Below are 72,089 nucleotides of genomic sequence, written 5' to 3' on the forward strand. Positions count from 1 at the left end.
TGTATATTATCTTTTCCCCCCTCAGGATTACGTCTGTGACTGACAGAAGGGAAATAGTTTACCCACTTTTCTATTTGCCTCTACATCACAGCCTACATACCGGGGGGGATTTCTCTTCCACTTATTACACCACCGTCGTCCTCAGGGGCTGGAAATCATGAACACACACATCTTCACGTGTTCAGCCATTACACATAGAGATGATTAAAAATGTTTCATTCCATCTGATCCTGCCCCGATAAACGTGACTTCAGACAAACAGACTCATATTTGTTGCATACGTTGAACTTATTTAACTCTTTTGTTGGTTTTGTTTACGCGACCTGACACGAAGACGCACAAACACTCAGCAGAATGTGTCAGTCACGATGTAGAGCGTCTGTCCCCGAGAGAACACAAAGAGAGCGACAACGATTCAAAGGCTATTTTAATACAAGGAATCTAGATCAGTCCCAAGTGTCTGCTGCTTTATCCGGCCGCTGATGAATATTGAAATTTTAAATCATCAATGTTAGGTCTCGAATTAGATCTTTGAATCGCATAAGTCTTGTTAGCTGTGGCCGAATCACTTCCTATCTTCACTTGATTGGTTTAGTTGCAGGTTTAAGGAGATTTTAATGTTTGAAAGAAAAATATCAAAATATAAAATTGTGTGTCCATAAACATTTAATTGCACCAAACAGGACGATGTCAGCTCAGTGTTGTTGGTGCCAACTCTTACAACTTGATATCAGCTGTGGTGTGTATCTACTGGGATATACAGCACAGCAATGGTTTAGTTGCAGGTTTAAGGAGATTTAAATGGAAATTAGCAATTTTTTGAATGATTTAAACTGCAATAAACAGGCTAATGTCTTCTCAGTATTGGTGCCAACTCTAACAACTTGATATTAGCTGTGGTGTGTATCTACTGGGATATACAGCACCGCAGAAATCCTTGACTTCGCTCCGGAAGTCCACATCCGCGTCCCGCGTCAGGTCTGTAAACACATCACCTCTCACATTGTGAATGAGCGTCCTGTTAATACACAGGCGTGTTTCACAGGCGTGTAAACAAACAGCCCTGGAGGTGTATCTCATTATGAGCCACGAGGAAACACTCGCCGCTTTCACAGGGAGCGAGTGGTGGTGTGGGTGAAGGGAGGAGAGGTGTTTCCGATGGGCAGGCGGACCCTCCACCCACCACCCACCGGCCACCAGCCACCGAACCTCCCACACAGCTAAAGGTCACCTGAGACCACACGGAACCCCCCCGGACCCCACAACCAGGCAGGCTGAGCAGGGGGCGGAAACACACAAACACAAAAACACAGAAATCCTGAAGGCCAGCTGTGCACGTCACACAGGATCCCTGAATATATATATTTAACTACAGTGGGGCAAAAAAGTATTTAGTCAGCCACCAATTCCGCAAGTTCTCCCTCAACTATGAGAGACAAAATGAGAAAAAAAAATCCAGAAAATCACATTGTCTGATTTTTAAATGTATTTGCAAATTATGGTTGAAAATAAGTATTTGGTCAATAACAAAAGTTAATCTCAATACTTTGTTATTTACCCTTTGTTGGAAATGACCGAGGAATTTATCAATTAATTCATAAAAATCCTACAATGTGATTTCCTGGATTCTTTCCCCCCATTCTGTCTCTCATAGTTAGAAGTTGAACCTATGATGAAAAGTACAGGCATCTCTCATCTTTTGAAGTGGTAGAACTGAGTAAATACTTTTTTGCCCCACTGTACAAGTACGACTACAAATATTTTGATTTTGAACACGTTTTATATGAAGCGTCAGTGTGAAGCAGACAGACACAAGCAAACTGTCTCAACTCTGAAAAGTTTTGCAGCTCGTTCTTTCAGGTACAGAAGTTACTCTCTCTCTCTCTTTTGTGAAGCACTTTCATACCTGAGTGATAAACTGTGCTTTCCTCCCGTTGCATCAGTGTTGCACTCGTGAAAGATTTCGTGCACAATTCACCAGCCGAGGTACGAGAACCTGAGTTGTCACGTACACGATGAACAGCTCAGAGCTGATATTCCCCCCCCACAGCAAACTGAGCACAGCAGAGAACAAGGACAACATACAAAACTGAGCGAGAGAGAGAGAAGCTGACGAAAAGATAAAGAAAGAATATCCTGCTAATTGTATCTTATCACTCAGCAGGATTCATATCTGCTCATGACACCAGAACACATAATTTCAAAATCTAAAATAAAGTACATACTGTGCATTCACATAAATAAAAAGTAAATCAGTAAAGTTTGAGTACAGGCGTAGACATTCTCGTCTTCAACCAAATCTTTAAAACTATGAAGCTTTAGATAAACACTTCTCATTAGAGGGTTTCTGGCATTCACCTGATTCTTAAGGTGTCCTGACTTCCTGGTGGCAGTGAAGTGTCCACAGCTTCCAACATCATTCACTGGAATAACAACACGTGGTTTGAGGAGAATGTTTCTTCAGCAGGCGTCGAAAACATGAAGATTTCCTGCACAGATTCATCCTGATTTAGTTTCTGTGTAAAACTCTTGGGCAGCAGCAGCACCAATCACGTGGTCTTCTCAATATTAAAGGGTCATTTAACCTTAATTACAGCAAAGACCTATTTTCCTCTGTTAAGTTCAGGAAGTGTAGGAAAGTAACAGTAATTCAAACTATAGTTTTGTGCCTGTAGACACATTTTGAGCACGTCTTAAAGTTTTGTGCATATCATTTGAGCATATGTAAAAACAATATATGTGGTGGTAAAAATATTTTTTGTTTCACCCTCAAATCTCCTATCTTCCCTTAACTGTCCACACTATATAATAAGTAATCTAAAGATATTTAGTTGTTATTGTTGCTTTCTTGTTCCATAACTTCACATCTTGTTCCTGCTCGTGGTTCATACTGAGGAGATGATTCCAATGGGACAGAGTTAACAGCACATTTCCTCTGAAAGTCATTTATGTTTCTGTGTTTGTGTTAGATTTCCACTCGCTGTGATTTCTCCAAACCACAACAACAGAGCTGTTAATCTATTTTTACAGCTTTTATTTGAAATTCACATCCATGAAAACTAAACTGAGTCTCACCCTTCGGAGGTTGTGTTCATTTAACTCGACAGAAAGAATAAAAACAAAAAGGCACACAAGGTTTTTTGGTAAAATATATACTTTTTTATTTATTTCTTCATACAAAGAAATATTATGAATGTTCAGTATTTAATCATCTAGAAACATCTGTTCCATTCTGGATTTGCATTGTGTGTAAAAATTAATTCCTTTTGTTGTACATACCACAAAATACTTGATTTACATGTCTTTTCTCTGTACATACAGATCTGCTAGTCTAGATACATATTATATTGTGGGTGAGACGAACATTTCAAAACGCCTCAGATCTCAGAACAGGTTGAATAAAACTCAACCGTAACAGATGTGGAGGAAACTCACGAGTGCAGGTTCTGTACTTTGCTCTCAGATATTCCCTCGGTCACGTGACCCTGACCCAAATCCAAATGCAGAACTCCATCAGTTACTTTCCTTCTAATGCAACAGCGTAAATGCTTTTTTTTTTAATAATCAGACATTGCACTAATGAAAGGGTGGGGGGGTGAAGGCTTTAAATTCTTAAGAACGGTTGCACAGGCAGAGGGAAAGAAAAGTACAGTGTCACGAGCCTCCATCTCTCCTGCAGCCGCTGGTCTGAGGCTGAACCAGCTGGTTCCACCATGAAGGTCAAAGGTCACCGTGCGTTGTAATGACAGGAGCAGGCTGACTGGAGGGGGCGGAGTTAAAGAGGCACAACATTTCCTTTAACTTCAAAACGCAACTAAAGCTGAGTGACACTCCGAGGTGTGAGAGTCTCCTGCGTGAGGACGGGCTCGTGAACATTCAGTCTCGAGCTCATGACGCCTAAATAATAAAAAATCCCTTTCCCGTGTTCGCTGCATTTCCATCAAGGGCCGCCGCCGCCACACGGAGCGTGCACAGAGCGGCGTGGAGCTGGTTCTCTCGGAACAGCGTGCCACCCGCTGCAGAGAGACGGAGCCGCACTTCAAAGAACCGTATCTTTTATATATATTTTTTTTTTACTCTCCCTCTTGCATATCAAGAATTCAGGCAGAAAGACGAAAACACAGAAGAAGCGGTGGTGGTGGGGGTGGTGGCGAAGGGAAGGGATGGAGGGATGAGGGGGGGACGGAGGATGGAAACGTGATATCAACCCAAAGCTGTTTTTTTTGTGTTTTTTTTGGCAACAAGTTGGGAGGTGAGATCAGTGGTGGAGGGAGGGAGGGGTGTGAGTAAGGCGTAAAGTAATTCGGCGGCACATGAGGATTTGTGATGACACCGGAGAGGTTAGACAATGATCCACCCCCCCTCCGCCTGAGGCCATTCCTGCTTCACTAACAAAACTCTTTCCTCTCCCTGTGATCTGCTCAGTGAAGAGATCTGAGACCGGGCCGCGGCCGATCGTCTGTCATCTTTTATATCTTCATGCTCCATTTCTGGCAGAGATGCACCTTTTCCATCTCATCGTGAATAAACAAGGCACATACACCTACCCGCCGCCCCCCCCTCCCCCTTCCTTTGCTGCTCTGCTCTCTACAACAAATCAAATGGCGTTCAAGGAAATTTGATTTAGACTCCGCGTGACCTTTGAACCCGGACGGATAGAACAGGAGTCTGACTCCGAGTCACCGCTGCTCCTAATGGAGGAGTCGGCTCGATTGATCTTCCAGTTACCTTTACCCAATTAGCATAATGTTAACATGGCCACTGATGGGACCCGGGACTGATGGGGTTTAAGGTTTGAGGGACGGGTCGTTCATTAGGAGCAGGCAGCAGGAGCGCTGAGGATCAAAGAGCAGCTGGATCCTCTAAGTATGAGCGACACAATGAGGATCAATTAGGACCTATTGATCCACCTGTTACTGAGAGGAGAGGGACACGAGATCTGCAGCTCAGGACGAAGACAGACAAAGATTTTGTGGTACGAGAAAGTGGAAGATCTGAGGCTGCAGCCACACTACAGTGTTTTCATTTGAAAATGGAGTTTGAAAAATGAAACGGTCTCTGTCAACGTAAGGATTCGTATCCGATAAATTTTTAGATCTCGTTTTATACCGAAATTGAATCACGTGACCACTAATGGACACATGTAAGTGGTTGAAGCTTTGTAAAATGCATCTGAGGCTCATGCTGTCATGTGATGGGAACTAAGGATCCAATCATCAAGCGTTTGTGAGCGTCAATGTTTGCAAACATCTACATTTCTACGCATTCAGACTCAAACTCAGCGTAAACATGAGTTTTTAAACTAAAACAGGACCATTTCCAAATGTCACTGTTTCAGCAGCTCTAAAACTCCAGAGTAATGTTGACTCCGGGAGTATTCTTCTTAATTTTCAAATGAAAGCCTGGTAGTGTGGACGTAGCCTTAGTGAAACAACTTGTAGAAGAATCACACTCAGGGTTCGAACAGGATGAAGTTGTGATGCATATAATAAATGAGGACGCACAATATGGATATGTGTTCTCCACTCTGTACCCGTAATACGGTTTTACATGTTCCACCAGTTTCTCCTCCAGTAAATCCACTGAGTCACAGGACCAGGAGAGAGAGAAACTCCAAATCAAAACGAGGAATGTTAAAAAAAAACATGGGTCAGATGTTATGTACAAATATGGTTAGGCAGCTTAGTGAATTAATTGCTTAGAAATAAAAATAAATTATTATAAAATAGATTTCTGTACATTTTACATATATATAGCAATATTTCCACATCTTGCCATTGAATTACAGAGGAAAAAACAAAAAAAAAACAAATCCAACAAAGTCTCTTCACAGGACCTTCACGTCAATCCCAACCAAAGTTGTGTCCCGTCATCTGGTAGAACTTCATGTTGAAGGGCCGGTAGAAGTCCCGGAGCCTCTGCACCACCTCGGGGTCAATGTTCGGGTGGGTCCTCCCTTTGGTTTTGCCCAGGCAGTGGGGCTTGCTGCTGCCCTCGGCCTTCTTCAGGCACGGGAAACCCTTGGTCTGGTTGAAGTAAAAGTGTTTGTCCGTGATGATGCGCTTGAGCCCCAGGAAGTCCTGCACGCGGCCCAGCTCTCCGGCCGGGTCGCTGATCAGCCGCTCGCCGCTCACAAACAGGATCTGGCCCATGGGGAAGTACTGCAGCCAGTTGTCCAGGTGCTTGGCGTAGATGCCGATCTGGACGGCGCTCCACGAGGTGTCGATGAGGCCCGTAGTCCTGTTTTTGAAGGTGAGGCTCTCGAAGGAGGGAATGTCGGGCTTCTTGGACAGTGTCTGTGTGTAGTCCGAGATCGCCCTGGTGACCGGGTCCCTCACCACCACGATCAGCTTGGTGTCCCGGGACATGGCGGAGATCCGGGCGGGAGCTTCTCTGGTCACAAAGTAGCTGGGGGTCTTCTCCATGGTGATCTGGCCCTCCAGGGTCTTGGGCATCAGCTCCCTGGGGAAGAGAAGGAGGAGAAAATGGAGGTGAGGAGAAGGGTAAGGTGGAGCGAGATCTTACATAACGTGATCAGGTTGATGGAGTGTGCTGCCTGTGTTTGGTCTTATTACAGGGCTGCAAAACCTATTAGTGCAACATCCAACATCAACAAGCTCACTGACAGAAAACAGAAAACCCTTATTTAATGCACATTCAAACACAGGGGGGGGGGAGAACATTTACAGGAAATTCCAAACATGAGCAAACCCTTAATTTAACCATATTAGGAATTAGGAGCCGGGTTTTCCCGACTCAGACTCCAGAATTCCCCCTTCGTCTGTTTGCAGCTGCAGCCTTAAAACAGCTTCCCCTAAATAATTTCCATTATGGATTATTCTAATTATGCATTTTTTTATGATTTAGCTTTCGGGAAGTACGAATCCTATCGTGTGATGTGTCGTCCCTGAGCTCATCTTTCTTCAAATACTGGATGTAATGTTTCAAAGTGGTTAAATCCAACTCCCTCTTTATACTACTGGAACACACACACACACACACACACAGACACACACACAAACACACTGTGCCAAGGTGCCGCACCCCCCTATCCGATCTGCTAAAAATCCAAAGTGCTATGGTGCTGAAAGATGATGAGGCTTATTTCAGAAAGAGAATCTGTTTTCTGACATGAGCGGGTTTGGGTTTTTCAGGGTTGGCCGATGTTCCTCCCCTCAGATCTGTTACATGCAGACGTATAATCACACAGCACTCGAGAACAAACGGTTCTGGAGGGAAAGTAAAAGCGCTCGGCTCTCTGGGTATCGGGTTTCAAAATTGGTGGCCAACCGCGGCGTCTAGATTATCGTGGAGGCGATAAGAGCGGTTTGACTGACGTGTTTCTGGTGCTGGATGGATAGGAAGGGATCTGACTATTTCCTGTAGGCTTTCACGGCTCAAACTGTTGATTGCTGATAACCGACACTTGAGGAACAACAGCAGATCAGCACTTTAAAGCACTAAAGTTGGAAAAAACAAAGGAAGACAGAGATAACCGAGGACACGGATCTGTCAGGGTGAAGCCGCTCTCGCAGATAACACTCAGGTTGTACCCTAAACCGTACCTTTGTTGCTCCAGCACTGATACACCATTGTGTGGACACTTGTATTGTACTGGTTCCCATTCAAATACTGTGTATTCACGCACTGATAAAAGCAACGACAACTGTCAGATTCATTCTGTGCCGCCACAAGTCTGCAACGTTCAATTCTTCCCCTGAGCTTCAGCAGCTCCTCAGGAAAAATATTCTCTAAAAGCCGGAATCTAGTTCATGTCCGACCGGCTCATGGCTAATTCATGGAACACCGTCTCTCTCCATCAATGCACATATTTGTGTGCGAGAAGGAAAGGGAGTGGCGAGAGGAAGAGAGAACATGAACCAGCGTTAAGGTAAACCAATAAAACGCCTGATGGAAATGGCGTTGGCAGATTTGTGTAATCCTAATGCAAGAGCCAGTGATCTAATTATGATAATATCTTCTTGATTGCCTGCACGTCAGCGGGCGTGGAGGAGACAGAGGGAAAGAAAGGCCCTTTCCCCAAACCTCATTAATAGCCCATTCAAATCAAAACAGATACAGCATGTGGTTTCAGGCGAGAGCATGACAGATCCTCCTGCCAGCAAAGCATGTCTGGAGAGAGCAAAACGCAAACAGCACATCGGGAGCACACGCACATTCACAACTGTTTATACAGCGTCTCTCTTGGATGTCTTCAAGGAACACGGACCCAACACGCTCCGACCAAACCCGCACGCCATTCGTCATCACGTCCACGCACACAATGGCGATCCTGCCTTTTTGTGTCATTCCTCGCGCTGAAACACGCACAAAGAGTCCAGGGCCGACGCCGAGGAGGCGAACGGCTTCTCATCTAATCCGATTTCAACATGACAATAGAGCGTGCAGATAGAGAGGAGGAGGCCCGAGCCACAATGTGCACAGTGATAGATTATGCTGATCCCAGCTCGTGGAATCCTTGTTTTATAAAAAAAAGAGAGAACGCATAAAACAAGAGGATGGTTCGGACAGCGAGGGAGAAAGAAAGTGGTGCAGAGAACTGAGAGAGAGAGAGAGAGAGAGAGAATCCTCAAGAAGTGCCCTGCCTAATAAAAGGTCTCTACCTCTGTGCTCCAGCCAAAAAGGCAGGAGAAGGGAAAAAGAGAGGGAAGAGAGAGAGAAGAGAGGAGGAGGATTTCAGTGGGACAAGTGGCTCTTGGAGTAAAAAAGAATAGAACGCATGAAACAAGGGGATGGTCGGACAGCGAGGGAGAAAGAAAGTGGTGCAGGGAACTGAGAGAGAGAGAGAGAAAAGAGAGAGAGAGAGAGAGAATCTGCCCCCCTCCGCCTAATAAAAAGATCTCCACCTCTGTCCTCCAGCCAAAAAGGCAGGAAGAGGCAAAAAAGAGGGAAGAGAGAGAGAAGAGAGGAGGAGGATTTCAGTGGGACAAGTGGCTCTTGGAGTAAAAAAAAAACATGAAACAAGGGGATGGTCGGACAGCGAGGGAGAAAGAGAGTGGTGCAGAGAACTGAGAGAGAGAGAGAGAGAGAGAGAGAGAGAGAGAGAGAGAGAGAGAGAGAGAGAGAGAGAGAGAGAGAGAGAGAGAGAGAGAGAGAGAGAGAGAGAGAGAGAGAGAGATGAACAAGGTGTTTATATGCACAGTAGTGAGTGAGAGAGAGAGAGAGAGAGAGAATCCTCAAGAACAGCCCTGCCTAATAAAAAGATCTCCACCTCTGTGCTCCATCCAAAAAGGCAGGAAGAGAGAAAAGAGAGGGAATAGAGAGAGAGAAGAGAGGAGGAGGACAAGTGGCTCTTGGAGAAACAATGGCCATTATTCTCCTTTTTGATTTATGAGCTGCTGCTTTTAGAGATTCCGTCAGCAAACAGGCGACTCCGTGACACCGCTCTCCTCTTCTTTCCTGCTTTTCTTTGAAAGTGAGCCATTGTCCCCGAGCGCAGGGGTGAGCAGGGCAGCGTTCAGGGCAGAGGAGGAGGGGGCCGGGGGTCCGAGGGAGGAGGAGGAGGAGGAGGAGGATGGAGGAAGATGGGGGGTGCTCATCCAGGGCTGAGAGGAGCACTTTCTCCGTCCCTCTCAAAACTCAAGGGGGAGAGAAAAGCCTTTTGGAGAGATCCTGAGGGGGAACCTGTGCCAAGATTCACCCTGTAAACTCCCCCCCCCCATGCCCCTCCCCCCACCCCTGGATACCAGAGACCTCCTCCAGCCTTCACGTGTGGGAAGCAGCAACAGCACAAACTGTAAATAACTAACCTGACCTCAGAAATTAGTACATAAAGCATTCAGTACTCAAAAGGCACTTCTGGCAAGAATGAGTGTTATAATATGGGAAATATATTTAAGTGTGTATTTACAGACGTCAGTATTTATGATTGAAAATCAACAATTACTATATATTATATCACCTCAATATTAACAGCTATGTACCACTTCAGATTGTCCAAAACTTTTCCTTGTTCTTTCATATTCATACAGACGACATTGGTCTTCAAATATATAACAGGCTATCTACATTTAATTTTAAAATACAATATTATACATTAGAAAAGCTAACCTATGTCATCAGGGGTAAGGCACAGGAATTTGAAGAGGTGTGGGCACCCCTAATGGACTTTCTCAGGCAACGGTAGATTATATCTATCTGTAGGGATATCGAGTGTGAGATTTTTATTTTATTTTATTTATTATTGTTATTATTTTACGTAGGTATGTATGTTTGTGTGCGTGTTTATCTTTATTTTTTTTATTTATTTTTTTTTATTTTAATTTTGTATGTATGTGTATGCAGTCAAGTTCGCCTGCATTTCATTGTGCAACTTGTGTGGTATTTGTCAATGTGTTTTGTAGGTTCTTATTGGAAATTATTAAAAAAACATTGTTCAAATTAAAAAAAAAATACAATATAATAAAGTTAGAGGGGAAAGCAGCAGTGAAGTCAGCACTCTCTCGGTCACTCCTGCTTTTTACGAGTGCTCTTTTCCCCCCCCACCCTGCACCTTTGTCCATTGAGGATGTTTCCCAGTTGAAGGACAAAACACCAGTGATAAGACGCTAAGCAGAGCCCCCCCCCCTGTCACATGACGGCATCAAACGGGGGGGGGCGGACCGAGTGGCCCTTTGGCTCTAAAGAGCTCTCGTCCTGCTGCAGATAAACGACAGGAGACGGGTGATTTCTGTCTGATGCTCCTGTCACGTTTGATCTGATGATAACACACTGATGCCGCTGAGCAGTCGACTGAATGTCTAGTTATGCTTCCAGACAAAAGATGGAAAAAAATCACTGGGCGGCGTGTGCCTGTCGATTTCCTGTTTGCTACAAAAGGTTTCGTCAATTGTCTCACGTGTCTGGATGTTGAAAAGGATTTGAATCGCAAATGAGCGTTTTGTTTATTTGAATACAGACAAATCAGAAAAGGCATTTTGTATCTCCGTCTAAGGAGGGAGGGAGCGGCTTTCACCTTGCGGGCGTTTAAAAGCTGAAGATGTCTGGTGTCTAAAGGGTTTGAGGACCCTCGAGTGAGCGTTATCCCCCCCGAGGGAGGCGACACCACCTGAAACAACAACATGCACTAAACAGCCCTTCAAGTCGCTCTGAGCAGAGGAGGATTCAACCTCTCTGACTGAACCAGGAGGAGAGAATCAAACAAATAAGCACTTCTGGGACTCGCTCCTTTACATTAAACACTCCACAGTGGCCACTCCACTCTTCACCCCGCCCCCCCCCATTGATCCCTCCAGCTCCCCTGACCCCCCGGCAATCAGGCCCCGAGGAGCGATAGCAAAGTGACACTTCACAAGTGGGAATAAAGGAGAGGGAGCGAGAAAGAGGGACGAAGCAGTGAAAGGCGGCCTTTCTTTTCCGAGGGCCTCTTAGCCCGAGCCCTCGGCTTGAACCGATGGGAGAAGCGGTTTCTTTTTTCTTTTTCTTTTTTAGAGGGGAACACAAAGAAACATCTTTATCCCTTATTTGATGATAAGGATCTTGATTCTCCAAGAGTCGAGGAAGCAGGAGTGTGATGTGCAAACTCAAACGAAACACATGCATTTTACATTTCATAAACCAATCTCTTTCCTGGTGTTTTGAGAAACCCAGTGAAAATGATGGTGGATGCAGATTTCGTAGGTTTGTTGCATGGAATCATGGAGGAGTCCGAGCAGCGTTTAGAAGGAGGAGCCTATTTGCACCAAATTGATCTGTACTAGCCAACGCATTTATGTAACGCACATTAATAAAGACACACACATGCTCCAAGGCTGCTGCTGAGGGAGGAACACATCTGCCGGCTCACTGGATATTTTCAAAGCACATACAGAAGCCCAGACATTTTGAAATACACTCCAGTGTGAGCCCGGCAGCCCTGACATTATATTCCACCACAGAGCATCATGGCTTTGGCTGTAAATTAAAAGAATAAGAAACGATGGTTTATGACGCAGTCGGTCGAGCTCAGAAGCAGCGAGAGCAGACGAGCTCCGGCTGCAGAGACAGAAGCTGCATCTGGTCTCGGAGCCGGGTCCAGGTGTTAGTGTGAGGCCACTTAGAGACTTCTGACAGTTCGTTTCCTGGCTGAGAAGAGCCAGAGATCGCTGCTTAAACGTGAGATCTTGCAGGAGCGTATGCTGAAGAGAGGGGGGGGGGGTGTTTGTGTATCTGTATCGTACACGTCTCTGGTTTGGAGCTGCAGTTTTCTGTTTTCTGTCTGGTTGCAGTAAAACATGCACGGGCTTTTTTCTGCACGGGCTACATCTTTCACTCAAACTTCACCTGATCGGGGTCAACCGGCTTCACGTTAACTGGCTTCACTGGGTAACCGTGTCACTGGGAACTCTGGGAAGTGGGCTGAGTGGAAGACCCTCTGAATCTGAATCATCTGTCTGCTAAGAGAGATGAATAATGCAGGCTGGCCTAGTATCACACACTCAGACCTGGATGGCGAGGTCCTGCATGATATAGGAGGGAGGAGACAGATGAATTCCTCCTCTGGATTACTGGGACTGTTTTTCAGCTGCACCTTTATTTCTTGACTGATAAAGTCTTTTTCACTTTTCTTGCCCGTTTGCTTGATTCTTTTCCAATGAAACTTGGTAGAGGAATCTCTTAGGAATCTTACTATAGATCCTCTGGTGCAAAAGAGATGAATAACAACACATTTAGAAGCTCGTATCTCTGGATATCAGCCCTGACCGATGGTGAGACAGAGACAAATTGCCAATGTTACGAGATGATTGACAAGAGAGGAAAGATAGGAGGGAGGAGAGAGATGAATTCCTCCTCTGGATTACTGGGAATGCTGCTGTGGAACGAGTCTGCAGACTGGTTTTCAACTGCACCTTTGTTTCTTGACTGAATAAACTTTGGCATTTGCTTGATTCTTTTTCAATGAAACTTGGTAGAAGGATGGAAGCAGTATTGCAGATAATCAACACTACTTGCACTACATTCAAAGAAGAGGAATCTTACTATAGATCCTCTGGTGCAAAAGAGATGAATAACCTCACATGTAGAAGCTCGTATCTCTGGATATCAGCCTTGACCGGAGGTGAGACAGAGATAAATCGCCAATGTTACGAGATGATTGACAAGAGAGGAAAGATGAAGAGAAACCCATTAGTGCAACACAAGCTTTTCCTTTTCATGTGAAACACTCGTACCTGCAGAGAAAACCAGAAAATCAGCCCGTGGTTCAACTGCTCACAGATTAAATAAAACTCCGACTAGATTACTGGGAATGCTGCTGTGGAACGAGCCTGCAGACTGGTTTTTAACTGCACCTTTGTTTCTTGACTGAATAAACTTTGGTAGAAAGTCTCTTTCACTTATTTTGCCCGTTTGCTTGATTATTTTCCAATGAAACTTGGTAGAAGGATGGAAGCAGTATTGCAGATAATCAACACCCCTACTTGCACTACATTCAAAGAGGAAACTTACTATAGATACTCCGGTTCAAAAAGAGATGAATAACTTCACATGTAGAAGCTTGTATCTCTGGATATTAGCCCTGGACCAATGTTACAAGATGATTGACAAGAGAGGAAAGATGAAGAGAAACCCATTAGTGCAACACAAGCTTTTCCTTTTCATGTGCAACACTCGTACCTGCAGAGAAAACCAGAATATCAGCCCGTGGTTCAACTGCTCACAGATTAAATAGAACTCCACTCTTAGCGTCTCCACAGCAACAGCGACTCAGCAGATTGGTCAAACTGCTCTGAGCCTTTGTCTTGCTTCTCGCTCGGTGACACTTTGACACTGTGAGTCCTGGTCGGGTTGATGAACGCCGACTCCCAGACCTTTAACTCCATCATGAAGCCGCTCCATGTCAGAGCAGCCTGGGAATCCACTGACCCTCCACGTAAACACAACAGTTAACCCCACCGGCTGCAACCCGTCCATCCATCACGTTCCACTGGAACCAGGGAGTCGTTGAGCACTTTTTTCTTTTTCTAAATCGTAGCGTCAATCATAGGAGAGAGAGAGTGAGTGATGGAGAGAGAAGGAGAGAGAGAGGGAGAGAGAGAGGGGGAGTCTCGCCTTGCGGTCACAGACCTTCCACAATGGTTTCAGGCTCAGACCCAGACTGGTTTTGGAGCCAACATCAGACACTAGTACAGTAGAATAAATAAATAGAGAAGTAACCACGGCGTATAGAGTCATGGACGACATGTCAGACACCCTCTGTGGTGTTTTAAAAAATATGTAAGCGAGGCCGAGCCACCCGTCCTGTCACTGCGGTCGCTCGGTGACATTATCCAACTCGATAAGCAACTATCGTTTTTCCAAACCGGGGGAAAGAAACAATCTGCTTCTGAGGATATTTGTTGAGATTTTGGCAGCTTTTGGCGAACAGGAATGTGAGCAGCCTGGATCCTCGTGGCAAATGCGACCGCCTGGAACATTACCGAGTGCTTCTCACCCCACAGTGGAGCCAGGGAGCCCACCATGTGGTATAAATAAAGCAGAGGAGTTGGTGAAAAGAAAGGAGGAGAGCAGGAACACCTCCTCCCTTCCTTCTTCTCAATATGCAACAGTCCGTCTAGGGGAGGGGTTTTCAAAGATGGCGTCCGAGAGGCTTCATTTCATTTTTGGTTTTAAGGCTCAAAAGATTCCCGTAGTTCTCACCACAACACGAGAGGAGTCACCTGACACGTCCCGGGCGACTGGGCTGTAGTCACTCTGCGTGCCACTCACACACACACACACACACACACTAATACACACACACACACTCACACTTGATGATATCACCCAGAATTTGCTTAGCGCTGGTAATCCTCACTAATCAGCGTGTTTGCTCTGGGTGTTTGCCGAGGGTGTTAGCCTCGGAGCCGGCCTCACATTCCAGCGCTCCATCAGAAGTTCGCCAGGGCGTGAGCGGCTGACAGCTCCGACCGAATCCAACCCACGGAAACAATGAATAGATAAATAAATAATAACAACAGGCCGAGCAAAAAGTGAGGTGTTACAGGTGAGGACTCGGCGAATGTGTGTGTTTGTGTGTGTGTGTGTGTGTGTGTGTGTGTGTGTGTGTGTGTGTGTGTGTGTGTGCAGGCAGAATCAGCCAGTCTGACTGATTTCCTGACACTTGACACGCACCAAGAGGCCCACGACTCCTTGATCTATCTACAGCGAAAAAAGATGAATAAAAGATGAAACAGACTCAAGAAGAACATACATGCCACCACCCCCCACTCCCGAGATGCAGAGACAGTCACTCACACACTCACACACACAGACACACACACAGACACACACACAATGAGAAGCAAGCTGCTTTGCATCCTGTTTGAATCTGCTGTCATCCGTAACCGCCTGCACACCTTTTGTGGAGACAGGTGAACTACAAAGAGTGTGTGTGTCTGTGGTTGTGTGTGTGTGTGTATGTATATGAAAGAGAGAGAGAGAGAACGAGGGGGATTTCCTCTCTTCTTCTGTGTCTCACTCACTCAGCAGAAAAACCATCTTCCTGTGTGTCCTCACACTGCAGCTGTTGTTGCAGGTTAATGATTTACAAATTCCCGAAGTCGCCCCCCCCCCGCCCCCTCCCGAGCTAACGTGTCATTAGCTACAACGAGGAACGATAAGTCGTGAACGTTAGAGCGGCAGCGAGCAAATCCCGAGGTCGCCCTTTTTGTTTTCTTTGGACTCGAGCCTCCATGTTGTCTTCTGCAATATCTCCTCCCGTCCCACAGACAAGATGATTACTGTGAAGAACAACAAGGATCGGTTTTAACTGTTTCTGCTGCCAAACAAACAGACTCAGCTCAGAGTCTTGTTTCGGGGTTTGCGTTTGTTTCAGTCGAGTTGCAGAGAGCGATGACAAATGTTCTCACCCCTCCGCTGTAGCTCTATCAGCGAGCCTCTTGGTTCTGAGTGAAACAGGATCTGCTTTAACTCCGTGCCAGGAAGACAAGCTATTTTGCGAAAAGGGAGCCGACAGAAAATGGAACGCAGGCATGTGGGGGAAAAAAAAAAGATGTTTGAGAAATGCCAGAGTTTTCTACATGTCAGCTCTTGGCCAGAGGACTTCAGAAGAAGTTTGTTTTCACCACAGGTTTTTTTTTTTCCTGTCTCTTTTTCATGCGATATCCACTCGTATCCAGAGAAGTCCACCAAAACTCCACAATCCTCTCAATCTCTATTTCTATTCTTACCTGGATTTGATTAGAGGCAGAAGTAAAAGCCTTAGAGCGTGTCGACAGAAGTTCATTCAAAAAACTGAGACAAAACATGAAAACTCCTTATCCCACAATCTGACGTTTCAACCAAAGATCACTTATAACTGTCACTGGGTTGTTGAATGCACTCCACCAAGGACATGTCTGTTTGTTTACAAGATTACGCAAGATTCATGGATCTCGTGTGAAATTTGAATATAAGGGTAATGTTGGGAAAAAGGTTTGCGCTCTATTAGGCTGTTTTTGTAAAAAATGTGAAGTCAGGGCCGAAGTTTCTCGGGTGCAGTTTCCAGGACTGTCTCCAGATTTCATTGATTCCAACGAGTGAGAGAAAAACTACAGGCGGTGGAAAGTAATTGGAATGGAGGAGTTTGGGCCGAGTCTTGTCTGAGTTGAGCTAGAGTTGAGCTGAAGTTGAGCTGAAGTTGAGCTGAAGTTGAGCTGAAGTTGAGCTGAAGTTGAGCTGAAGTTGAGCTGAAGTTGAGCTGAAGTGTCCTCACAGCTCCTGCAGCCGCTCGGGAGCGAGTGCATCTGAAGGGAGAGAGTGACTAGTGTCGAGCCGCCGTGGTGCAGTGAGACAACTCAGGGCTTCTAATGAGCTCTGCTCTTTTACCGCCAGGCTAATGGAAACCTCAGGAGACCTCGCTCTCTCTCTCTCTCTCTCTCTCTCTCTCTCTCTCTCTCTCTCTCTCTCTCTCTCTCTCTCTCTCTCTCTCTCTCTCTCTCTCTCTCTCTCTCTCTCTCTCTCTCTCTCTCTCTCTCTCTCTCTCTCTCTCTCTCTCTCTCTCTCTCTCTCTCTCTCTCTCTCTCTCCGTGTGTGTGTCTGTGAGTGTGTGTGTGTCCTCCTCTCTCCCAGAGGCAGGCACACTCCTCAGCACTCTAATGGCTACCTCTGGGACTTAATACCTGGGACAAGTGAGGATTTACAGGTTTACTGTCATCACTTTCTCCTCCTCCTCTTCCTCCTCTTCCGCCACAACACTCTCTCCTTCTTTTCCGTTCCACGAGAGAGCAACTCTCCGACTGTGTTTTTTAAAAGCAGAATGACTAACAAAGCCATAATTCCAGTGTTTGTTTCCCTCAGCCTCCGGCGAGGGTGGAACAGTTTTTAACAATACGCCAAAGCGGGTTTGTGTAGCGGCAAACGAATGACCATTAATCCTGGAGGGAGGACGTCTGGTTTTGTTCTGACATGTGGAACAACAAATGATCACCTTGTTAAAGAAGGGCCTGATTCACAGGTTGCTTCCTCTCCTCCTCCACACACACACACACTCCTCTGTAAGTCGTTCATTGTTGTCGATCTCTCGCTGTCATTGTTGTCATCGGGATGAGAGCATAAAGCGATGAAGTCGTACTGTAGCTGAGTCTCTGTGTGCGAGCGACCACAAACAATAGTCGGAGCTTTTCTAAAACGAGTGTGTGCCCTCGTGTTTCTATCGACTGCATGAATTCACGAGTGTGCGTGTGTGTGTTTGTGTCTGTGTGTGTGTGTGTGTGTGTGTGTGTGTGTGTGTGTTTGTGTGTGTGTGTGTGTGTGTGTGTGTGTGTGTGTGTGTCTGACAGCAAGTTCCTGTGAAGCCCTGTGGCGTCTGTGCTCAGCTCCAGCAGGAGGTTCCTGTCCGTGGCAGCCATATTGTCTTCGCTGCCGCGGGCAGTGTTCACTGGACACCGTCAGGAGGAGTAAAGGGTGGCGGGCGATATGCGGGGGGGGGGCGGGCCACATTGCATCTCAGCCCCTCCCCTATTCACGGATCTCCCCTTTCACAATCAACCGCTCGTAATTTGGGGATGAAAGCCGCCTTTTCACTGTTCCTCCACCCCCCCCCCCCCCCCCCCGGTTACTCTCTCTTCTCACACGGGCCACGGCAGCTTAGGCAGCAGGAGAGAGAGAGAGAGTTCCTGACCAGAGTTCCTCTCCGGGAACAGAGGAGCCGGCTCGTGGTCAGCGAGGCCTGCAGCCGGGAGCTCGACCCGGGGATTGGACGATCCGAGCATGACGTGCGACTATTCGGCGTAGATGCACAGCTGGAGAGAAGCGGTTCACGAGGGAGGGATTCATGAGGAGGACGAGGAGGAGGAGGAGTGGGGAGGGGGTTGGCGAGTTCGGCCAACACAGAGGCGCGGTTTGAGAATGCTGGTTTTTTGTATGTTGGCCGCTCCAGCTGAGGGGTTTGAGCGGAGGATGTGAACCTGCTGTCAGCTGAACGGTTGGCCGGCCGGGCGCTCGGTCCCCCGAGGAGCCGGCGAGTTCCAGGAATCAGGGAACAATCCCAGCGCCAGAGGATCTAATCACCCCGACGCAACATGGGAACAATCCAGAAGTTTAACCGAGTTAGAGGCCACTCAGAGCTCCAGTGATTCCGTGACGTGTTTAAGACAAAACCTCATTTACATAACTGTCCTGTCATACTATTGTTTTCTTCAAGGAGCAGCCATGGAGTCCCCAGTGGGGCCTGTGGCGTCCAGCGGCGTTCTGCAGATGGTCAACACACAGATCCTGTCAGGGAACAGACGTGAGCCTGACCCCAGCCGGACGCCATCAACCCATCCCTTCACATTCCCTCCAATCAGGCCTGACCAATCAATACCGGCTCTCCCAGAGGAGCCGGGGCCATGGAGACGTTTGCGTAGGCCGTCTGAGCGCTTTCCTTCTTTCGTGGCAGGAGGTTAAAAATGATTTGTGAGTCCGCAGCTGAGCCCGGTGCACACACATCACACTTTCTCTCCACCTACAGACTCTGAACGCAGCGTCCCGTGTGTGCAACCACCGGCGCTGGACGTGTCGTTCGGTCTGATGCCTTTCACTGGCGCCCTCAAAGAAGCAGGTGGCCTCTCTCGCCATTCAGAGGAAGGAAGCAGGGGCGAGGTCAGCGGCAGCAGATAGTGGACGGGTCACCTGCGTGGAAACAGGAGCCCCCCTGCTGTGAGCAGATAAAGGGACGAGCAGCGATCCAGAACCGAGCCTGACAGGGAGCAGCAGACTGGCTCCAGAAACCAGCGCTGGGCGTGAACACAAGATAACGGCTTTCAAACAACTTCCGCAAACATCCTCTGTCTGATAGATGTGTTTATTTTTTCATTCTAACAATGCTTCACTTGTTCTCGGGTCGTGTGGAACTTCAAGGAGCCTCAACTGAAGTCGCTTTTTTTACAAACTTCCCAGTATGGAGATCAGCTGAATGACGGACGATCATGAGTTCCACTTGAATAAACTTCACCCTAATAGAACACAACACCATATGGCATTAAACTCCATTAAGCTCTCTATCCGACATGTTCCTGTGAGCTTCCTGTTTAATTCTGAAGCCGCTCCGAGGGAGGAGGAGCGGCGGCGGCGAGCTGAGACCAGAGCGCCGCGACACGACAGCAAAACCACAGCACACTCATTATATATCAAAGCCCCTTCGAAGCCAATAGCTCCAAATGGAATATGAAGGCAGCGACGTGCACCACAGAGTGACAGGACGGGACCAGGGCCGCAGTCAACAAGGGTTAGGAGTCAATAAAATACCTCGTGTTTAACAGGGAAAAGAGAGAACTCTTAACTTCTTCAAAAGTGATATATATACATACAACTGCTAAACTCAAACTAAGTTAAATCCCATTTTACTTTTTCTGGGGTGTATTGGTTTCTACTCGTCTTCCTTCATCTTCTCTTCCTTTAATTTGTATTATTCTCTTTGTGAAACCGTTTGTATTCTCCGGTTTGAAAAGTGCACAAAATCTTCTTGCAACATTATTTTTAATGAACTTAAAAATATATAAATACAACAGGACTTAAGTCATAGCTTCTTCACCAGGTGCTCATCCTGCTTGACTCGAGGGATTTATCTTTTCAGGAATTCAAACGTCGAGTTGAAGATAACCCTCGTTGCACTCTCACCACACCACCAAACAAATACAAAGTTCCTGTTCACATTGAGTGTGTGTGTGTGTGTGTGTGTGTGTGTGTGTGTGTGTGTGTGTGTGTGTGTGTGTGTGTGTGTGTGCTCCTCGGGCCCACGTTCATGCATGACCTCACAGTGAAAATGTGTACCTCCTGATTCAAGGACCCTCTCGGTCAAAAGCATGAATCATGTGTTTGTCTTTGGCACAAATAAAAACTGTCAAAGAACATCAGAAATCCACAATAACACTTGTTATCACCACCTCCATTCATTCTCTACCTCCCCACCCACCCCTCCTCTCTCCCTCTTTCTCTCTCTCTCTCTCTCTCTCTCTCTCTCCGCTGCCTCTTCCACTCTTCTCTCGCTCCCTGGTGGAGCTCCAGCTCTAAATGTGCGTCCACTGGGGAGAGGCCAACATGATGCAAGCTGGCAACAACAATTGAAACGCAGGGAGATTGTGCAAAATGAACAAACATGGAGGTGAAGTTGCTCAACACACACACACAGACACACACCCTCACACACACACACACACACACACCCTCACACACACACTCACCACGGTCCCATCATGTTCCCACAGAATAAACTTGCAATGTTTTGCTCATTTAGAACATTCCAGTGTCGTCTCTGTGTTTCTGGTCCTGATGGGAAACGTTGGACCATCGACTCTAACTGGTCTATCCTCACAAACTATGAAGCAACAGGAACAGTTTACTTTTCCACCAGCTGTTCCACTGAGACCTTTCTAACGGCAGCTCTGAAGCATGGAGAGACACATTTCACATTCTGAGTGCAGCTCTACCAAACACTAGAGTTAATCGATTATTGCATAACCGCCTCTGTTTACATATCCTGCGGCAGCATAAAATGTAAATAACGCCCAAAAATTACACACAGGAGTGGATTTTTCTTCCAGATTGTTTTCAGTTTTCACAGTAGAATGAAAAGTTAAACTCCACCATGTGTTTTTCTCTGTGTGTGAGTTGTGAGGAGGCAGATTTTGGCACCAACAAGACAGAAAATATGACTTAACTTGATTTTAGCCTCAGAATCTGATGCATGGACACTTCAACTCTATCCCAACAGAAAACCTGGAGTCATGAATCTGTGACATGGCTGAAGAAGTGGTAAATGTCATGCTCTGAAAAACTAGAAGACGGCAAATTGTTTTCACGATTTCCTCATCCAGTTGGAAATGCTGGTGGAAGTGGGGTTAAAAAACAGCAAAGCTACAAAAGACCTGCAGTAAATCGCTGCTTCTATCAAAGCACTCTTTTATTTTGAACGCTGCCAACACTGGGGTTCCTCTTTTCTCATCATGTCCAACATCGCTGGGGCCTCTTCAAGGTTTCTGCATATTTAACGTGCAGAATGAGAAAATTGGGCCAAATCCGTTAATTCCAGGCACAGCTTTTTCTCCCCCATGAATTTGTAACTTTTAGAAGTTTTACTCAACTTTTAAAAGTTGGTGAAAATTTTAAACTTTAACCAAACTAGAGGCACAAGACTAGATATTTTAAGTATTTAAAAGAGGGAAATGGCTGATAAAAGTAATTAAGAATTTAATTAATTAAATAAATCTGCAATTCATGAGCGATAACAACCAAAACAATTAAAAAACAATTAAACAATTACCTCACTCAGACACAATTATCACTAGAAACAATCAAATAAAAAGCAGATGGGATATTTACAAAATAAAATAACTGTCGTGTGGCTACTTTCGTTTCCTTTTACGAGTCTGTGACCTGCAGCCATTACTGTCCTTCTGCTCGTTAGAGAAACACTTTGTGATGTTAATGAAAAGGATAATGTTAGTTTGTGGACCTCTGAGGATGTTTGACGGGTTTGTTGAGGGTTTTGTTCGGAGCAGGATCCGCACTTTGTCTTGTAGATCTCGCTTCTGGATGCGTTTAAGGCCCGAGAGCCCATTGACATGAGAATAGAGCTCTCACATCTGGGAAAACTATTTAGTTTAATATTCTACTAAAGGAAACTGTAGAATATAATATCTGTTTTTTTTTTTTTATTCTCAAAAATGGCTACAAAAAAGTTTGGATGGTTTCTTGGAGTTGGATTTTATTGAACCTGGATCTGTGAGATTAGTGTTAAATGTGCAATGTACACAAAACCTCACAAAACAAATGAAGTTAACACGGTTCATTGGGTCTTTGTCAAAACAAACGCAGCAGGTTATAAGAGCTGGAATAAGCAGAACTAGAAGGCGAAATCTTATTTTGTGTGCAAGAAATACAATATAATTAATACAAAAATAACCTACTTGCATCAGAATATTAATAAAGCAGATGAATCTGGATTTAACTGGACAGAAACCCGTTGGAAGACGCTTCACGCTGAAGGTGCAGTGTTGCTCTGTGTCCAATAGAGATCACTGCGCGTCGCAGAAACACAGGACCGGGATCTGAAGCTGCTTCAGCCCGACTCGTTTCAAGATTGTTTTAAATTAAATTACACGCATAATTAAAGAAAAAAATCAGTCTGCAATCAAACGTTAAAAATCGTCTGAGAGGTTTAGTTAATGATGCGTAATCTGTGATATCAGCCTGGTGCGTAAAGTGTCCAAACCGTGTTTACTGGCTTCGTGGAATAAACTCAAACTCCTGCTGGATAATAATGAAAAATAATACAAATGAAACTGCTCTATATTTATGAGGTTAAAATGATTTTCATTGTGAACTAATCTGGAGTTAATGCCACTGAGACATCGACTGAAGAAAACTATTAAAAAAACCTGAAATAAATATAATAACACAAGTTGAACCATAAGCTTCAGCTCTGTGAGGCAAAATTAATCTATTTATCAAAGATATAAAATCATCCATCTCGATCCCAGAAGCCTTTTCTCTCATTCCATGCACCCATGAGCCACTGAAGGAGTCTGTACCTGTACCACTCCAGCCCGTTGTCGTAGTTGCGGTCGAAGAAGTGCGGCTCCGCTCCCACGGCCCTGATGTCCGGATGCACCCGGAGGAACTCCAGCAGAGCCCGGGTGCCTCCCTTCTTCACCCCGATGATCAGAGCCTGCGGAAGCTTCTTGCTCCCGGAGCCGTTGGAGAAGCTGGACATGGCGCTGGGCTCCGGGGCTCTCTGCTGCTGGTCCCAGTCCTCGGCCCGGTCCCGGTCCCGCTCCGGGTCCCGGTCCTCCTCGTTGAGCAGGTCCCGGGACACCCCGGTGCGGAGGGACGGCTCCTCGTAGTCGCTCTCCACGTCCTCCCACGGCTGCGGGACCTGGTGTCCGAGCAGCCGGGACACCAGGTCCGTCCTGCCCGCCGCGGGGACAGCAGCCTCCCGGGCCCCCCGGGGACCACCGTCCGCCGCCAGGGTGGGCATGGTGGAGCAGTAGCCCACGCAGGAGTACAGCATGTAGACCCAGAGGAGGAACATGATGCTGAGCAGGACGAGCTTCTTCTTCACGGGGCTGCAGCACAGACACACCGGCCTATATTCCATAAGCCTCTCGGGTGAAAATCATATCCCAGCGGCGCATATTGCCCAAGTCACTCCCGGTTGCACCACGAAGACCGGCGCGCAATTACGCACATGCCCTCCTGGAAACTGACCAATTAATAAATAAATGTGCACCTCTAATGCACTAATGGGACCCGAGGAAGAGATAGATCCAGGGATGGAGACGCATGGAGGAGATGTTCAGCGGGGCTGTGGAGCTGCGCTGCTCCGGGATCATCTCAGGTTCCTCCGAGCCGCTGATGGAGATCCAGGTTTTATACTGGGAGGGAGGGAGAGTGACAGCAGGAACAGCCAATCACATTGCGACGATGGTGAACGAGCAGTCGAGTGTGGCCAATCAGAGGGAGGTGAGTGGGCGGGGCCTGGCGGTGGGAGCGTGGAAGAGACGAGTGCGACTTGAAGTTTGGAAAAGTTTCTTATTGGACGTGAAAAGCAACAAAGTGAAGTTTTACGCGTTTGGTTGATTCGGTTTAATTTAGACCGATTTCAGGTTTTAGTGCGAAGTTATTCTGACGCGTTTCTGCTCAACAGGACAAACTTTTAATTAATTAACAAAACAAACAAATAAATAATCAAATATCACATGAAAAAACATCAGAAGAATTTAAATCATTTCTCCACACACACACGTTCATCACGAGTTTGTCTCTTTTATGTGTTAAAACAAAGTTTGAGTTTTTAAATCTGACAATGAAGCGAAGGTCACGACTTTCACTTTTATAATTAAACATTCAAACGAGTCAGAGTAAAGTCAGACAGACGATTCATTAATTAATGTTAATTATGTAATTACTTAATTAATTTATAATTATTTCATTTACTCTATTTATTCACCCTGGCGGCTGAAGAATCGACTGGAGAAACAGTGACAGGCCTAAATAATAATAATAACAATAATAATAATAGTTTTCTATAGTAGAGACTGTTTATTATTTCTTTATTTAGGTTCACATCTCATTGACAATTGCTTGTTATTATTCATTAATAATTATAATTACTTTTTTTACAACTTTTATTTTATTATATTATATTAATATAAGTGTTCTTCTGTTTCTCGGCGCTAAAATAAATGAAAGTGTTTTGGTGTAAAAGTGTAAAGTTTAAATCCCTTTGCCAACAAGTTAAATCCATTTCCGTGCACGCGTGGATCTGGAATTTACGTCAAATTGAACTTGAACAAACTAAAAATTAAACCCTGAGCAAAGTCTTGTGGTTTTATAATTTGTGTTATTGTTGTTTTATTTGTGACGTACAAGTGTTGTGATTCTGAACTCGAAGAAGTTCTGCAGCAAATAAGGTTTAATTATTATTTTAATTATTAATAAGCTGGTAATTAATTTGTATTCTTCTTAAAACCGCTGAGGTTATTTCACATTGAAAATTACGACAGCAAAAAGAATATGATTGAAACTGGTAAATAAAAGTTTTGTCTCGTCATTCAAACTTAAACACGTTCAACATTTCTCCAAATATCTGAGCACGACTCCTGCAAAGCTCCGGAATAAGAGAAAGTGGGAAGATTTTCTAATGTAGAGGAGAAATAAATATGGAGCGAGTTATTTTCATGGGAAACATGGAGATGACTCAACCTCGGGATCTTCTGAAAGAAAGTAGATCCCCTGACGGAGAGTGTGTTCATGTTTGAGATGTGCACGCCATCCACTGGGACTGTGCACCAGCATGAGCATGTAATAAATCTAAACCTAAAACACTGAGTCCCATAAAAAAGTGCTTTTTAAATCAGAGGTGTATATTCTTATATTTAATTTGAAACACATACAAAATAAAGGGTTTTGTGTTGCTTGTGTTTCTGAAGTTTATCTTTATCCGGTGTTTTCCCACCACAGAGTTTTTCTCTTGTCCTTCATCCTGCAGGAACTTGTGGGTGTTTTACTGCTGCTGGTCTCGTTGTGTAGTTTGTGTTAAATGTTGCTTCAGGATTCTCCTGCAGCTCTTTGGATCCTGTTTGGTAACAGCCGACCTCTGAGGAGAGGCCAGAGGTCATCCGTCATCCTGAAGTTTCACTGCCTAGGTTTTTCTTTTTTTTTCTTTTTTTAAAACTCCTGGAATCTGATCTGTTCCTCACTATTCTCTCCCCCCCAACATTCATCTGATGTGTGCGGATATGAAAGCACATGGTGGTGGTGGGGGTCCTCCACTGCTCATTGCCGCTCAGGGACCCTCTCCCCTGTTTACAGATGCATATTTCCCCTCCTAAGTTTTGTTGACTCTGGCGTGAAAAAAAGCTCAGAGACTCAGAGACGGAGCAAATAACATCAATGATTTAATGTCTGATATCAGTGGGAAAGAGAGAAAGTGTGTTCGTGCACCAGAGAGAGCTCGTGAAAGATTGTTGGCTTATGAAATAATAATACACTGAACTTTCTCAAGTTTTTCTTCACCTAAGCAAGAGTTAATGCGATAAATTTAAAGTACAAGATGCTGAATTTTCTTAGTGGTCATCTGGCACTTTGTTTATTAGCTGATGATGTAAGTCCTTAAAATACTTTCTTCTGCAGATACATATGTAAAAATACTTTATATTTCCTCCTGAATAAAAAGACTACAGACAAAATACATATTTCTTTTTTATAAAAATACAGATGTTCATTTCCAAACTTAAATTGATGTATGCAAAAATGTTAAATGTGAATGTAAGAGTTGGTCATGTCATTATCGCTGCAAACCAATTTTCCTATGAGCACAAGTGAAGAATCTATCAAACTAGTTGAGCTACAACTAGAAACAAACTCAGATTTAAGGTGAGCACATGAAACTGGAGTATAACGTCCAAGCCAAGTTATGAATAGTAATTATGTTTTTTTGGAGTTTTTGGATAATTCCAAAGTTTATAAACTTGACCCAAGCTTTAACAGTTAACTTTGAATAATGAGAATTTCAAAAAGGATGCATTTACTTCCAGGAGATTGTGTCTTCATTCCTATTCAACAGACACACACTATCTCCAGGCACTTTACACAGTTATGTCGAGAACTCACAATATTATAGAGAAACACAACAGCTCCAACACAACAGCTCAAACGACGAGCTTTGGCAACTGTTGAGAAAATCTCTTTTAATAAGAAGAAACCTGGAGTACCAGACTCGACATTTGAAAACTCATGTTCATATTTAATCTCCTATAAAGACGGCAGCGGTTCCAGCTGCACGTGCAGAGGTGCAGATAGTGTGACATCATGGAGGCTGGTGACATCATTCCACGCAGGTTCGGTGCATGTGTGTGTTTCTTCCGCCCGACTGCAACAGGTGGCTGGATCTCTCCCCCTCTCCCCCTCTCCCCCCCTCGCCCTCCGATCTGAAACGCCTGGTCCGGTCTGACACTTTACGAGGATGTCGATCCGCTTCAGGTCTCCCGGCCTTGACTAAATCCCTCAGCCCTTTTTATGGAGGGAGGATGGCGGCGAGGGGAACGGGGGGGCCGCTTCTTTCTCTCAAGTGCAGCGATGCAAACGTAACCAAATACCAAAACTAGGGGTGAAGTGCGGAAGGGGAGCACATGCTGACTGACAGGTGCGGCGCTTATTGGACGGATGAACGTTTGTGCTTAAAGCGAAACACGTCCACTAAAGCTGTAAGTGAACTTTAATCTGGTTCGGCAGCACCTAACAAGGTTTGTGTGTTTGATGCGAGTGAGGCTCACACTTCAGGTACAGTGAACGAGTCAATGAGGACACAACAGACAGAATCACAATCATCGCTTGTTTATTATTAAGAGATCGATTACCATGGTTTTTCCCACAGGAGAAAACTGTTCTCTTTGTTTTGGTACCGGTGAACCGTGTTGACATGAACCATCACGTTAAAGAAAGACTCATCGCGATGAGGCTTTTATAACTTGTCAAGTATCCGGGATCAAGTGAAAGTCAAAAGATGACGCACATGTGGTGCAAAGATATAGCTGCTTCTGAATAGTATTATATTTGCCCCTATTTTCTTAAATCAAACATAAATCTTTTGGTTTCATGTCCATCTTCTTAATTGCATTTCATCGGTGCATCTGCTGCGTGGATCCATAGGAGCAATTTTACGCTGTACAACACAGAGGACCTGTCGGGCCCCTACACAAATAAATACAGAATATACACAGTACACACACACATTGAAACGATCACAAACTGGTGCAATGATTCAGTGTGTTTCTGTAAATCCGCTGTTTTGATCAATATCATTCCTGATCTGCAGTGAGCACCACTGGCCATCAAACAGGTAAAATAACGACTCGGCAGGACGAGTGGTCAGAGCGCCACCGAGGGAGCAGCTCAGTTCAGTCAGAGGCGTCGGGGGGGTTAAAGGAGTTAAATGAGTTAGCTCTGCAGAGCGACAGGTGAAGCAGCGGCCTCCTCCGGGTCCCTGCGAGGCTTCTTGCTGGTGAACGCCAGCAGCAGCAGCATGGGCAGGTGCCACAGGCTGCAGAAGAACAACTTGCGGGCGCTGCTGCGGTCGCCCTTGCGGTAGAAGCGGAAGGCCAGGTAGCTGATGAACAGGTTGATGGGCAGGGTGATGAGCGGGAAGGTCCAGGTGGTGAGGTCCAGCACGGGCGCTAGGGTGGACAGGCCCACCAGAGCCAGGCTGTGGCGCAGGGCCACCCGCTTGCACATGCCCGGGTGGGTGACGGACATCATGCGGTAGCCGCCGCGGGAGTAGTCCTCCCTCAGGTTCCAGCTGAGGGCGTTGAAGTGGGGGAACTGCCAGCTGTACAGGAAGCCACCCAGCAACAAAGCACCTGGGGGGGGGGAGAGGGAGAGGAAGCGGGAGAGGATTAATGAAGCAGAGTCTCAGGGAGTCAAACTAATGTGCTGCTTCTTTAATTCATACTCAGCTGCCAAATATTGCACCGAGTGCTGAAATGTGTTGCAATGTCTGGATAAAAGTTCCTGTTATTAATCTCACGATGCAATAAAACACAGAGAACTTTAACATTTATGTATTCAAACCACAAAAATAACCACTTTGCAAAACTTTGTTTTTATTCAAAACAAAATACAATATTTAGCATTTTTATTTAAAGTGCTTTGGCTTCTTCTGAAAACTAGTTTTATGTCACCCAGTGGGAGACATCAACACTGTGGTCTATTTTTAAAAAGGAAAAACAAGTATTTCAAAATAATATTCAGAAAACTTAGAGCCAGAAATGTCATCTCATATTTAAAACTCGGCATCACAGCTATTAAAGACTTGGTAAACATGACAGCTCCCCAAAAGTGAGGCCAAAGCATGTTGATCGCCCCCCGGTGGCTGGCTGCAGTATAGATCATAAACCCCACCTCCTCCATGTTAGTGGGTGGGACATGGACTAAACTAAAACGTCACATTACATACATTTTTCTCAAAGATGGATTCTGGATTCTGATTGCATTTTGGTTTTAATTAGATATTTGATGACGTTAGCTTGTCCGTTATAACCATTACTTGTGGTTAGCGTTGTGTTATTGTATTAGTGAATTTTCAGTGTGCGTGTTGTCCTTCTGGTCTTGTCTGTAACTGCGGTTACTATCCCGTGTGTGCACCGTATCCCTCAAATTAAAATTCTATCGTTCTCTTTCTCTCCCTCCTTCACCAACGTTAATCATTTGATAACATGCAGTTCATGTCAAAGGCTGAGCCTCGGTGCAGATTAGATTGTGGCTTTAATGAAGACGACGGGTTGCTATAGAATTGGTGTCTCTCCTATAAACACAATGATGGAATGGAATAAAAGTATTTTAATTCATAGATGAAAAGGCAGTAAACTCAATAAACATGATGTTGAATGAGGCCACTAATATACATATTAAGTTTAGCGAGTGCTCCTCTGGGAAATGGCAGCAACAGGAGAAAACACATTACATACAGTTGCCATAACAGAAAAACTTAAATGTGTGCAACCAACAAGCTGAATACGTCTCCGTCTCTTCACTTAACCGAACATTCGTCTGGCAGATGCTTTTGTGCAAAGCCACTTAGAATAAGTGCCGTCAAACTCTGCAGGAACAAGGAGAACTAACAACACTACAGGGATCCTGGGTATAAATAAAACTTTGTGTATTGTGTGATATCCAGCCTGGTTCGACACGTCCCAGTGAAGCTAGTGAAGAACAACACTTCACACTGAGCAGGGAGACAGTGACGTGAGATAACAAGGGGCGGCAGCAATTATTACTGCTGTTCATTGTCTCTATTAATTGATTAATGGTAACATTTTGAAAATATTTGCTTAAAAAAGGCAAATACATTCGAGGTACTATCGTATAATTAAAATAAGATGTCACAATATTCTCCTTTGAAAAGCAACAACCTGTTAGATCAAAAATAAACCGTCGACTAACTCAGGACTCGACAGGTTTGGTTTGGAGGCTCCAACCCAAACGCTACTCATTCCATTTGAATGTTGGCAGTTTGTTCTAATCGTCCATTTGGTTTTATTGAATTTATAAATACTTTGAAAAGCCCCACTTCACTTTTTCATAGTCCTGAGTGGTGTTTTATTTCAAAGTGCTTGTTTCATCTTAAGTCCACAAGCCAAAGATGTTTAATTTGCAATGATGTAAAACAGAGAAAAGCAGCAAATCCACCCATTTGGTTTCTTTGCTTCATAAATGACTTCAATGTGTTGAAAATGCTTCAGTGGACTTAATGTGTCAGTGGCAGCTTCTATATGTGTAGTCGTACCTGGACTGAGACAACCTGTGGCCGCCGTCCAGCCCATGACGGGAGGGATGGCGCCCACCACCGCTCCCACCCAGGTGTTGACGATGCTGAGCCTCTTGAGAGGAGTGTAGCAGCAGGTGTAGAGGAAGATGTTGAGGGCGCCCAGGAAGCCTGTTAGCGGGTTGACAACCAGCGTGAGCAGAGCCACTCCGGGGATCCCACAGGCGAGAGCGAAGGACACGGCGTGGAGGGGACTGATGGAGACAGGATATGATAATCAGCTCAATCGGCAAAGAAACAATTCAATATTTACAAAAGCAAGTTTATGAGATGAGATTCTGATGTTTATATACAGGTTACAGAATACAGGCAGGGACAAAAGCCTCTGATTTCCAAAGGAACTACGGAATGATGAACGTCTGTGGGCTTGTGCAGGCACCAGATAGTCAAACCTGCTCTCACAAACACACACACACACACACACACACACACACACACACACACACACCGAGGCCACACACTGACAGTGAGCCGCCGTGCATGGCTGGATCTCAAAACGGGAGGCTTAGAGGAAGCTCATCTGATAAGAGTTTGTCGGGGATAAAAGTAGCCCAGCGAGATGAATAGCATGTGCACACACCAGAGATCAAACCTCGCCGAAAGAAAACCGCTGTGGCTCAGGCTTTTACCCCGGATGAAGATTTCCTCCTCCACCTCCTCCCTACTCTCCTCCTCCTCCTCCTCCCCTCATCTTTTATTGAAAGCAGGGATGGTCGGGTCTGGTTCAAATTCACCAGTAAATGCTCCATAAATTAAAGAGAGGGCAGATTAAAATCTTGACCGAACGCAGGCCCTTTTTCTTCAAAAAGCAAACGGGGCTTTTATTTTGGTGGCGCGGCCGAGCGGAGAGATTGCTGCATTAATGTGATTAGTGGTGTTATGTCTGTTTTATGTGGGCTGAGGTGGGGCCGTGCAGGCTGGCTATGGGCTGCTGACAGTCTGGCTGTGGGCTGGCTCAGCGAGAGGGGGGGGGGTCACGTGGCCTGAGGTGGGTTTACTGTCCTCTGCTTACAGTCGGACGCAGCCGCAGTCATAACGTCAGGTGGGTAAAGTCAACACAGAACGCCAGAGAAGTCGCCAGCTGTTTAGAAAACAATCAAGGACTCGGATCCAAATGTGACACGTGAGGGATTTGACTCATTAGCTTAAAGAAACCGGATGAATCCACTTAAAACTGTTAAATAATCAAGAGGTGAAGAAACTGCAGAGAACTAACTCTTCTGGCCTACATCACGCTGCCTTTAGGGACTAATTTAGAACTTATAGATTATAGAAAATACTAGACCTGATATACAGAACTGCTATGTCCCAAAATACATATCATTTGTTTTTGATTAGTAACACAAACAGCAACATGAATCCATCTAGAATATGTTTCCTTTGCTGACTGTTTGCAGCGATTTGTCTAGAAACTTTAGACAAAGAAACTCAAATCCCAGACCTGAAGGTGAGTTAATGCATTTGCACTAAGAGCTGGATAATTAGATACTTATTCACAGCACGCTGAACTGCTTCATTGTCTCCATTTTCAGCCATTAAGAAAGATCATTATTTCTCCCGGTTTAATGATTCAGACCATCATGATTGCAGTCCTGAAAATCAAACCCATTATACTTGTTTTTCCATTCTATCTTTGTAAAAGAAGACAAAAGGTTAATAAACACAGAGAGTTCATGAGAACACAAACGATAAGAATCCTTCAACACAACACGTATCACTATCTCCAAACTGACTCACTAACCGTTCCAGACTAAATGACCTGATCCAACAGGGTCAACAGTCGTGACTCATGATTTGTGTGTCACGACTGTCTGTCTTTAAAGAAAATGTATCGTCTGTGTTTCCTTCCTTTACGAATCTGAAAGCTATTCAGCATTCCACCACATGTGGAAGCTTCAAACTCTGCAAGAAACCACAACTGAGGAAGGGAAACTGTACTTCACATTTTTACAGAAGAGCAATAAAAGGTGGGGAAACACTATTGTAGTCTCGACATAAAAACTATTTCAGATGCTGCTGCAACACTGACTGGGCAGACAGACTCCGGCCCGGGGAGGCAGATGTAGTGGTGGAACATCGTTTGGCTCATAAAAAGCCTCGTCCTGAAAACAACATGGAAAATGTGTAAAATACGGCCGTCTGACGGATTGTTTGACAGCTCGGTCCAGCCTCCCATCTGCTCGCCGACTCTACGCCGAGTGTGTGAGAGAGGGAAGCAGACAGGGCGAGAGATACAGAGTCTCCGTGTGTCTCGCAGACGCACAGACGCACACCTCCTTTTGTCAGCGACACACTAAAAGCCGGGGAGAAGAGGCTGTGTTTAGACAGTGAGAGAAGATCTTCAATTACCAGCTCAGCAGCAGGAGAGGCCACTTTTAAACAGCATGTCAGGGGAGAAGCTGAACTTGGGATGAGTTAGCTGTTAGAAGTGTTCAGCCATAGAGTGACTACGCTGCTATTAGCAGGCAACACAGGTATTTAGCATCCTGCTGGCTGCTTGTGAGATAATAAGATGTTTGCTCCTGAATTCAAATGAAAGAGGAGATGTGGAGCTTTTTCCTGTAAGAGAAGTAAAACAACCACTGACGACGGGAGAAGAGGGAATGTGTCTGTGTTTTTATTCGGTTCATGAATCATTAAATATCCGTCTGCTGTTGAGCAGTTTTACAAAGATTTGTATCGACATGGCGATGCAGAAAGTCTACGAGTACCAACACAGAGCTAATCTTTCATCTAAATACTGGAGGTAACAAAGCGAATGGTGCTCAAGTAACCTCAACCTCCCCCTCCCTCCTCCTCAGCCTGGTAATAAGCTCACATTACATCTTACAGGTGTAACACAGAGGGATCTCACTGCTGCCATGTATTTCTGTTATTGGCAGCTACAGTCCTCATCTTCCAGTGTCATAATGACTCAATAACTAAAGCTGCAACATGTATGCAAGAGTAAGATTTAAAAAAAGGAACTGGATAAAGACAAAAGGCCTCAAGCAGATGATCAGGGATCTAAATCTGTACTGTATGTGTGCTCACTAGTGTTTATTTGTCAGTGAGCAAGGCAGCAGTGACAGAATTTGTCCTTCGTATGAATTCAGTTTGCTGGTGTTGTTTGCTCGTCTGCACTGAGCTGAGTTTCAAAACATGCTGAGCTGTGTCTCTCGCACTCTCCAGTCCTTCGTCACGCTCTTTTTTTTTAGCAATAAAACAGTACAGATGGGGCTGCTACGCTAAATAGTTGATACACAACATCATGGGAAAAATGCTGTTAAACAAGCACAAGTGAGAGAGAAAGCTGTACCTGATCTGTCCTCTGACGAGTGGGCGGTTCTTCGTGCGGTTCATGTTGGAGTCAAACGGAACCTCGAAGTACTGCAGAGACAGAGGGACACAAAAAAAATGTCAAATGCTGTTCCAGACACGAGACACATTCAGACAAGAGAAGGGAGGAAACGTACTCAGTTTCTTCTCATGCCCACACATCACATTATGTTTAATACAGCAGTGAAATCTCAGCACATTGTGGTTAAAAACCAGGGACCATTAACCAAGGTACGTCTGTTCTTCCTTTTTTCAGATGATTTATTCCTCCATCCATTCCTTTTTGCTCTTTAAATCAGTTTTTGGAAACAAGCAGCCATTATGACATCACATATCTTCTCTCTGCCTCCTTGCTCTCAGTTGTTAGCTCAGACATGCTCTGTCAGCTTGGTAAGAGCTGCATAAAATGTACAGGGGCAAAGCAAAGATGGGAGTCTTCCACCACTTCCGGCTCTGTGAGTGTTTCTCTGCCACATGTGGAGAGAAACAACGGAAGAGGAGCCAAACGCTCGCCCCACCACTCGGGAGAGGAAGTGGACTGGAGGTGGAAGGTGGAGGCGGCGGCGGCGGTGGCGAGCTGTTGGGTGGGAGGTGGCGCTGGTGGCGGGGTGTTCTGGGATACAACTATGTGAAAAACTACTTATACTCCTGTTTTATGATCTGCTCTGGAGGAGTATGCTTCAAAGTGCTCCCATGAGATTGGCAATGTGTGACTTAAATGCAAACACATGGGGCGCTTATATGCAGGAACTGGCTAATCTCCCTCTCCCCTCTTTGTGTGTGTTAGCGACCCAAAGTGTGTGCATTTGCCTGCCTGCATAAGAGCCTTCGACTAATGAAGAAAACAGATAAAGCTCTTAAGGCTTCAGAATATCAAGATCCATCTCTTCTGATATATGGCTCACATAAAATGTCTAATAAACAGATAATCCACTTTTCTCTCCTTAAAGCCCAGGACTCAGATTTACTGCACTTATGACACTGGATTTTATTAAGAAAACCCCTGGTGGAAGGCACTGCATTTCATATTATATAGATTTATTATTTATTTTGAAGATCATTAGGAGAGTGGGCTGCTAAGAGTCACCTGACTGGGATTCCATGTCTTTACAAAGTCCAACCTTGAATCCGCGTCCAGGTCAAATGTGTTGCTGTTATTGCCCGTTCTCAGGATTTCAATTCAGGGCGAGAAATGGATCACAGTGATATTTAGTCAAAGAGGAATCGCCTTCCTCTTTTACACTATTTTGAGGACAAAATTAGCATAAGTAATAAAGAAACGGAGCCTTTCATGGTGGTGCTGGCCACACATTATAAAGTAGGTAAATATATCTCATTTGGCTCTTGTTCCTGCTGAAGTTGCAGCACTAAAACTCCTCAACCAACCAAAGACATTAAAAATAGCGGTGGAACAAGCTCTTCACATGCTCCAAAGAAAATGTCCAGCTTCCCTTTTCCATCTTGGCTTCGTGGAGTTGTCATGGAGCACGAGCTGGCGGAGTGGACTGGGCGAGGGCAGAGCGCAGCTGTGTATGCGGCTGTGGGACCCCAAGGCCCCGACTGAGGTGTTAATTCTATTTCCTGGGTCAGGAAATGCGTCAGGAGGTCAGGGGCCGCATGAGAGAGAAATGCACTTTGTGGCCAGAGCAGTTCTGAAACAGGGCGCAGGCAGGCCGAGGGCCAAGCTCGCTGCAACTCGGCTCACATAAAACGGATCCTCTCGGTTTCCAAGAACATCATTTCCCACATGTGAGAGAAAAGGACCTTTGCATTGTGGCCGTACAGGATTAGAAGGCACCTGCACCATGTGCCAGAACCAAGAGCAGAGAGACGAGTATCTCAAAACATAAGATCCACAGCACGGCCATTGTTTGGGTGAACCTGTCGTCGGTGTGTATGGATGATTGGATGTGAACGTCCAAGTCACTCAGTTCTTGTCTTTTCAGTTTGTCACATTCTGCTCGCGTTCCTCCGTCTCGGCCTTTTAAGTCAGAGCGCCTCATCTGGTTCACATCAGCCCTTGTCATTATTTCAGCCCCAACACGGCCATGTGTTACAGTGATGGCATTGAAATAATTGGGCCGTTTGTGTGCGTGCACGCCTGCTGCTACAGGTAGGTCCCGAGGTTCAGAGTGGATCTGTTTAAGGTTGATGAGAGTTTCACAGGTCGTCACCTTCATTGACTTGAAGTGACTTGACTGTGAAAATGACTGACAGAGCATTTGGTGGATTTTTGGCAATAAAATCAATCTCCAGCAGGGAAACTTGACCAGCATATTATACATTTCATCAATAAAGTGTTTGATTAAATTGTGATTATAAAACTATCCCCAAAATAATTGAACATATTGATAGGGAATGATTAGATATTCTTAATAAGGTACCCGATTACAATCAATAGGCAAATATACATAGTATTTACACTGTGAAATATAAATACTATGTTTCCAATATTTAAAAAAAAAGCTTAAACAAATAAACAAAATACAAAATTTAACTAAATGGCATAAATTTCCCTCTACCCTTGTATATTGAATAACAAATGTAAAACAAATCTCATTAAATTGTGTATATAACTTAGCAGTTCATGTCCGACAGCTGAACATCTCTACATTAATAATATAGCCTCTGCTACAGCTTTGATCTAGGCTTTGATATTTTGAATATTATTGGTAAAAAGAAATAGGCCGCGAGCGTCAGTGGGGCTGGTTGCGGAAGGAGGGATTGGACATGATTTCAACAGCCTTCATCTTCAGCATGAACAACACAATGAACGTGCACAATGTTCATGAAAAAGAGGCAAACAGACTTTTGTTCCTGATATATTTGTCCGCTCGCATTACACTGACACAATGACAGCCTATTGAAACTGCAGGCTCCAGTGTTTGTAGAGCCGAGTGTGGAACTTTTCAAAGGTGGCGTGCAAACAAAGCTTTGAAAAGGGATCGTGCTTCAGATCCATTAAAACACTGCCTGGAACAATACCAATCCCAGCCGTATGGATCAGCTCTGGATATACACAGAGAGGTTGGAGAGAATGAAACCGGAAGTTATGGCTGCTGCTCTCAATTACGGACAGAAACACACACACACACACACACACACACACACAAACCCCATAACCATAGGGGCAATTATCTGCCAGATGATGAGGGCTAAAACAGGCAAGACCAAAGTGTGAAGCAAGGAGGTGGGAGTGTTTAGTTGCCAGATCCTCCGAGCTATCAAAGACAGAGCGTGATCCAGTGCCAACCACCAGGGCTCGATTGATAACAGGCTGCAGGGAGCCATTTCCTATTCTCCGGTTGAAGCTAAAGAGGATAACTTGGCTTGTATCCTGGTTTGATTTATAGTGATGCTTACCCATAAAATGTATCTGTCAATAAACAATCATTTAGTAGGACTTTAGTCGTACATTTTGGCAATGTGTGTAATTTAAAATCTTTTCCCTCCTTTAGTGCTTGTGCATGACAGAGCCCTCACGATAACCACACCTCCTTCAGCCAGGAAAAACAACAACGGGAAGTGAGGTGAAGGTCGGAGAGGAGCGATGCAGCAACTACACACACTGTGCGTTCGCTGTGTTTACTCGAGAGGCAAGAGTGTGCCTCAACCCAGGCAGAGGAATACACACGGCCGAGCAGCTGGATGGCGTCGGCTCACAGGAACATCAGCCCGCCTAAACACTGCGTCTCTCTCACGCCGCCGAGGGAAACCCAGGTGCGCGGGCTGAACCCCAAAACTACGACCGAGTCATCACTTGTCAGTTCGTCAACTGTTTGCACACAGCGAGCAGAGTGGCAGACTGAGACTTCCACGGGGGTGGGTGGTGCTCCGACGCATGCGAAGCCAAGTCTACTTGAAAAAAAGCTGGAGAGCTCTCAAAGCCCCCTTCAACTCCAACTGTGAAGAGCCTCTGATCAGCCACTTGACAAACAAGCAGGCGCAGATTTACATAGATTAGGCCGTCCTCAGAAGTCAAGTCTACGGTTCAGGCAGACGTTCGCAGCGTTTTGAAGTCGGATGAAGGAAAAGAAATGGAGCAAAACAGACAACGCGTGCAACCTGACTAGTCATAACAGAATAAAACGCTGGTAGAGCAGATCAACGTTATTTCAAGGTGTTTGTGCGGTGGAAGTTGGGCGGCTGTTCCAACTCCAAAAATGCTTCTGATGTCTCTTAAGTTAAATGAGTTGTTTTGGAGTTATGCGAGCAATGCAGTGAGTTTACACTCGTTCCCTGAAAAACCTGTTAAACACCTGATAACTACTTATATAACTTTAAGAATGAACCTGAATGGATGGCAGAGATGATAAAAAACAGCAAGTAGATAAACTTAAAAAGGAGGAAACATGGGATAATGTTCAGAGGTCATCAAACACTGTGCTTATAATTATACGGCTCCGCAAAAAATGTCAAAGCTATCCCTTGGTAGCTGGCCAGTAAAACCAAGCCTCCTCCATGTTAACAGATTGGACATGGGCCAAACAAATAAGTCAGATTAAAGCTAAATAAAAATTTCTCAAAGATGTTTTCTGTTTTCTTACATTGAGTAACATTTAAGTTTAAATGTGTGTTTGGTTTTAGTTACTTTAAGCTATATGACACTGATTTTCAATTGGACGACCGCGCCACGATCACTACTGCACAGACTCTGGTTCCGAATCACACATGTACCCGGGATGCTTCATTTACGCAAAGTGGAAGGAAGGTAACACGCATTGTTCATCTTTTACAGCCTATAGTTAAAAACAGGAAGCGTGCCGGAGTCTGGGATGCTGAGTGTGAACAGCTGGCAGATGCTGTGGATTCTTGCCCTGTGCGATCCTGTGCTGTGATGAAATGACAGGGGGATCAGCTGGTGTGATTAGACATGAAAAGCCAGGATTGTTTGCACTGCTGAATTCAAGAGGGAAGAAATCAAAGAAAACAGCACAAACTAAGATCAAAAAACCTCCGAGCCAGACATCTTTTCACAATTGAGTGCACGCTGACTCACGCATGTGTACGTGATCATTACATTTTACTTCAGACCTTCAAACAGAATGCAAGAAGTAGCCAAGTTGAAACAACCACCACATCTTTGTCTTCTAAAATTCCAGACCCTCTCTATCCCGCTCCTATACATTAAAGTCTCCCGTCGTTCCCTCCAGGCAGCGGCGTACAGCCTGCAGTACCCTGTCTGGCCAGAGAGTGGATAACGTCTCCCTTTCAGCTCTCGTGCTGAACCCACACCTCTTCCCACATCTCTTTATAGTGGGCTGTGTGGAGCTGCTGGCAGCGGTTCAGCTGGCACCGCTTCCCTCTTGATTAATGGCCCGAGAGTGAGACAGTGAAGCGCTAAACTGTCCTCATGTTAATCAGCCAATTAATGCCGCGCAGAGCCGCATTACCTCTGCCCTGCCGATAATCAGTCCCGTTGCCTGTGAAGATTTGGGAGAGCTCACCGCAAGGCAGGCGCATGCTTCACTTTGCTGCCCGGGCCACAAAGAGGGGGGGGACCAAACAGGGATGAAGTATCAAATGGAGAACAACAAACAAAAAGGCGAAAGGTAAAGCATCATTCTTACATTTGGCTTTCTGTGTTTTCGTTCCAGCTCGTCTGATCAAAAGGAATCTGTTGGCAGCTGCTGCTTTACCTCCACAAAGAAAAGTTTCTGGTGCGAAACTTAAGATAAATGAGCGTTGTCTATTTCTGTTCTGCACAAAAGGACCATCTTAAATCACTAATGCAGGGGAGTCCGGGGGGGAATATGTGCCTTTTGTTTAAAAGTGATGCCGCAGTTCATCACGCGTGCCTCGAGTGTCGGATCACATCAGCGTTTTCATCGTTTAAGTCGCATTGTGATCGAGCAACAGTGCCTCCTAGTGTGCGGGAGGAGTCAGGTTACAAGCCAGGCTATTGGTAGATGGCAGAGAAGACGACTTAAGGACAAGAACACTTAGTCGGAACTTTGTCCTGAAAGTATCCGGAGGGGCTGGAGAGCGGGAACACAAATGTCCGAGTCGGTTGCTCCTAACATTCTCCCGAGTTTTTCCTGTCAGAATACCTCAGGAGGAAATAGGTGCCATGCACGTAAAAGACACCAAGACTGGAGAGCTTTTGATGATAAGAACTGCTGTCAAAGTTAAAAGCTGTTAACAAAAACCAGGGGATGTATACGTCATGTCCTGCCTCCTCTATGCTCTACACCACCCCTCGTCTGAGTGTTCCAGACATTTTCATGCTGTTGTCAACGTGTCTGATCTGAACAATCTCCGGCTGCTTTCTTCATATGTAAAGAAAAAAACTCCTTAGAATATTTTGACCCAATTTTTTTAAGTTCATGTCCATAAACAGCGTAAAAAAACATTTGATACAGGGTGTGTTTCTTTTTATTATTTTTTTTACCTTTGGGGAAATGGTTTTTAAATAATGATCCTAATTTCACAAAGTGGTTTGATATCATTTCTCCAAAAACCCAGACATTGGGTCAAACTGGCTGACACGTTCATTTTCCTTCCACTGTAAACATCAACTGAGCAAACAAGACAAATTCCTTTGTTGGAGAGCTGGCCGACCATATCTCCAGTCTCAGCCTGATAAGTTAACGCTCGTACTAATGAGGGTACTTCCCTCCAGTTCCTGATCACCACGTACTGTGCACACACGTAAGTGCTTTCTATTCAGTCTCGCACACTGTGGGAAAACCATATCAGGGAAATGGTGAACACATAGAACCGGCCTGTGTGTGTGTGGCCAATTGTTTTAAGAGAAATAAACAGTCCTTTCCGCCATCGGTGGGCATTTGCTAATAACTGTGAGGGTGCGACTGACATGACAAGCAGTTTGAAAGCCTCTCGACAGTTTAGGTGCCGTTGAAAACTCGGCATGTGCATGTCGATGTGTATGTTCGAGGGAATGTGGGTGTTTAGATTCTTTGGTCCGCAGCTGTGTCTGACCACAAGGAGACTGGAATGAGTGTGTATGTATGTGTGTCAGCTTTAATACAACTCCGATAGGGCTGCTGCTGAAGATTTCGAAGAAATGTAGCCCGTGGACGTTGGAAGTGATAAGCAGCGGACGCTTATGAAGGCCCGCACTGTTCTCTCGAACATGACAGCAGCCATCAGCACCTCTGGAATATTTGTATTTGCAGCGGTGACCCATAGCAAAATCCCCCCCTTCATCTCGGCAAGCTCCTTCAACAAGCCTTTCAAATCAAAATGAGGGCCCCAGAAGAGGACGACAGCACAGTGAGGTCTGGAGCTGTGTGCAGCCAGTGTTTTAGCCACTCACTCACAGCATTACCTTATAAAGAAATACAATTTCAATTCTGGAAGAAGGTCAACTACCTATTAATCAAATAAGTCAAGTTGGTGGAAAAACAAATGCTTTCTAAATAGCTTTTACCAACAGATGCTGATCCTTACATGTACAGCAGAGAATTAATCAGACATTTTCAATGTTTAAAACCAATGGCTTTCACAGGGTCAAGTTTTCAACTCTGTCCATTTGTTGTTTTTTTTACGATTAAGATTTTAAGATTACGTCAAAAACTACTAGACGGATTTCCACCAAACTGGGAAAAGGTGCAGTATGTTTAACAGAGGAACCCATTACATTTTTGTGTGAATCTAGATAAGAGGGTTTAACATAGTTCTATAGTCTATGTTATCGGCTTTACATTGTTCTGTCAGGTTCTCCCACTCGAACATGTTCTGTAAACCGGACGTCTGATAACAGATGCAGCTCAAAGTGGAGCCGTGCAAAGCTGTTTAGTTCAGGGACAAGGTAAAAAAAAAGAAAAGGAAAGCCGTCAAGCCTTTTTCCTACAATCCAATGCAAAAACATTTTGTTGTAGATATGGAGTCTTTGTCTTTTTCCCTACCAAAAGATTGAATCACATCCTACAGAGCTTCAGAGTTACCTTCTTCTTGACCCAAATACAAAAAGACAAAGAGAAAAGGGTTAATGTCGAGGCTCTGCTCTGATCTAACCTCAAGAAGAAGAAGAGGGTGAGAGTACTCTTCATTCAAACAGCTGGATTTCCTGATTATAAACTATAGAGTTGTGGTTTCCAGCCTGTAAACTCTGTTTAAACCATCTCCTGTTGTGCTAACCCACTCTTTCTAGTATCATACTTGACGGGACACTGAAGAAGTCTGAACAGTGTTTATATGGAGGCAGAGCACTTGCTGACAAACCAACACAAGGGAGCAGATGGTAAACAGTGGCGAAAAAGCAGCAGGGTAAATAATTTATCCATGAGTTTCAATCTCGTTTGCCGGAGCAAATGGGAGGAGACTGTAAGAAGAGGGTAACAAACTTCCTGTCAGAGTCAGTCGTCCTCCGCCGCCAGACCTTCGCCCCCCCCGAGACCCATCCTTTTCCTCTGCCATATTCTCCGTATCCTCTCGCCTCCCTCGCTATCCTCTCAAGTGGAAAAGCAACCAGTTAGCTCTTCGACGGGTTCCGGGAGTGAGCTGTCAACCATCTGTCCCCGCGAATGTAACAGAAATTCTTTGTGTCAGGATGTGGCAAGTCACAGCTTCCAGTGTGTCTGGATGGGGGGGGGGGGGGGGAGTAAGTGCTGGCACAGTTCCTCAGAGAGAGGTTGCGAGGATTGGCACAAATAAAAAGAGCGACACTGCTTTGCATGAGATTATTGACACTGAAGCACCGTTTACGTCTTTCATCTAAATATATAAGATGTGTCATCATATATAGGTTGATTGTTATATGACAAAAAATGGGGTGACTCAAATTGAGAGAACAGCTCAACCTTATCACTGCATGTGCTTCAAGAGAGTATTATGTTTGCTTTCCAGTATACGACATAAAAGCCTTGCATCTTAAACAAAGAGCCATTTGAACGTGGTTAAGTGCCATTAAAACTGTGGGATAGGGAAATTGGAACCATTTCTTTTCCTCACCATCCTGTCTCTCCATAGGCAATTACTACAACAGAACCAGGGATAAAAGTGCAAAAGCCCGAGGACCCCCCACTCAACAGAGCGACAAGCACAGCTCAGACGGCAGAGATGTTTAATCCCTAAGATCTGGTTAAGTCAGACCAGTGGAACTCAACCTTTGAGTCGCTTCCCACCACTAAAATCAGGCTTGTTTTGCCAAAGTCTTTGTAGCAGCAGCTCATGTGCACATAGATTTTGAGTGATTAATTCCTGGTCTAAAATATATAGAATGTTTTTCTTTCCTCCACAACCATTTGGCGACCTCCAAACATTATCTTCGACCCCCGTGGGAGTCGGGACCCCCAGGTTGAGAAAAAGTCACAAACCCACCAGTATAACCACTGCACCCAGCTGTTTATCATTTTCATATTGATCAAAGTTGTGTGGGTGTAAAATGAATGGGTCCAAAGCCGTGGTTACTTCCTGCTACTTGAACCAGGGACTGCACAGTGACATTATTGTGTTCAGGGTGAAAACACACATGTGAGGCTTTCGAGGTCTTTGTTGTGTGAGCCTGGCTGTTGTGTAGGAGGCAGATAACACCACAAGGAGTGAGTTGTGAGTCTTTGCTGAATTGGGTCTAAAGCATCACACAACTCTTTTATATCACGGCCCAAAAATGTTTATAAGATGGAAAAATAAAATGCAGTTTACCTTCACCCAGTAATTTAGGGAATGTTAAAAAAACAAAACAACACATGACTTAATGACAGAAGCCGCCTCAAAGCAGTGTCAAGTTATACAGCCTCACTTAAAGAGGATACGTCAGTTTTGTTTATGTGCCGACAATGCTGCGCTGTTTCTGCTGGCTCCGGGCTTACAGGAGCCATGGTAATAACAGAAAACAGTTATTAAGACATGCAAGCATAAACACAGAAAGACAACAAAGTGAGGCTTTGCAATCCCTAAGTGATCCAGAAGCATCACCTTGTGTAAAGAGGAGACACAAATAGGTACAGTTTAAGTCTGAAAATCTTTTAAAAACCCAGACAGGCGTGTTCAGAACTTATCCAGCAGGATGAGTTTCTCAGACAAGAGAAAGGAATGAGTGGTGGCGAAGAACAGGTGGAATCGACATGTGGACAGAGCACAAGTAATACTATACTCAACAAGAGAGACAAAGGCAGACTTACTTCAGTGGCGGCATCACTATAGATGTTGTAAGACACTAAAAAGCTTTATGTGATGTTAAAGAATCAGATCACTTTGCCGGAGTCAATGCACAAAAGGAGATAAAGCAAAACCTTACAAAAATACTACAAAATCACCTCTAAGAGTATTCAAAAAATGCCCAAAAGTCTCTCCAAGCACAAAGAACAGTTTTAAAATGGTTATAACTGTAACGACAATAGAGCCTTTAATGAGACTCTTATGAGCTTTTTCAACTGCTTGAGATAAGCCGTGTTGTAGCATAATGAAGACTTTTGCTGGCATTTAAGATTAAGGACATATTGTCTGTATAATAACGTGTAGAAAAGAAAACAAGATCCCTTCTTAAAATTTTAAGAAATAAGAGAAGCACAGAAAATTACTCAAACTACAAGAGGAGTTGGAGTCTACATATGAAGTCTGTCTTCATAACGCTCTGACAAGTCAGAGAACTGTTCAGCAGTGTGGCAGAAAGATTTCTGAGGATTAGTTTCAATGGACATAAACCACAATGAATACTTTATTTACGGTCTAGCAGGGTTTAGAAACCCATACTCATGTAGACAGACGTGGTAAATAGACAAAACTGTAAAATTGTCCTCATGTGTCAATTTGCCTAAAGAAACGTGACCAGCTGACCACATGAAATGCTAATCTGGTTTAATTAATCCCGCCACAAGCTAGATTTAAGATAATAAGTCCCTCATTCAGCAAATGAGAAGATGAAAGGCTTAATGAACTAACCCTTGATCCTGCTAATCAGTTGAAAAGTTTAAAACTCATATATATATCATAGAAATTTCCTCTAAACCCAAATGAGACAAACTTCTTTTCAGGCCAAACAAGTAAATCTAAATTTTGTACCGATACTTTGATCATGTGATATACAACCAAAGCTCTGGAAAAGTCTTGGTCCTCGTTGGTAACCATTTTGCTTTCCGGCTATGATGCTCTCGCCCCCGAAGCTTCTCGGTTGGAATAAAATTAGCAGGCAGTGTTGGCTCACGGGCACATAAACAGGGCTGCTTTTGTTAATTATCCACGGATCTCAGTATTACAAAGAGTGTTCCTTACTTGCCTTTGGCCAAGTTACCTTCAGATAGAGGGCAGAACTTGCTTGAGTTCACAGAGAGAGAAAAACTGTACAATAACATAAACTACATAAATGTGATTTCGTAAAAACGTAGATACCCTAAACAGATGTACTTTCCTGAAATGAAATTTAAGTATTTCTCTAAATCATCCCTGCATAAACATCCATTTCTTCACTCGTTCATTTTTTAGCTTCTGTAAACCAAGCCCACATGTACAATTATCTCTTAACAGAGGCAGAACGCCCCAAAAACGTATAAAACAAGGTAACTATGAAGTTTCAGCGCCACAGACGTCAGTTCATGAAATTTGTTGTCCACCTCTCTGTCGCTGACTTTAATGTAATACATTCCCATGAATCAAAACACAATGTGTGTTCATCTGACTATCGTTAGCCTCACAAGAGACGTTCTGCGTTACTGCCCAGTCATTGCGTTTTCTGTCATAATTTTAACTTTCCTGTTTTGTATAATGCGTCATTTTGAGCTGCTCAACTAAACAAAAAAACATTTGGGGCTGAGGCTTGGCAAAACACAGCGATATTACATCCACTGTATAGGCATGCAAACCTCTGGCACCACTCTGCTAATTTCAAACAGTGCAAAGGGCTGATGACAAACAGAGGGGGCCACTTCCAAGACGAGTACGTCTTCAGCCACCCTGTCCACAATCAACTTCGGCGTGACATTAGTCCCAGAGAGACGGTTTGTCCTCTAGACTGAGTGTCTCTGTTCACTGATACCTTCCCGGTTAATCCAGGAGGAGCTGACGTACTTCTTTTTAACTGGAAAAGAACCCTGAAAGGAAACTGAGAAACTATGTTGGTGTTGTGAGTGTCTCAGATTCAGGGAAACCCAGTCCTAACCCATTGGCCATAGATACTACTAGAATGGCACCAGGTAGAGAGCATATGTCCATCGATGCCTTACAGCCCTTTTAAATTACACACCAAATATGCCACGTTTGTTCCATTCTTCCACCAAGTTTTGTGGAAATCCACCATGTAGTTTTTGAGTGATCCTGGTGAAAACATAACCAGTTACAAGCAAGAGAGAAAGAACCCTTCAGGTTTATGTAACAGCACTAACTCAGCTTGCAGGACTCTTTGCCCAATGCAGAGTGAGGTGTAGAAAGGTTCACTGGTGCCAGACGGTGAGGTGGGTGGTTTCAGCCTTCTGACTCAAGCTTCAACGGTGTCTGCATCTCGCCCTGTAGGTCACTGAAGCCCATAATCACAGTGTTTTGTGAAAAACTAAAGGCTAATCAGGGAGGTGTTGAGGAGGGGCCCCACCTGCCCATCAGTCAGTCATGTTCCTTCCCTCGGGTGAAGGCAACTGCATTGTGGTGAGGTGTGGTTGCCCAAACAAGCCACGACATTGAAAGCTTAGAGAGACACTTTGCGTGTGAGCAGAAGTGCATCTCTCTCCTGAGTGTGATCTTAACACAAAGATGAAGACGTGTTGTGGACGTTGTGTTGTGTTACTCTGCTTTTGAAGTGAGGACACCCTGTACTTGTAAAGGCTTGAGTTGAGGATCAAAAGGAATATTTAGTTTAAGGGGAGATGTAATGTACATATTGTATTTTGATCCAATAAAAAACCTTTAGTGGTAACCAATACAGAACCGTGAAATGTCCATGATTCTTGAGTTCAATAGCATATATTTCTTTATTAGAGTAACCAGTCTTTTATATGGAGTGTTAAGACTAAGCTGTGGCTCATTGTATTATATATTTGACATTGCTTTATAAAACATGTATTCATTTTGTGACAAATCATTAAAAGCAGATACTGAGAAAGAACTTTATTTGCTGTGTTTTACAAGTATTTCTCTAAATATACTCGACTTAGTACTTGGAGTTAATAGTGTTAGTGACATAAGATAATGAATAAAGGAGCCACTCAAGTGCAACACTGATGAAAGTCTTCTAAAAGGCTGTAAATTAAACAAACGTATACACACACACACACAAATGAATTATTATTAACATCCCAGTATTTAAGCCTGCCTGGCAACAGTCCTTGCTCTCGCTTCCCCACAGGCGTTATCTCTGGGGGGGTTTCAATAGTTGGATTTACCCTTCATGACTTTATCAGAGGAAAGCATCTGTCTCCCATCTGAGGCTGCAAGAGACCCAGTTGTACAGTTTGAAACGGATTGGCACCCCCGTGGTTGACGGAGACAAAAGGCTTTAAAGAAATTAACTATTAAACAGGGCTGTCTGGTTAAATATTCATTTTAATCCTGCACCAAAGGAGAGATACCCATCGTGTCCTGTTCGTGCCATCTTGATGGGCAATTAAAAAAGGAATTTCCATCCCTTCATCCGCGCTCGGTACAGACAATCAAAACAAAAAGTGAGACAACTATCAGTGTCAGAGATCAGCTCGGCCCTTTCTTGTTTTAACTAAGCTGCTGGAAAACAAGATCCTGAAAGCAGCATCTGCACAACGGGAGGGATCACAGTCGAGTAAAATGGACCATCGGGCTTAGCTTCTAATGTGTTTGACCTTTAACTCAAAAAAGACACTCCACAAAAAAATGACCAACATGTCGTCCTTTGAAAAGTCTAGCTGCCTGACAGTATCTTTGAAGCTTTCCACACAGGAAAAACAAATAAAGCACCCCCTCATTGGGGCCATTTTGAAAGACACCCACTGCAATTCATCAAAAGGGATTCAATGGTGGGGGGGTAATTTTCAATAAAAATAAACTGCACATAATACACGGCAATGTCATCACGCAGGAGGTATTCTACGGTGCCCATTTGAACCCGTATCTTCTGTCGCTGCGTCTCAGCAGGCAGCAGATACAAATCCACTGGAAGGATATCACCCTCTTTGAAGAGTGCACTGGTAAGAGGGGCTTCAGTGGCTGTGAGGTCCTGTTACAACTAATGATTCTCTCCAGAGGTACCATGCCCTGCGAGGTACCCCAAAGTACAACATGAGGAGCCCAATCCTGGAAAATTGCTTAGGCAGCCTTGACTGTGAAGGACCATCGAGTCTGCCGCCAACCCAGCACGAGTAGGACAACTACCGAATCAGAAATATATAGACGTCATCGGCAAAGAGCAACATAATCACGGACGACCATCTTAGAACTAAGAGGAGTACACCCAAGTTCAGTGTAGAAAAGTACCTACAGAAGGCGATGTCTGCTTATGGCCATACTTACTACCTTTGGTTATTGTAGTGGTAGAGTGCAGACTTGACAACGTGAATTAGAAACATTTACAAATATCCACAACAGAAAGAATCTCAGAAAGAAATTGAAAATGCCTCCAGAATACGTCAATTTTCACCACTTTCTAATTTTCTGCAAATTTTGGTAAGAATTAGAGCATGTTAAAGCCCTCAAAAAGTCAATTAATTTGCCTGAAAAAATAAATAATAATCCTTACACTGTCTGTCAGTGCCTGTCAGTGCTCGGGCCCTATGCCTTGCTTCCTGTGTGGTGACGTTAACACCTTTACATAGACACTGCATGCTATCCTGTTAATTATGGGCTGGATCATATTTGGAGCTTTTTATTACTACATGAACTCTTTGACTCAACATAAGTTTGTGAATTTGTCTGATTACTTTTTTAGTTTCCAACAATAGTAGATGTCATTAAAGCACAGAGTCAGTTTTTAAACTTTCATTTCCAATTAGACGTGCTGCAGTCCAGAGCTAAAACAAGAAAATATGTCGCAGCCCTAATACTTTCTGACTGCAGTAATAAAAACACACTGCTATACCACTGTTATTCAACCAAGTGTGACTTTCACTGAGACGAGCCTATAAATTAACATCACTACAGTTCAAAAACACCCAGATTTATGTAGAAAACTAGATATGCCTCAAGGGATATTTTAATATGTATAACAACATGAGGGAATTTCCAGTCTCGATTTACATCCAAGTTCACATGGCAGCGAACCAATCTGACCTCCAAACACTTGGGTAAATATGATTAACAAGATGACTGCCACTGCAAACAACATAAAGATAGAGATCAGAGATAAAGACATCAGCTGCGAGAACAAGCCTGCATTGTACGAGCATGTGCTTCAAACAGTAGACTGTGATGTCAGCAGAGTTTGACAATGCTTTTAAAGTTGAAAGTATGATCTTCAGCTAAGAGTAGAGAGTTTGAATACTAATGAGCTTCTTTTACGTCATGTAAGTATAAGCTGGTTACTCAGCCGTCAAGTGGGGGATGATTGACCCTGATTACCAGGAGATCGAGGATTTTATAGAATCCTGGTACACCAAAGTATTTCTGCTTTTAAAAAAGGTTTAAAAGAAGTATATCAAACGTAATGTTCTGATAACACACGATTGGTCTGCATGGCTTGTACCCATGTTTAGTCATGTACCTGTGCACTGGATGATCATGACCTGGATGAACTCAGAAGGAAACATGCAGGAGGGTAAATAATGCATGCCTGCACAGGAGAGGAGAGCAGGGTGCAGCTCGGAGTGGAAGGACAGGATGGGCTGGGGGCTTGTGGGGGCTCGCGTTTGCGTGCCAGCCTCGAGACGGCTCACCACAGGAGACACTCGGACACAAAAGCTTGCTGTCACCGTCACGAGAATACAAGTGACACGAGGCGGCCGCAAAAACAAAACAGCCCGAGAGTTCATCAGAACCAACACGCGAGCAGACACGGTGTGACTTACACTACCAGCTGCTGTCAAAACAGCCGAGCGCTGCTTATTTGAGCGTAACAGGCCACATCGGGTCTTGTTTTCACCGCAGGGGACCTCAGACTTCCCCGGGGTCTTTAAGGCTCCAGCCTTTAACTCCCATCTGACCCAATTATCCAATTAGTCGAAGTAGTGGCCAAACTGGAAGGTGATGACGGCTGGAACACCTGCAGAGGTTGAGCCTGGTGTGGGGCCCAGGGGGCATTGAGACCTGGGCTTTTTTTCATCTAATGCTACCTAGTTGAATTCCGTCCTGCAAGAACAGAGGGAAGTCTGTATTGAAACCTTAGGTATGGCCTTGACCAGGCTGAGCTATTTCTAGGTTCTCTACAGAGTAATACGTTTTACGCTCGAACACCTCTGCACAGGCTTTTAAGGCTGGACGAGCAGCAAGATGGAGGCAGAAGAAAAAAAAAGTAAGAAGCTAAAATGTTCTTGTGTTCAATGCATGAGAGTCACTTTGACTGGGAGATGAAATAATTACATCCCTCAGCTGTTAGACTTGATTATCTTCTCGAGACAGCAAGACGGAGATGACAGCGTTACGGTTTTGGACTGTGGCGTGAAACCCGAGATGTTGACTTGCCATTGTTACGTGACTCCAAGTGCTTACATCTCTCCGACAGTTTCCTAAGTAGAGTAACATTTTGAAAAGAAACCACAGCGTTTCTGTTTGCCCTACGGGCGCTTCCCGATGGGACAAAGAGCAGCCTTGGCTTTTGACAGCTCCACTGATGGCCTGGCTGCCACTTTCAAGAGCCAAAGTATTTTTCACCCCCTCAAGACATTTTCCTCAAGGTAATTTGACAGTTGTGTGGTCTCATGCTCGCACACTCCCTTTTAGATGCCGAGAATTATGGATTTAGGGAGGAGCGGTACAATCCATAGGCAGTGATCTTCGTTTGTCAAGGTTCTGTTAGATGTTTCATATAAAAAGACATCTAGCTTTGATCAAATCCAGCCACACTAATGCACCAGTTCTTTAAGATGAAAGGGAGGGGGAAAAACCCTGGCATCAGATCTGAAGGTCGGATGTTTTCCTTCACCATTACACTTTTTTTACAGGATTATGAAAAACAAAGTGTTGAGATCACACACACGCAGGTGAGGGTGTGTCTCTGACAAGAAGACCTGACAGACAACCCTGGATGTGTTAGAACTGCCACAGAAGCAGTGCAACAGGCAATTACTTGTCACACATGACAGACCCCGTCCTTCTGTGTGTGTAATTACACCGAGGAAAATGACATTCTTCTCCAAACAAAGCAACACGAACAACTTCTCTTACATTGTATGTTTACAGACATATACTTTCCATACCAGACAAGCAGAGGGAGACAGGACAATACCAACGATACACAAGTTTACTTTGTTAATGGTGATGATCGTATGACCTCTTTAATGAAAGAATGGAGCCCTCGCGTGTCTTTGTCTTATAACTCACTTCAAAGTCGGCCTTGCTTGAAGACATGTGGCTAATTTGCCTGAAACAATACTCCCATCTCAAACTCTTGTCAATTACGGCCACGATGACACACAGCGCGTACCCACAGAGAGAGAGGGAACGAGGAAGCAGAATGGATCTGACTTGTGTGAAGGCTCTGGCTCGCATACCAGCTACTAGCCACAAAAAAGGAGTTCTTGGTCTCAGACGGCGTAAACGCTGATGACTTTCAGCCAAGGAGACACAGGGCCATTTGTGAAAACAAAGAGAAATGTTGAAGTGATATTCCATCAGGATGTCTTTTGTGTTCACTTAACATTTATCTGCAGAAACCATGTGAAGCATTCCCAAAAATACCATAAATCCTACCAAAGCAAACTTTAGCCACATGTATAATAAACTTTCAATCTATCTTTTCACTCACGCTCAAACTTGTCATATTGCTCCTTTAATATCATCTGAGGGGTTTCATGACTTCATCCAACTTTTGTATAACTGTTATGAGGTGAAAATATAAAATAATATGTTTTAAATATATTATCGTTGATTTGAACCAGCTTCCTTTGTTATATTTTTTCCAAATTTCCATTGTGATTATACATTTTTTGTCTTAAAAAATGCCTTTCATAAAATGCAGGGCCCCGTTAGAAAAAGCCTGGGAAAGACTAACTTTTTCAAAGAGACAGAAGCCCTTGAATACACATTTTTCCTGCAGGTTTTCACACTTGTCTAATTGGGACAGAATCTGCGGCGACCTTTACCCTGGCTTCACCTTTACTCTAGGTGTGTAACCAGACCTGGACGGAGGAAACCAAGACAGAGGCTCTGGCAGCCACATAACACTGTTTCTATGAAATATGAAGTTATGTCATACCCTAAGCTCCGGCTGAGTTAGTGGACAAAATGAAGAGTGACGGGCCTGATGTGAGGGTGAGCCCACAGATTAGGGAACACCCAGGGTACGAACAGGGGCTGCCGCCTCTTACATCACTCAGCGCTCTGAACGCCTTGGAGCTCGAGCCGGGGCGACTCTCCTCAGCACGAGGAGAAGGGGACATTTTTCAAATACCTGAAGAATATTTACACACCTGCTCAGTGTGCAGTAGAGGAATCGGGGCAGAGCTCTGTTTAACGCCACTGACGAGACCACACAATTTTAACTTGAGCACTGATTGACACTATTCAGGCCTGACAACAAAAACAACATTGTGTAAACATTTGCACATGCGTATCCATAGAGACAACCCCCTGAGGTGAAGCACAGGGGGGGCGTGGGGGTTTGACTGCACCTACGTATTTGACAGATGCAAGTTCAGTTCCAGAACGATCGCTGTTTGAACAAACTATGCGTGGGCTGGTGAGGCACTTCATTGTTGTAAAACAAAAACAAACAAAGTGCAGAACATGCCCGTTGATGGTAGGCTTGGGCAGCGGGTGGAGGTTCTTCCCCCGAGGCCAGGAACCTGCAGTGTAATCATGATCGCTGCCAAATTACAGGCCAAAGACACAACTTAGAAGAGTTCAATCCACGGCTGAGGGAGAGGTCACCTATTATACTAATATTCTTAAGTCACAGAGCAAATTCCAGCGCACAATGTCAACACTGGACTGCGGAGGAGGCCCTACTTATTCCAGGTATTTTAAGTGTGTAGCTCCCCTTTGTCTTTAGCTTCAAAAAAAGCTTTCAGCAGAGAAATAATAACAGCGTTACAGTTAGCTCAATGCATTTTTGAGCTGTGCAGCAAAAGAGGAATGTCGAGTAGTTAAAAATGTGATGTGTTCTGGGACTCTTAGCCCTTTCTAGTGGGTGGGTGTGTCTGTCAGCAAGAACGTTCATATTTGTAAAACACGTCAACAAAAATCTGTTACACTGTCTTCTCGCCAGCTCTGTGACTAGTCGTTGTTACGCTCTTTCCAAAAGGAAATTGGTTCTTAAAAATAAACAGATATAAGGCCAGAAACATTTCAAGTGTTTACTGGAATTCTTGAAACAATTACACAGGCCGAGTGTTTAATAGTTCTTTCCTTATGGCGTCTTTGTAGTTTGAGTCAATCAGCTGTTGTTAATCATACATTTATACAAAGTTGACAGTTTATTAGATACACAGGGTTTTTTATAATCCTGCCGTAATGACCAATCTATGTGAAGCATATAATGTTCCATAGTTGGTGACCTGGTGTTCGAGAGGTGCCGATACAAATTCCATGATCGAATAGTGAGGGTTTTAAAGACATTCATGACATGTGGTGTGCAACAAGCTAAAAGCCAAACGCATACTAATTAAAACATGCTGAGGTAGACATGCAAGCCATTGTTCTGAGGCTAACTGACCTGGTTGATGGAGTTGGCAGTGCAAGAGGCCAAGCCTGTTCCCAGACAGGCCACGAAGAAGATGAATGGGTCAAACGGCACCGGAGCCATTGCATAGCCAGCTGCTGCAGTCGTGACCACCAAGCCTGAAACCATCAAGCAAGAATATTATAAAGGGATCATAAAGGATTAAAAAAAGTAAAGAGCACCTTAAATTGCATGCTCTCTATCTGTAGAATATCTATTATTCTCGTATCAACATCTCTCTAAATAGTTACTATTATGGCCTGTTGTCAAAATCTACAATACCTGTGAGTCTGATTTTGGCCAGTTTGGCGTAGATATCCGGTAAGTCAGCCACATCCACCTTCACCTGCTTCCACTGTCGGTCCAGACGAGCCTCCCTTGCCTCCTCCGTCTCCACCTGGACATGTGGAGTCTCATCTGAAATCGCAGCTGTGCCGGACACTGAATCTTTCTGCGCAGCCACATCTGCTGCAGCTGGGTTTGCCTCCGGCTGCGTCTGACTGGTGACATCCTCTACCTGTGGCACAGGGCCTGTCACCACAGGAGCAATGGTTGGTATTCTCTCCACCTGCCTCTCAATGCTGTCATCTCTCTCATCCTCAATGGTCAGGACCGGTGCCCGTTTCGGGACGGCACGTTGAAGAAGCTCAGGGTTGTTCTTTGCTACATACTGAAAGGAAAACAGGGGATAAATAACAGGTACTCTTTAACTAAAATCTAAAACAATGAAATATTAAGACCAATGAACGCTACCTGGCGTTTAAGGAAGCTGAGCTGCTGATAGGTCAACCACTTTGATGGATCTCTTCTGTGCAGCTGGATAAGGCCCCGGGCCGTTTGATCACATCGAGGAAGACTTTGAGCTAATTTCTGTTTCACACTAGCACCGATCAAACCTACAGGACACACAAGACAGGAAGCGTTGTTATCAGAGTCAATACTTTCATTTCAGTTCTATAAAAGACATTAAATTGTGCGTGAAACAAAATAGAAATCAATAAGAACACTGATTCCCATGATGGTCCTGGCTTTTCCAGATTAAGGAAGCTTTTGAAACAGACCCACTTTCTGTTCTCTTGAATTGACAGTGTATATTTCAAATGTTTTGATTCTGCTCTTGTACTAAATATTATTTTCTTTATCTTTCGCCTTACACTAACACAAAGCTAATTCCTTGCAGGTGAAGACCTACTTGGCAATAAACTTCATTTAGAAGATAACATGATAATAATACATCTCCACTGTTCCCATTTCCTCACTTTGATTTTGTTGTGGTATAACAACATGGGGTTCCTGACTGTAATAAGCCTCAGTGAAGACACAGTGCAGATGTATGTCATGTTTTTATGGGGAGAGGGTTGTGTATTTTGTTTCTTTTCTGGTTTTGTGTTATGCTGTGATTGTTGTCTTGTTGACAACTGAGTTAAGTGGCAATAAAGTTCATAAATTACTTAACACACACCCATTGTAGTTTTCTATAGAACATTGACCTCTAATTTGAATAAATATCATCTTCCTTGAGGGTATAATGTTCAACTTCTGATGAAACTGTTTACATAAAGAGTTGATTTGACGTGAAAGGTCATTATTCTACATCATGCTCGTATAATTGCACATAAAAGTGTACAGTAGTGAGGATACACTGAAAGGTCCCACCAGGTCAATGCAGAGCAGGAAAACAACACCTTAGCATAGCGACAGCATCAATAACAACCTTACTAATGTAAATCCATTACTCTGAAGCTAACTGTTCCTGCTGGTAGAAAACACAACGTGATAATAACACAGCTTCAAGGCTTGAAGAAGTGAAACCCGGTGAGGAACCGAGTAGTTTCAGTCTCTGCAGATGTGGCTGACTTCTGTTTAAGGTCACTGCCTGTTTCCAAACATCCCTACCGGTTAGCCACATGCTAACCTAGCCTGCTAGCTTCCGCCTTTAGCTTTACAGGCTGTTTTAGGCGAGCAAACATTTAAAACGTCTCGAAATAGCAACGATGTGCCGGCGGAAGAAGCAGAAAACCCTCGGGTACCTGACAGCCGGCTACACGGCGTTTTATACATGTTCTCCGATCATTCAGCCGGCTCCCGTCCGGTCCCCTTCACATGCAGTGGGCCGCCATTTTGACCTCGTTGGGTAAGGGAGAAGCACTTCCGGGTTGTGAGCTGCAGGGAAGCAGCAGCAGCACTGGGTAGTATCTGAAGTATCTGAAGTATCTGAAGTATTTGAGGTAGAATGTACACAGCAAAGTACACGGAGCTGCTTAACTACTGTGTTTAAGTGGTATTTTATTGTTCTGATACTTTCTACTTTATTCAAAACATATGAAATTATCAAAATGTGATGTTTTAGTCATAAATAAAATGCATTCCATATGAAAGTATTAAGTATAAATGAAATTACAACCACTATCTGCTTTTTATTTTTTTATCAGACAACATCAACATCCAAGGAATTTAAATACATTAGTATAAATGTAAAAAAAAAGGGAAAAACAAAATTTAAAGAATAAGCGTGAGGGGAGCGATTGTGTAAATTGTAAGCAAACACTAGATACTGGATTGTTTAAAGTAATAACAATAAGAAATTGTATTTATACAGCAATACAAATCATCAATAAGAACATGTAAGCAATAAAACAATGACTTAGGTAAAAGCATACAACTAGCAAAAAATATATGTTATATTTCTCTACTACTTTAAAGTCTTGATTTGGTCATTTTATTTTTAGTAAAGTTAAAGTACTTCATCCACAACTGTTGTGAAGTAATAATATGATAATTAGAGTGTTTAGAGTACCTCTTAAATAACTTGTACCGTCTTTTATAGACTATAAATGTGGGATTTAACTAGACACGTGTGGAAATACAGTATAAATGGGATGTTTCACAGACTGGCTATGGTATAGAATGGAGCCATTGTTTATAATATTAGTGACAGCTGAGGCTTTTTTTCAAGTTTATAGTTTCAAGATGAATCTTTTTTTTCTACACCTGAAGAAGAACTTCATTCTGCTCGGCTCAGACTTAACGTGAAACCCAACACGAGCCCTCGTAACAAGCGCCAGTTGGAGTTTTATGTTTTGCGATGTCAGTTTGTCGTCGAGCCATAAATCTGAGCCGAAGATGGGTTTCATTTAATTCAAAATCGCTGTCTAATTCAACGTCTGGCCTTTTGCCTCCCGCCCTTGTGTGTCCTCTGACTCGCCCGGCTGTTTGGCCCGTTATTTATGTGTATGATCATCTTGTTGGCCCTGGCAGCCGAGGCAGACAAGATGGAACCCTTCTGATTAATATCCTCAGCACTGGTTTCACTTTGCAGCCTGATCTTATTCAAACAAAGACAATAAAACAGTATGATTGTCTGATTCAGTGTTTCATTTCCTTGAACAATAACATTTACTGACCCGGGAAGACGATAATTATGTTCGTCTGATTGGCGAGATCATATTCAACATATTAGAAAAACCCTCCATGTTGTTTATCTTCTAATTTTATTTAGAGGTAATTAAATTTGCAGCCGTCACATGGTTGATTATTCGGTATTTACAGAGAACCATATGACGTTTGTTTGGTTTCTTATGAATGGGCCTGATGCAAATATCCTTCACAATCACAGTTGTTGTCAATGAACTCTAATTCCCGCTCCAACCCGAGCTGAGCATCCAATTCCCCTGATTCATCTCGGTCATTCTCCTCTACTGCCAGCGCCTCCTTCCCGGCCAAGATTACATGGTGTAATCTTCATGCACCATCAAGATGCAGCGGCTGATGAATGCCAACAATACACACAAGGCCATCGCGGATCCAGCACAACAGCACTTTTATTACAGGAGATAACCGTTATGTGCTGGTGTACACGATTTCATTCTGCGCTGACCCAGGTCAACCGCTATAGGTTTAGATTCGATGCGAGTGCTGAAAAGGAGGTTTATTGCTTGGTTTTACACTATATTATTTATTTCTGGGGTAGTGTAATACAATTTTTGTCTACATTCACTTCATTTTCCTTCTGCAGTTGCTAGGTAGGGTAAAGCAATCTGCAGGCTACCACTACTGATGACTGACATCCTTGACACGGGCCTCGCATTCACAAACAGGCTCATTCATGAGCAGGCGGCCGCCCCTCTTCCTCTAGACTGGAATGGAATAATATTTGTTTACTGCATCAAGGAATAGTTTATCCTCTGCCAATGAGTGTGAGTAGCTCAAGGTAATGAATTCCAAGGAGCAGCTCTCCTCATCCCTGTGCCTGGCCATTTGGCTGGCAGCTTGGGCTAATATATCATCTGGTGTTTTATTTGTTACTCGTACATCTTTAATTTAAATGTGGGAAATAGAATGTATTTTTCAGAGTTTGATCGAATATTATAAGACATAAAGCTGCTTTCAGACAGGGTTAGGGTTAGGGTTAGCCTCCAAAGACAACATTCAAGAGCTTTTGGTGATATCTTACCTGAAAGATCCAGACGATTTCTGTTGTTGTGAACGCATTTCAATTTAATTTTCAATTTAATTTTTTTTGTTAAGCCCCCAAAAAGACCTTGGAAAGTTATAGAGAAACCCAGTAGTTTCCACATTTGACATTTGACAATCTCTTGCTGCGTTCTTCCTCCACATCCAATTCCCCAGACTTTCTCTTGAATTCAAAACAGCTACAGTGCTAATCTTTTTTCTGGGGCTGGTAAGTTGTTCTCCTAAAGTCAGGAAGCACCACTGGTTTGGATAATTCCACATTTCACTCCAGTGGATAAAAACAAAGGCAAACATGCCTTTAAAGCTTTCTCTCCATAAGGTGGACTCAACAGCAGGACCCGGGGGACAGATGGGCAGAGTGGAGTGGAATGGCTCTGGAACAATAGGAGGAGTTTGTGAGGCCTGTTCAACCCAAAGGGGTCTTTCAGAGGACCTTTACAGTTACTACCTCTGGTGGTGGTCTCCGTATGGGGCCCGTTTATCACGCTGCTTTCACTGCATCTTGAGAATTTGAAATGGCTGAAAACATCCTCTCCAGAGGGAAACAAAGACACAAAGGGAGTTTAGGCTCGTATTGTGTGAGAGTGATGACATGTAGTTTATCAGAGTAAAAGTAGGCTGATGTCAGCTGGAGGATACTCCACCTGGAGCAGTGTCTAGAGCCACAGTCATTGTATTTGGAGTACTAGTAAAATAGGGCTCAGAGAAAACAATGTCTGACTTTTAATATGCAACTTACTGACGACAACTTTCAAAAGACAGAATGAAGACAGTAGAAATGGGTCCATGTTTTTTTTTATCCTGTCAACATAAATAATGGTCCTTTGTTATCTTAGCAAAATATTTTCAAAATGCCACAATTTACATTCAAGGGAAGCAGAGAAAACTGCGTCTGAAGGGGAGAGCAGATGTCGGTGAGATTGGTGGATTAGGGTCTCTGGCTGTCGGGTTTACTGGGAGGCTGGTGTGGCCGGAGGAAAACAGGTCTCTGAAGTCATTTCAAGGGTCCAGGAATTTACTCAGTTTTCTATTTAAAACACAGCTCCCTCGCACTTAGTGGTGAAAAGGTGACATGTTGAATCAATTGAAGGTAGCTTGGGCCCCAGGTTGTGTAAGCAAAGTGCTGAAGGGCCATTAATAGACAGTAATGAGAAAGGCCCTGTTACTCCCAGCAAACAGCCTGCCGCCCACATATGGCCCTCACAAAATGGCCAAATCATTTTTTATGCTAGTTTTACATGTCTCACACTGGGGAACACACTAAGCGCCTATAATGAGACACCCCCCCCCTGGAAGCCCCAGTAAATGGCCCAGTGAAATAACCGAGGCCTCCCAGGCCTGTCATCGCCCCAGTTCATCTGCTCTGATTTACAAGCACTGTCCCACAGGCTTTAGTGCCATCACTAATCCCACAGGGATGACCATCTGAATGGCAGTGGAGTCAGACCTCCTACAAAAAAAAGAAAGTGGCAGACAGTGCCACATAACTCCGAGCAGAAACAGATGCAGGGATGCTTCCCTGTTTATAATTGATTTTCAAGGGCAACATCTTGTTGTCAGAGGTTGTCTAACAAGCCCCTGCCTGGCGCCCTGTTGCTCATCGACCACATGGCGTCGGATGGAGCAGCGGCCCACCACGCTACCCCCAACCGGGGTGGCACCGCGCTGGAATACTGACATCACCAATGGAATATCTGTGGGACAGACTCTTGTTCTTCCTCTAACGACATCTTTTTAAAGTTATTTTTGAGTCTGTGAAGCATCCAAAGCCTCCAGAGCAGAGCTGCTGCTGTCCGCAGCTGCTGGCCAAAGGCCTGCCCTCTTTCCACGGAAAACAGGTATTCTCAGGCCTATGGCGGCCAATGTTTATGTCTGAGATCACGGGTGTCTTTGTGGGCCTCTGAGGCTAAGCCTCTAATTGGCCATGGCTCATCAATCACACAGAGCAACCCCTTTCACCCAAAGTCTCATCCAAACAGCTCAGGGAACTGAGACCCGTGGAATGGACTCCAAGCCTCCCAGAGGCCTAAAAGTAGGCTTTGGAAGGAAAAGTGTTTTGTGAGAAAGACACACTTATTCCAAGTTTATCTCAACCAATGGATGCATCTCTCCTTTGTCTTTTCTCACATACTTACCGAGAGGAAAATGTAAATATATAGAAGTTTAGGATAACATTATGGAATATGGATTATTTCTAACAATACTCAGGATGCTCAACCCATTCAATGTGCATCAGGCTTGAATCTCATTACTACAGGAAAACAGACAAACATCTGGCTTCACTTTGCTGTTCTCGCTGAACTTGACCTCATTGTGATATATTGAGCGGGTGAGAACAAGACAATTTCTTTCATTCAGCTTTACTGTCTCGGTTTGGCGGCGCTGCCTGGCAGGTGGGCGGAGAGCCATTTCACGTGACGTTCAACAAGGTGCTACACTATGTTGGCTGAGAGTGTCAGGGACCATAACCCCCGAAACATTATCCAGATGGGGTCAGAGGGGTCAGGACAACTCCTCAGCCATTATTTGGTTTGGCTGAACTCTCAAAGTCCAGGATTTGGCCCCAGCATAATGCCCGAACCCACAAATTTGTCAAGAGGAATAAAGAAAAAGTCCACAGCACATGCGGTTTGTGGGGTCACAGCAAAGTCTCCACGATTCCTCACATCCAGAGACATCATGCACAACACTCAATGTGTTTTTCCCATTAGTCCGGGTGTGTTATTTATTTATCCCTTCACTTCTCCTTTCCTTCATTTCTTCTAATACTTTTCATTCCTTGTTTTTTTCCACAACACGTCGAGTTTCCCGATGTTGGTCGATGGGAAACTTCCGTGATCGAAACCCTGGAGGTTTGGTGAAGATCAATCCGGAGGACCACCACAAACAGATCTGGGTTTACTGTGGTTCCATTTGGCCCGTTCATGAACACAAATGCACACGGTAAAAAGAGCTGAAGCCAGTCCAAGTGCAATTCTCTTCAGTAACCAAGAGTAATCAGCTGTGTCATCCTCGCCATAAATCTTAGAGTATGGCAGTGGCTCCCGGCCCAGATGGGAATGGACCTTGTTCTGTCGCTCTCGCCTCCGCGTCATAAATCCACGGCCGCCTTCACAGGATCGGTTTCCTGCCTCGTGTGCATCTTCCTACAGAGGAGCACACGGGAGGAGGCGAGGATATCGGGACCGCCGCCTCCCCAAGGAGTCAATATGCAAAATGTACCGTCTCTTCGTCCCTGCTGAACTAATGTTGGGTTTCGAGGCGTTTTTTCTTCATCCAATCAGATGCAGATTTGCAGCCCGGTCCCAGTAGATAGAACTCTGCGCATCAATGGGAAAAATGTGCATCTCTTAGGTCAACAATGCTGGAAACAAATCTTCAAAAGAACTCACTCGCTTGCGGAGAAGATGGAAAATATGAATGTGGGCTTGCCCCTCCCCCCTCTGGCAAACTGAACTATGGAAAACAGAAAGCAGACAAAACTATAAGGTGCTGTTTCTACTGAATACACAGATATATGCAATACAACTAAACCTCATCTTTAAAAATTGTAAAAGGTTTTCATCTATCCAGTAAAATCCAGCTGAAATGGGCTGAGTCATTTCGAACACGTTATTACATTTTTTATGAAAAGCTAATTTATTCCATTGTCAAATAAATTGGCTTGAACCTTCAGAAGATTTCACTTTTCACGTCCCTGTGCTGCGCCGTCTCTGTAATGACGAATCTCTGCGAAAAGTGTTCAACTTCCAGTGGAAACCAATGAGTTTTACACAGTGGCCAGGCCAGAGGAGGAGCTTCCTGTCTGCAGGTCGCTGTGCATGGCTGGTTGTGTGACAGAGTCCTGCTAGCTGTGGTCTATGGGGTCTTAAAAGGGAGAATAATATGGAATAAGTCTGGATGCTGCTCTTGTCTGTGGGGACAAAGCTGTTCCACACATTACCGTCGGGGGCCGTTTGTACTTTGCTGGTTGTTTCTCATCCCCTCCACAAATCCCCCAATCACCCCCCATACAGGCACGCAGCAGGGAGAGCATTACTAATTAATTTGGTGGCACTCTTCATTGGCAAAACAGCAGATAATTGAAATTAAATTAAACACAAATTACGTCTAAATTACCCCAACAAACCATTTAATGCATTAGAATGAGGTTAAACTATCTGTTGTGCAAAGATAGTAATGCACGTTTGAATTCTTTAATAGATTTGGTTCCTGATTGCAAATTAAAGCAAGAACTCAATTTCTCTGAATGAAGAGTAAAGAAAGTATACGATTATGGACCACATTCCATTGTTACAGTAGCTCTCCAACACTAAATCCCCCCCCACCTTTTTTGGAAGGTGCCAGAATGACAAAGTGCACAAGAAAAGCATGGCGGCAGAAAACGAGGGAGCCCCATCCGTGCCTGAATTTAATTAGCACTCAGATGGCTCCACATAATGAGTAAAAGGTGGATGTGAGAGAGACTTGAGTAATTCATTTTGCTTTTTCTCATCTAAAACGGCCCCGGCTCGTCCTCGCTACTCCTCTGAGTTTTCTGCCTGGTGCCACATTTCTCTGATCCATGATCAATATTTTCTATTTCGACTAAAAAACATTTCATCTGGAAGTATTAGCTGCACTAGAATACAGGTGGTTTTTGAAATCAGCTTTGGAGCTGTGTTATCTCGTTCATACTAATTCTTATTCTCCTGTTGTAGTAAATGGCACCAGAGTCAAGACCCACAGTGAGATTCCTCTTATTAACAGCCCCTGGTGGGCAATAAAAAAAGACACAAGTCCATTTCATGATTACACACTGATGTCATACTTATACTTATATTGTAAAATATAACCAACAGTGGCAGATTTATCATGCACTAACTTGAAGGTCAATGGTTCGAGCCCCGGTCAGAAGACTATATGCTGCCCAAGGATAGTCAACCCTGGATTATAACTCATGGTTGTTCCATCAGAATGTAAATGTAAGACTAGAAACATGCCACATAACTGCAGCCCATCAATGGAACAGCTAGGACCAGTGAAGACTAAGACCAGCAGTGCAGCTCAGACATTGTCCAGCTTTATGTCTTTTGACTGACAGGGTCGTTGAAGCCTGAAACATTGGATTAAAGTATTTTTTTCTGTTGTGCTGATTGCTGAGTCCTTAGAGTTCCGTTACTCTTTGTGGAAACAATGAAAATATTCTAGGTTCAAAAGCAAATATGGATCAACCAAAGAAATGTGACATTTATGCTTTAGCGAGACACAAATCTCACATGAACACAGGTTGAAAGAATGAAATCATCGGAGACTTTATCTGCTGTCGTGTGTGAGTAGCTGTGGTCCGTCTCCCTGAGGGTCTTTGTCTTTCAAAAGACCTCTGGGTTCATTGACACAGCCTTAAAGATTTCATGAGGCCGAATTCCTGGGTTTTCACAATAAACTACCGATCGCCCGACGTTATGAGGAACACGTCTCCACACTAAGGATGTTTTACATGTGCTTTTTTATTGCCTTGTGTTTTGTGTGAAAGTGCATGTTTGTTGCATCTGAACCGTAATGCATGTGCTTTCACTAGACAAGTGTGTGTGTGCGTGTGTATGTGTGTGTGTATAGGATGACGGAGCTGGTTGTTTGAAACTTTAACCCGGGGGCCTGTTGGATTCATGAAGGGCCTCTTTCATGTCCCCTTACCATCCGGTGTCTGACTTGAATCGTGCTGCCAGAATCAAGTGCTTCCTTATGTCAAATGTTTACTCGGCTACTTAAGAATATCAAACAGCTCTTTACAACCCTGAGGATGTGAAGCCTGGATGTCTTGGGGTGTCTGTCCAACGCCTGCGGCTTTCCACAGATAATAGACAGTGTCGTCTTGTTTGTCTCCACCTGTCTCTGTCTCCAATCAGAGATTTAAAAACTCCAAAGCAGCTCGATAAGTGTATATGCTACATCAGCTTCTGCATGACGTAACCGCATTTCTCTTTCCTGTCTTTGCTTTTTGTGCTGGAACTCTTGTGTCAGGTGGAATAATCATTATCTGGAGCTCGCAGGACAGTGAGTTGGGCGGGAGACAAACGGGAGGAGCTGATGGACATACCGTGCTCGGGGAGACCAGGATACTTTATAGGACTTGAGAGCTTTTGTGACACTTTCTTGAGCAGCAAATATAAGTTTAACTATCAGCACCCCTCGCTTTAAAAAATAAGTTGTGGAATAAGTACGGAAGAGTTTACAGCTGTGTATGTGTGTGTGTCTGTTTTGCAGTTAAAAACGCCTGTTGTCCAGATCCAGGTGTGTGTGTGTGTGCGTGCACTGTGAAGGGCATATAAATACAATTGGACTAATCTGATTTAAACCAAAATGGAAAACACATTTTGAGCCGTCAATGAAAAGCAGCTGTTTCCTGGATGTGGTTGCCAGGTCGGGGAGCCATCTTTTTTCTGTTTGTGTCTGTGTGTGTGTGTGGTCCAGGTATTACCTGTGTTATGGGGACTTTTATATCTCTTGACACTTTCGTATTATGGGGAATCATTTGCCCCTTGAGGACGGAAAGCAAGTCCTCATAAATTAGATGGTTACATTTTTAAGGTGAAGGTTAGAATAATGGTCAGGGTCAGACAGGTAGTAAGGAAATTCATAAAAGTCAATGCAAAATATGGAGTGTGTGTGTGTGTGTGTGTGTGTGTGTGTTCACTCCATCAGTGGCACATTATCTCCAGCTGGATTCCTTTTACCACAGGGTTGATATTTATTTTGTTCCACCTGTTCTCAGCCTGGCTCCCACTTTAATGAGCAGAACTCCAGCTGTGATCTATGATGGATTCTTCCTTTACTTTCACCTTTTTAATCCACGTCATATTGATGTTGTTTTCCGTCCTATACACTAAAGATCTGAGGATGAATAATGTTGAACGTTTGTTTTAATTTTTGCATGACAATCTCTCAGAAGAAGAAAAACGAAAAGCATCCGAGGGGCTCAGCAAGATTTGTATATTATATCATATCATGACTTCATTTAAAGCTATTGACGATGAATGATTGGTTAATCTAATTTTCTGACATTAAAGTTATGTCACATTCATATCATTCCTATCATTTGACCATAAATCCCTTTTCCGATCTATATATACGCTTCAGTTTTTGCCTATATTCCCAAAGGATGTAGAAAAACCTTGATAAATGCATTTATGAACTATTATGTTTCTGATTTCTTTATCACAACACCACTTATCATACGATAAAAAATAGGCTTCAAATTGGCTCGTAGCAGAGATATCTTGAGAAGTGTATTTTTCCGACCTTGATAAATATCTTTCCTCATACAAAATCAAATTTGTTGATAATTCTAAATCTGCTGCTCATCGGGTGAAGGCACAGATCACATCTTCTCTCCCTTGGGAAACACCATCAACAGGCCATGTGGGAAGTTCTGCCCTCAGGACCTTGACTGTCCTGTAGACGACCACTTGGGGAACGAAGGAGGAAAACCACAGACCATCATTTACATTCTGTAGAGATGTTTTCCTCCCTCCGCTGCTCAGTGTGCTGAACGTCAGTCAGACACCAGAAGGATTCGCTTCCTCCCTCGTGACGAGTGTTTCTAATCACACTCTGAGCATCACTGTTGTTTCTGCTGCAGATGTTTGAGAAAACATTAATTAGTTTCTCCCATGGGTCGTGTTTTCCATCAGAGTGGAAACAGAAGGTGATGCTTTCACTCTCGTGTGCTATCGTTGCCGCATTCGAACATCGCCGACCTCTTCTGTCGCTCAAGGGCAAATGATAGAGTGAAAATATGCTTCGTGTTTTTTTTATTTTTCATCCCTTTGCTTTTTGCAACTTACTGGATTCTTCAAAGAGTTTTTCTCCATAAACAAAGTGATTTCTCAGCCTGGAGAGCAAAGCAAGAAAAGATCAAATGTGGTATCTCACAGAGAGCTAGTGAGAAGCAGCCTCACATAATAACATCAGAAACACATGATATGCATCTTTAGATCCTTTCAACAAGAGACCAGTGAAAGGAAATGGACAGACGAGGTTCAACTGAGGGCGAACTGCTGCGTGAACGGCTGTCCCGGTCTTTTTGAGCTTTTTGAGCTCAGTCTCTTTAATTGGAAAGTGGACTCTGTGACGGTCGGAGCTCCAGTAAGGACTCGCTGGGTGTTGGAGGATCCTCTGCCAGTGGTTTGGATCCCATTCGTACCAGAGGACTGAAGAGGTTTAGACAAGGAAACTGGGGTTTTTCCTGGGAGACAGTTATGCTTAAGTCAGGAGTTAGTGTGTGTGTGTGTGTGTGTGTGTGTGAGTGTGTGTCCCTCCCACACAGATACTTTGCTTGTACAAAGTGTTATTGGCTTTAGGGAGGAAATCTGCTTCAAACAATAACACTGAGAAGACCAGAGCAGCCGAATGAGGCTTGTGCCAATTAGTTTGGGTTTCCGCATTTATACAGAACATCATTTCTCCGACAGTTTACTCGTGTTTTTACGCTCTGTTTCAGTAGCTGTACTGAAGTCGACTTTATGCTAGCGAAGGTTAGGCTGAGGGTTCCAAAGAAATGGAAGGCGGTGTAGTTCCAGCTGGTCGTGCACCTTCCGACTCTTTCTGTCCCACGATGCACAACCTGTTTATGTTGCAACATGGATTGAGCTCCAGGCTAGGAGTCTATGAAAAGGTCTGTGGTTATCTCTTGAGATTCCCGGATGGTTGCTGGAGGGAAATAATCCCATAAAAATACACAACTTTAACGCTGTAACTTAGACAGTATACTTGAGAGAACAGCTTCTAACACATTCTCTCCATATTCTCACGATCTATGCATCTGCCCTAGTCTCACATCGATTATGCTCGGCGGACATCACCTGCGTGTTAAACACTCGGCACATCCTCGCACGGGTGAGTCTCAAGCACTCGGTTATTCCATCCAGCTCATGAATTACTCAGCCGCTCTCTCATGTTTAATTCAGTCCCAGAAAAGCTGTTGACACATGCCGAACGCCAACGACCCATTGCTTTTATTACACTTTTATCACCACTTAAGGAGAAAATTAAGTTTTGCTGCATGTTCAAAGTGTGACCATTACGAAAGCGCCTCGTCAGCAGCTGGAATCGCTACCTGCTGCTTCTGCAGGGTTATTGTAATCACGCTGTACAAGATCAAATTGGTCCGTGCAGAAGTGGCTGCGTGCTATTACGATGAGGGCAGATTCATGCTGTTGTAAATATTACTTCTCCTCCTGTCTCCCTCTTTCCATCGTAAATGTCCCGTGGAAGATGGAAAGTCGTGTGAAATCCTACAAAAATGAGTTTTCCAGGCTCCATTCATAAAAAGAAGCATTTTAAGATTAAACGTCAATGTTAGCATTTGTCTTGATGTGTGCTTGAGTGTGTGCATGTACCGTGTGTGTGTGTGTGTCAGAGTGTGTATGTGTGTGTGGAGCTGCAGCCGTGGAGGCACAGCTAATGTATAGATATTGTTCTGCCTGGGTGGGCTGAAGACCTTGAGGTAATCTCTGTCACGCAGCTGCCACCAGCGGTGAATAAACTAGCGCCGGTTAAACGATGGTTGAACCCCGGCTTGGGGGATTTGTCTGTGACACAGGTGTCATATTTAATACCCTCATATTTCAATAATTGCCTGGAAAAAGAGAAGGAAGGAGCCGGTGTGCAGGACGGGCTCAGACAGATCCCCGAAGATAATCTTGTGTACATTTGAAAGCCCATTTACCATCAATAAAAATAGCCGGCATAGCTTTGCACCACATGGAGCCTGTGTACTCAACATAAGGTCAATTATCTGTTTTATTACCGTGTGACCTTTTGCCTAATAAGCAGATAGCAACAAGTAAGAACAATGGAAAATATTTCACTAGGCAGACTCGTCATTAATGAAAGTGCAATTCTGGTGAATCCCTGCTCTGTGTTTGTGTCGATGAAACAACATCTTATCTGACTTTTCGTAGACGAGTTCAGTTACGGATATGAAAAAAGCGAAAGTGTTAAATAAATACAATGACTGCAAATCTGTCTGAGCTCTTCGTAAGGTCGAGTTTGGAGGAAAGGGAATCGCCTCCTCCTCTGTGTCTTCTGATCTGATAACACGTGAATTCAGCAGCATGCAACACCAGTATCTCCATGACATGGACCCTGTTTCTGCAATATTCATGGGAATATATGATGGGTTTCTACCAGACACCGCTTTGCTATCACTCAGGGACTAATTGTGCTTTTGAAACCCCCCACCCCTTTCCTCCTCCTAGTTACTTTTTCTTTTCCAAACCACGCATCCATCTCCTCTCCCACGGACAGTTTATATGCTCAAGATCACTGACACATGCACACAGTGTTAAACACACGGCCTTAGCCACGCTGCAGTCAGATGTCTGGCCGCCTCAGTCCCTAACGCTAATTTAAAGCTACTGTATGGATTCCCTCAGTGTCCCCGGGCAGATTTCCCTCCTCTCACTCTCACCAATCAGTCAATCACACTTAATTGCTCAATTAGTCCGGTGAAGAGCTAAGGAAGGAGAGAAGGAGAGGACATTTTGTCAGCTTGGATCGCTTAGTCTCCTCTGGTAAACAGACACAGGCTGGAATGATAGAGTGTGTCCTCCCAGAGGGCGTCAGGAGATGAGATTCACTAATTAATCCAAACATTAGGCGAGTAGGGGCTTTCCACTCGCATCACTCTCGCTCCTTCTTTTTACAGCACACTAAAGCACGGCTATATTTCCAAAGTTATGATGACTTCAAGGCTGCGGAGACAATTAAATGAAATTGATGTTATGTTAAAGGGAGATGACTGAACATACAGAGTGTAGTTACGGTGATTTAGTGCCGAGACTTGAGATGAGACGATCGATACTGAATTATGTCTCTACTTTATGAGATAGGAACCAGGAGGCAATTAGCTTAGCTTAGCATAAAGACTGTCTGTCAGCAGAGTTCAGAAATACTTCCTAAAATGGACCAACTTGCATATTGTATTCATGCAATCTGCAAAAGAAGCCCCTCAAAAGATGTAATAAATTTGATTTATTACTGCCTAGAATTGGATTTTTAACCCTTAAGCCCAGATGCAAAAGCTCAAGGATTATCGTATCATATCTTAAGCTGCTTTCAGATGCTCCTGACATTTTCCTGAACATTTCCTGCCAGCACCCTGATGTCCAAATGAGCCCAGGAGGGAAATCTGCAGTAGGCCAATAAGCGTTTGCCTACGTGATGAAAGCCAAAGTAAAATAAAACACACAATACATATATCTCTACGTGTAGAAGACACAGATGACGTCAAGTTGGAAAAACAACAAGATCTGAGCTGTAAATAAAAAACACATGCTTATAAATATTGCAATTTTCATATGTCATGTCCTGGAGAGTTCTGACCTGGACCATCTCCTGCTGCATTCTTCATATGAGAAAGGCCAACTCCGCAAAATGAACCCAATTATCTTGACATTTCCCGGAGCTCACGTCTGAAAAAGGCTAAATAGAAACAAGAAAAAGGATCGACTCCCTTTTTGAAAAACACAACATGACTGGGTTCATCTCGTTGTCTCACTCCCACAAACGAGGGAGCAGAGCCTCCTCTCTTTCTCCTGGCTCCACTTAACACAAGCTGTCTTCAGGGGGAGACAAATATTTTGAAACGGAAACTTGCTAGTGCTGCACTTGAAGTTTGCGTGTTTACTCACTCAAACGGTCATCAGATACAAATGTTGTCGAGACCGAATTCCGGGAACAGCTGCAGGAGCCGAGCAGCTGCTCCTCCTCCTCCCGGGGCTCGGGCGTCACTGTGGCCGTTGGCCCCGGCGTGTCGCGGCCGAGTCCTCCCACGGTTTGATGACCCGGCTCTTGTTCTTGCACACGGCCGCCCTCGCTCTGCCAAGCTGGCACCGGGGACGACCGGTCTAATGAGACACTGGCTCTTGCCTTTATTAATGGCCGCATCCTCTCCACTCGTAAAAGTGGCACTTCCAAGATAAGCATCCCCTGCGGCGCCGAGGTCATTCGACTCATCAGTGACACCGTGCGAGTGTGTGTTGGCCTGTTTGTGTTGCTGCTCTGTTAAGTGTTATGATGTTTCGGCATTGCAGTGCATTACACACGGCTCGGCTCTGCTTATTTAATCTCTAATTTGCATACAACACCAGCTCTGATTTGTCATGTTTCCATTAAAATATGAAACATGAGCTTTTCCCAGTAGAACCACCACAGCGAGTAAATCTGAGGGGGAAAGCAAATGTCCTTGTCAGTTGCTCTCATCCAGCGACGCCCATATTAATCCGCTGGGTGATATGATTTATCTCCCGTCTGTCCTTCGCTCCACAATAAGTGAAAGACACATTGGACTGAGGGGAGAGTTTTTAGCTGCCGTTTCCCTCGTACGCCCTTCGCTCTCAGTCCCTCGGCTCGGCGTCTGTTCTCCCGGGCGAAGTCAGAGCCAAGCGAAGAGGAGAGAAGAGACAGAGTGAGGAATTTGAGGGATTGAAAATGTCAGCTGATGATGAGACAGATGGGGAAAGAAGAGGGGATTGCTTAGCTCATCGACGCTGGGACACGAAAACATATCAGTGTACCCTGAAACCTGGTGTACTCAGGACAAGGCACGGGAAACTAAACTATCATGGCCATTAAGTTTAATCAAGCTGCACCAAATTGCAATCCATGAATCATTTCCCAGGAAATAAGTTTCACGTTAATCAGTCGAGTGGTTTAACGACCGACAGACTAACGCGCAGGGGGTGAAACTATAACCTCCTTGGCCGAGGTAAAAGTAAAACACTTGCCAATAAGCAGAGTGTGATTTTTTGCCCCTTCAGGAACTCATTTCGTGGCTTGGCCGACATCGAGGATCCTCCCTGGTCTCTGCGATTGCAGAACTCGCTAATTGATTTTCAGCCGTGGCAGCCACAACGTCAAGAAACCATTATTCAACAGCATCAGGGCCAATGAGAGGCCCCGGGACCTTTGTGGTTGTAAGTGAGGAGACCTCCAATTAAATCTTGTTGGGTGCTGTATTCAGTGCTATTTATTTTTCCATTTTTACAACCTTACTCTCCTCTTCCTCACTTAGAGCTTGTTAAAGAACAACGAGAGGAGGAAGAGCTGCCAGGCCAAGTAAGTGTTTGCTCCTCACGCGTTAGCACCATGAACATATCAGATGTTAGGATGGAAGGGGAGAGAGAGGTAAGGAAAGAAGGAAGGAAGGAAGGAAAGGAGGAGGAGGAGGGAGAGTGAAATTGAGAGGAGGATGAGCTTTGTCTTTCGTCTGGCTGCCATTATCATCATCTGTTCGTGGGGTCATTACTGCCTTGGGAGTCTGCTGTCTGGACCAAGCCCCTGATGGAGGGCGCCAATGGAGCAGCTGCAGACCGAGCTCATCCCACCTCTGCAAGCTGTCACTTATCAGCAGAATGAGGAAGAGGAGGAGCAGGACTGAAGGAGAAAAGTGAGGAGGTGTAAAATAACAGCGGCGTCAGGAGAAAACAGGAGGGGAGGAGGAGGAGGAAGGTTAAGAGTCAAGGAACGTAAGGACACAATTTAAGGGGAACAATTAAGTGATGGCTCCAGTTTGTCTCATGACAAGCATTTAGTAATGAGCAAGAGGAGGAGGAGGTGTGGAGGAGGACAAGATGGAAATGAAAGGAGGACAGTCATGTTTAGCTTAGTGTTGCCAGCTTTTATAAACAGTTGATGACACAAGGACAAGAGACACACAGACAAACCGCTGGGATCGTTATCTTCCTGTATCTGTGACAGGAAGTCGCCCGATCTGAACCGCGGGAGGTTGACAACGTGTAAGTTAAACTGCTGCTTTTCACTCGTGAGCCAAAATGAAAACCTCCTCATGCTCGTGGGTTTGACAGCAGGGAGTCGAGTACTGTGGGTGGGGGAGTAATTAAGGTGAAACGGAAAAGAGACTTACGTGACATTTCCTGTCGAGTTAAGCGCTCGATGAACAACAGTTTGACAATAGACTATAAATAAGGGGGAGGAAAGCTGCATCACACAAGGGGCTGAGTTCACGGCCTAAGGGCTCAACGATATTTATGTGTTTATGAAAAAGGAAAATCGTGGGGAGATCTTCTCAGGGAAGATATTTGCAACGATGACAGAACTTGGCGAGTTGGAAAAAGTCTGAAGTTGTAAAAGTCGGAGCTTGTAAATGGTCTCCAGTGTGGTGATGGTGACCAGTCTTCCACGGTGAGGGGGGGGAGGGATCATTTTCCAGGCTTCCTCTGCCACGTTTGAATTCAGCAGGAAGAAAGAGGCGTTACCACCATGTCCTCGTGTGCCTTCTAAGGTGAAAGGTCAGCGGACGAATGCACGAAGGGCTGATATTAGACTTTAATCAACCAA

At 44.3% G+C, this 72,089-nt stretch overlaps 2 protein-coding genes across 2 annotated transcripts; both read right to left on the reverse strand.

Annotated features, from left to right (window-relative positions):
- Nucleotides 1-4,571: 4,571 nt before the first annotated feature.
- On the reverse strand, nt 4,572-23,788 carry LOC133028001 (heparan sulfate glucosamine 3-O-sulfotransferase 3B1-like). The gene is made up of 2 exons (XM_061095192.1): nt 22,992-23,788; nt 4,572-6,462 (listed from the first exon to the last, which is right to left on the reverse strand). The coding sequence occupies exons 1-2, from the start codon at nt 23,555-23,557 to the stop codon at nt 5,844-5,846; spliced, it is 1,185 nt and encodes a 394-aa protein (XP_060951175.1). The 5' UTR covers nt 23,558-23,788; the 3' UTR covers nt 4,572-5,843.
- A 3,538-nt stretch (nt 23,789-27,326) lies between these two features.
- Nucleotides 27,327-55,389, reverse strand: LOC133027939 (protoheme IX farnesyltransferase, mitochondrial). Its single transcript, XM_061095118.1, has 7 exons — nt 55,304-55,389; nt 54,027-54,169; nt 53,556-53,943; nt 53,268-53,392; nt 33,582-33,652; nt 30,245-30,477; nt 27,327-28,319 (listed from the first exon to the last, which is right to left on the reverse strand). Exons 1-7 carry the CDS (start codon nt 55,332-55,334, stop codon nt 27,901-27,903), a joined length of 1,410 nt encoding a protein of 469 aa, XP_060951101.1. The 5' UTR covers nt 55,335-55,389; the 3' UTR covers nt 27,327-27,900.
- Between the last annotated feature and the right edge of the window lie 16,700 nt (nt 55,390-72,089).

This window comes from Limanda limanda, chromosome 21, assembly GCF_963576545.1.
Source record: "Limanda limanda chromosome 21, fLimLim1.1, whole genome shotgun sequence".
NCBI lineage: Eukaryota > Metazoa > Chordata > Actinopteri > Pleuronectiformes > Pleuronectidae > Limanda > Limanda limanda.

What these genes read in the sequence shown, in the direction of transcription:
- LOC133028001 (XM_061095192.1), bottom strand. Translation starts at nt 23,557, where the DNA reads ATGGAATATAGGCCGGTGTGTCTGTGCTGCAGCCCCGTGAAGAAGAAG. An exon ending in AACGGGCTGGAGTGGTACAG is followed by an intron (nt 6,463 to 22,991) that starts GTACAGACTCCT and finishes TCTCTTCCCCAG; the next exon opens with GGAGCTGATGCCCAAGACCC.
- LOC133027939 (XM_061095118.1), bottom strand. Translation starts at nt 55,334, where the DNA reads ATGTATAAAACGCCGTGTAGCCGGCTGTCAG. An exon ending in GGCCAAAATCAGACTCACAG is followed by an intron (nt 53,393 to 53,555) that starts GTATTGTAGATT and finishes TGATGGTTTCAG; the next exon opens with GCTTGGTGGTCACGACTGCA. An exon ending in CACAGGTTGTCTCAGTCCAG is followed by an intron (nt 28,320 to 30,244) that starts GTACGACTACAC and finishes CCCCCCCCCCAG; the next exon opens with GTGCTTTGTTGCTGGGTGGC.